Below are 72,089 nucleotides of genomic sequence, written 5' to 3' on the forward strand. Positions count from 1 at the left end.
TGCGTATGCAGACGAACCATTCGTCCTAGCTAATGATGTGGCACAGGTTATCTATGTGAAGGATATGTCTACCAAGCCGAGAAAAAGAAAAGATAAGGAAGCGAATGCATCATACGATGAGCCAAAGCGCCACATAGTTATTTCTGGGAAGAGAAACATCGTGGGAGTGGATGACAAGACAGACATGTCAGAAGATTATGAAAAGTTTGATGAAATTGCTCCATTCACAATGAATATTGACCTGAGCATCCAGTTAAATGATGAAGATTTTCCATGGTTAGGGCGCAAAGGGACACACGCGAAGAAAAAGTTTCACACCCAAAGATCTGGGATGTGATCGGCTTCACTATCATCACTTTCTTCTGTGTTTCACACCCAGGAGGGAATCTCTGTAATAGTTAGGGTAGTTATGTGTTTTGGCAGTTGAAACACGAAGAAATTTTATGTGCAAACAAATTCTTTCATGCATTTACTGATTTTTTCAGCTAAATGACCCTGAAATTGAAAAGCACTTCAAATGAACTCAGAAAAGGTTGAAAGTTGGCATGGTATCATAATTTCACACACATAGCATGTGCAAAAAAGTAGAGAGGGTTACCGCAAAAACTGGATGCACTTCGTGTACAAAATGGACATTCTCTTTCGAAGTATCAGGGTTTCGGACGAAAACTCATCCGTTACAAAGGCATTTCATTTTTTAAATAACCTAAGCATTACCAAATTGAATATAATGATAAAACACACTAATATTAAACATAAGAAAAAAGAATCACTAAAAATCTATTTTCAAAGTTAAGTTATTCACAAACTAGTGATTCACACAAATTTCAAATAATTCAAAATGTAAAGTATTCAAATTTGTAAACTACCGCACTAATAGAAAGTTTGTAATTTTTTGTACCTAAAGCAAAAATATTCACAAAGAAACTCTAAATACAGCAAAAACAACTCAAAAATAAATAAAACAAAAATAAATAAAGAAAAAAATAAGAAAATAAAAAGCCTGCCTACTACGCCACAGCGGTCTGCATACGACTAGAAACCCAACCTGTTGTTGGGCCAGGATGTAGGCCCGCAAAGGCCCAATAGGCCCACAGAGTAGCACAGAACATTTAGCCCAATAGGCCTGCTTTGGAGAGGAGCTCGAGAGAGCTACCGCACTGGGGCTTATAAACCAGTGCGGACGCCCATCGGCTAGCGAGGTGGGACTAAACATGATGCACCGCACCTGCGCCAGCGCACCCACTTTAGTACCGGGTGGTGGCTCAAACCGGTACTAAAGGGGGGTTCTTTAGTACCGGTTGGAGCCACCACCCGGTACTAAAGGGTGTGCGCTTCCCGCCGCTTGGCCTGGCCAAAACAGACCTTTAGTATCGGTTGGTGGCTTCAACCGGTACTAAAGGTTGTTCTATATAAGAAAACACTTCAAAAAAATCAGTTTCTCATCTCTCCCTCTGCTTCTTTCTCCTCTGCCCCGTCGCTGCCGCCCCTCATCGCCGCCCCTGTCACCATCCCCGTCGCCGTCGTCCCCGTCGCCGCGCCCCGCCCCGTCCTCCCGTCGTCCCCGCCCGGCCCGTCCCCGTCCCCGTCGTCGCCGCCCCGTCCCCATCCCCGTCGTCACCGCCCGTCTCCGTCCCCGTCGCCGCGCCTCGCCGGTGAGCTCCTGCCCCGGCCGCCATGTCCACACACACACACACACAAACACACATTGTTATAGAAATGTTAGCAATTTTTCTGTTTTTTAGTTATAGAAATATTATAAATGTTAGTTATATAGAAATGTTCTAATTTTTTTGTTTTTTAGTTATTGAAATATTTATAGAAATGTTAGCAATTTTTCTGTTTTTTAGTTATAGAAATATTAGAAATGTTAGTTATATATATAGAAATGTTAGAAATTTTAGAGTTAGTTTTAGCCAGATGAATTAGATTAATGTCGTTAGAATTTGCATATAGAATTTTAGTTATCACAATCCAATCATTTAAAAAATGTTACTTTTTGCGGGCATATAGTATTTGTTCTCGACGATGCCCGGCCCGCATCCTCGCCGTCGACCTGTTCGCCACGACGTCTGGCTGACCCATGTCCGGGACTGGGCTCCGCCGGGCTGGCACTGGGAGGTGCTACCTGGAGGGGCGCGCCGCTTGGTGAGGAACCCGGCCTTAGGTCCCGTCATCAACCCTGATCTCCTTTGGTGGCGTTCGCGTGGGCCACATTCGGTGCAGAGGGAGCCAGCCCCGCCGGAGGTGGTGCGTCGTCGTGTCAGGGAGGAGGACGAGCACGTCCATCGCTACATGGCTGCTATGGACGTCAGGTTCTCCAATACCCGGCAGGTTCTTTGGGCAGATGACCAGAGATATGATCCTGTGATGGTTCCCTGTCTTTGGGTGTCCACTGCCCGCGCCCCAGGAACCGCGAGTGGCCTAGATTCTTCTGTAGTATTCGATCTTTATTAGCTACCTAGCCAGTGATGTATTCGAGATTATATATTATTCGAGACGATGTATTCGAGATTATATATTATTCGAGACGATGCATATTATGTACTATATGATTGAGTTTTTCCTTATTGATTGCATCCATGCATTGTAATTTGAATACTAAATTGTTTTATATTTCTTCTATATAAGTTAAATAAAAGCTATGGCGGACAATACCGGCAGAGAGGGAGAAGAGTCCCTGTTCGAGATCATACGCAGCCCTAACAGGCCAGATGATCTGAATGAAGGAAATGACGGCTCCCAATATCTGAACAATACCGGGGAGGGTGATGATAAGATATTCGATCTCGACGACCAAGTTGATGAAGTCATAAACTACGATTATGATTATGATGACGCAGACAATGATTATGATGACGAATACAATGTTGATCTTGAAATAACAAAGACTACCGGCGAGGTATATTTATATAAGCAGGCATCTAGTGATCATCACATGTTTTTTTATTTGAAGATATATTAACGAATCGATCTTTCTTCTTTCAGCCCTCCAGATCAAGCAAATCTGCTTCTACAGACAGGAGGACAAAGCGCGGCCCGGGCAAAAAGTTGAAAGATGGTGTAAAGTACAACATCGATTCCATCAAAGCTAGTGGTGAACCCCTCACGCCTAAGAACATTGCGAACAAGTTTGTTCTTCCGTGCGGAGTTCTTGGGAAGGACCAACTCCCGATCTCCATTCAAGAATGGAAAGAGCCAAAAACTAAACGCCCAGATGTTACTTGGGTCGACGACAGAGCAAAACAAAAGCTTTGGGAATCTCTGATGGAACATTTCACCCTACCAGATTATTTCACTGATGCAGATGTGCAGAAAGTCAAGGACGCTGCTCTTAAGAAGATGGCAATTGCATTCAACTACCTCACTGCAGAAAGGAAGACTCTGGAATTCAAGGGAACACTGGAGAAGCAAAGAGAACACTGTCCCGCTTTCGTGAAATTCAAGGAATCAGAATTTTGTAAGGAACGGTCGAGAAAAAACAAGGCCAATGCCGCAAAAAAGACACAGTTCCATAGCCTGGGTCCAGGTGGCTACGCGGTGGCAATGCCAAAGTGGGATAAGTCTGAGCAAGAGATGGAGGATGCAAGGGTCACTCCGGTTACTAGGAGCTGGCCCCCCAGGTGCAGAACTTGGTTCTGTGCGCATGGGGGGCGTTGGACCCGAAGACAGGCCTGGTTTCGAAGAAGGCAAGTCTAAAAGGAGCCGAACAAAAGTTAGTTGACGCAATAGAAGATGCTCGAAAGGGGGTGTTCACGCCCAACAGAGAGAACGACGAGCTTACGCGCGCCCTGGGAAATCCTGAACACCCGGGAAGAACACGAGGCAAGGGCATTATTCCCTGGTATGAGGGCTTTTCGGAATGGAACAACGACTACAGGACCCGTGCAAGAAAGAAGATGGAGGAGGAGAAGCAGAGGAAGCTGGAGGAGGAGCAGAGGAAGCAGGACGCGGAACGCCTTCAAGGCCTAGAAGCAAGGCACGCGGACTTGGCACTCAAATTCCAGCAGCAGCAGCAGCAGATCGACTCACTTATCCAGGAAAGGGGGTCTCAACAGCGGCAGTAGCAAGCGGATGATCATCCAGCATTGGATAGCATCGTCCCATCCATGCCTAGAAGCAGCATTGGTTCCGCCCCAAGCGACGCACTGCTGGATACATACCCTGTGGATGACATCATAGAGAACACTAACTGTGAGCTACACTTCAAAATGAAGAACATATCCATGAAGGTGGCGGAGGCCGTTGCTTTTACAATTACCCCCGAAGCAACCTTCCATTACGCCCCGATTCCAGCGGGCTATGCTCGTGTCTTGGTTGATGAGGTGGTGGACCCATATTCGGGGCTACAGCTTGACATTCCAGGAGGTGACGACGAGCACACACTGGGAGAGGCCATACATCGTATCATCCTATGGATAAAGGATTGCATCATCTTTCGAAGTCCACCGACACCGCATCTGCCGACTCCTCCTCGAAGTCCGCCACCGTGTCAGCAGACTCCCGCTCCTCCAAGTCCACGAACGCGTGAGCATACTCCTGCTTCAAGTCCAGCACAGCGTCAGGCCACTCCTCCTGTTTCATGTCCAACACCGTGTCAGGCCACACCTCCTGCTTCAAGTCCGGCATAGCGTTAGGCCACAACTCCTTCTTCAAGTCCGACACCGTGTTAGGCCACACCTCCTGCTTCAAGTCCGGCACAGCGTCAGGCCACTCCTCCTGCTCCAACTCAGCCACGTCAGCCATCTCCACCGCCTCAGCAATCGCAGAAGAGACACGCCGCAGCTATGGTTCGTAGCGGTACGGGTCGAGGTAGTACAGGAAGTAAAGGCGGAGACAAGCGATATAAATATGGTCCAAGCAGCCTCGCTCCTCTTCCTCAGAGGCCTTACGACATGACCGAGGAGCAAAACAATGCCATAGTGTGGGCCGAAGTGGACCCCCATTTTGGACCAAAACCGGCACCGCCGCCGAGGGAGAAAGTGCCTGAGGAAAAGATTGACCACTTCATTCGTATGGCTAGACCACCAGCTCCCAAGACTGTTGACTCAGACTATGAGCGCCAAATCAGGAAGGCACATCGAGCACGACTACAGAAACAAGCGAGCTCGAGCTCGAGCCAACAAGCAGTTATCAAAAAATGCGGCAAAACCATTCCCCAGCTGGGAGAACAGGCGGCGCAATCGATCCCCCCGCTTGTTGTGCCAACAACACATGAGAGTACGCGCTCCCAATATTATTGTGGGCAAACCGTTTACGTTCCCGAGCTGGGCGATGTGGTAATAACCGAGGAGCATATAATGCAGGCTGAAATGCTCAAGATCACTGTTGGACAACTCCTCGATATCGAGCCAATGTCTCCGCTTAGAGAGGAGGAAATAAAATGGAAAGATGTCCGGGGCCAACCTTTGGTCGAGCCCGAGGAGGTCAAGAACCTCCCAACGAGAATGTATGGATTGCATGATTGGTACAATAAAATTACCAAGAGTTCCAATCGAGAGTCCCTCATGGTGCAAGTCGAGGAAGATCATTACTTCAATAAGAAAGCTCTGTCCGTTGAGTATTCAGAACTATTTCAGTTATTCAATCAAGATGCACTCGAGAAATCTATTGTCAGTTGCTATTGTCTGTAAGTGATTTCTTTCTATAATTTAAGTCTCAAGCTAGCTCTAGTGCTCATTGATTGATCATTAATTACCTGTAATTATATATCCTCACTATATATTCTTTTCTGTGGTATTATGCAGGATGAAGATGTATGAAATGAAAAAGGCTGGACGCTATGGCATTGGGTTCATTGACCCAAATACCGTTAATGAATACACATGGAAATTGGAATGGTGTAGAAAAGATGTAGAGAAAAACATGCTAGAGTTCTTGAAGCGCCTCAATAGCAATGAAGATATACTACTTCCTTACAACTTCGAGTGAGTCACACTGTCTTGTACTACAAATTCTGTTTTTGCTTACTAGCTAGATGTTAGTAAGTGTATAGGGTTTAGGGTTATATTTGATTAGTGTTATGCACATGCCCGCTTAATTTATACATGCAAACGTATGCACATGCAGGTTGCACTGGATCTTGTTAGACATTAAAGTTGACAAAGGAAAAGTTGAAGTACTGGACTCACTACTTAAAAAAGAAAGTGACTACAGCATCGTGAAGGGGATAGTCAACGGGTAATTTCAATCATTATTAACTATATCTCGGCCTATTTAGTTCGTCATTTCCTGATATGAACTATTTTTAATAACCCCTTTATTAATTTTCTTTGCCGACGGGCAGGGCTTGGGCAAAGTACATCAAGGTGACTCCAGGAAAATGGCGACAAAAGCTATTTTGGTATCGACAAAGCGGTTTGACCGATAAAGATCTTCGTAGAATATGTAGGAGCCAATATGAGGATCCAGGTTCTGCTATTGGTTATTGACCGGAAACGAGTCTCGGTCATGTCTACATAGTACTCGAACCCGTAGGGTCCGCACGCTTAACGTTCGGTGACGATCGGTAATATGAGTTTATGTGTTTTGATGTACCTAAGGTAGTTCTGAGTCCCGGATATGATCACAGACATGACGAGGAGTCTCAAAATGGTCGAGACATAAAGATCGATATATTGGATGACTACGTTTGGACTTTGGAAGGATTCCGGGCAAGTTCGGACAAATACCGGAGTACCGGGGCGTTACCGGAACCCCCCGGGGAGTATAATGGGCCTATTGGGCCTTAGTGGAGAAGAGGAGGGGCGGCCAGGGCAGGCCGCGTGCCCCCCTCCCCCTCTAGTCCGAATTTAACAAGGAGGGGGGCGGCCCCCCCTTTCGTTCCCCCTCTCTCCTCCTTCCCTCTATCCTACTCCTACTCTTGGAAGGTTTGGAGTCCTACTCCCGGTGGGAGTAGGACTCCCCTTGGGGCACGCCTAGGAGGGCCAGACCCTCCCCCTCCTCCACTCCTTTATATACGGGGGAGGGGGGCACCCCATAGACACACAAGTTGCTTAGTTGATCTTTTAGCCGTGTGCGGTGCCCCCTCCACCATAATCCACCTCGGTCATATCGTAGCGGTGCTTAGGCGAAGCCCTGCGTTGGTAGCATCATGATCACCGTCATCACACCGTCGTGCTGACGGAACTCTCCCCCGAAGCTCTGCTGGATCGGAGTTCGTGGGACGTCACCGAGCTGAACGTGTGCTGAACTCGGAGGTGCCGTGCGTTCGGTACTTGGATCGGTCGGATCGTGAAGACATTCGACTACCTCAACCACGTTCTCATAACGCTTCCTCTTACGGTTTACGAGGGTACGTGGACGACACTCTCCCCTCTCGTTGCTATGCATCACCATGATCTTGTGTGTGCGTAGGAATTTTTTTGAAATTACTACGTTCCCCAACAATGCCATCCGAGCCAGGTTTATGCGTAGATGTCATATGCATGAGTAGAACACAAGTGAGTTGTGGGCGATACTAGTCATACTGCTTACCAGCATGTCATACTTTGATTCGGCGGTATTGTTGGATGAAGCGGCCCGGACCGATATTACGCGTACGCTTACGCGAGACTGGTTCTACCAACATGCTTTGCACACAGGTGGCTGGCGGGCGTCAGTTTCTCCAACTTTAGTTGAATCGAGTGTGGCTACACTCGGTCCTTGTGAAGGTTAAAACAACATGTACTTGACGATATATCGTTGTGGTTTTGATGCGTAGGTAAGAACGGTTCTTGCTCAGCCCGTAGCAGCGACGTAAAACTTGCAACCATAAAGTAGAGGACGTCTAATTTGTTTTTGCAGGGCATGTTGTGATGTGATATGGTCAAGACATGATGCTAAATTTTATTGTATGAGATGATCATGTTTTTTAACAGAGTTATCGGCAACTGGCAGGAGCCATATGGTTGTCGCTTTATTGTATGAAATGCAATCACCATGTAATTGCTTTACTTTATCACTAAGCGGTAGCGATAGTCATAGAAGCAATAGTTGGCGAGACGACAACGATGCTACGATGGAGATCAAGGTGTCATGCCGGTGATGATGGTGATCATGACGGTGCTATGGAGATGGAGATCAAAGGCACAAGATGATGATGGCGATATCATATGACTTATATTGATTGCATGTGATGTTTATCTTTTAAGCATCTTATTTTGCTTAGATCGACGGTAGCATTATAAGATGATCTCTCACTAAATTTCAAGGTATAAATGTTCTCCCTGAGTATGCACCGTTGCGAAAGTTCGTCGTGCCGAAACACCACATGATGATCGGGTGTGATAAGCTCTACGTTCACATACAACGGGTGCCAACCAGTTTTGCGCACGTAGAATACTCGGGTTAAACTTGACGAGCCTAGCATATGCAGATATGGCCTCGGAACACTGAGACCGAAAGGTCGAGCGTGAATCCTATAGTAGATATGATCAACATAGTGATGTTCACCATTGAAAACTACTCCATCTCACGTGATGATCGGACATGGTTTAGTTGATATGGATCACGTGATCACTTAGATGATTAGAGGGATGTCTATCTAAGTGGGAGTTCTTAAGTAATTTGATTAATTGAACTTTAATTTATCATGAACTTAGTACCTGATAGTATTTTGCATGTCTATGTTGTTGTAGATAGATGGCCTGTGTTGTTGTTCCGTTGAATTTTAATGCGTTCCTTGAGAAAGCAAAGTTGAAAGATGATGGTAGCAATTACACGGACTGGGTCCGTAACTTGAGGATTGTCCTCATTGCTGCACAGAAGAATTATGTCCTGGAAGCACCGCTAGGTGCCAAACCCGCTGCAAGAGCAATGTCAGATGTTATGAACGTCTGGCAGAGCAAAGCTGATGACTACTTGATAGTTTAGTGTGCCATGCTTTACGTCTTAGAACCGGGACTTCAACAACATTTTGAACGTCATGGAGCATATGAGATGTTCCAGGAGTTGAAGTTAATATTTCAAGCAAATGCCCGGATTGAGAGATATGAAGTCTCCAATAAGTTCTACAGCTGCAAGAGGGCGGAGAATAGTTCTGTCAGTAAGCATATACTCAAAATGTCTGGGTATAACAATCACTTGATTCAACTGGGTGTTAATCTTCCGGATGATAGTGTCATTGATAGATTTCTTCAATCACTGCCACCAAGCTACAAGAGCTTCGTGATGAACTATAATATGCAAGGGATGGATAAGACAATTCCCAAGCTCTTCGCGATGCTAAAGGCTGCGGAGGTAGAAATCAAGAAGGAGCATCAAGTGTTGATGGTCAACAAGACCACCAGTTTCAAGAAAAAGGGTAAAGGGAAGAAGGGGAACTTCAAGAAGAATGGCAAGCAAGTTGCTGCTCAAGTGAAGAAGCCCAAGTCTGGACCTAAGCCTGAGACTGAGTGCTTCTACTGCAAAGGGACAGGTCACTAGAAGCGGAACTGCCCCAAGTATTTGGCGGATAAGAAGGATGGCAAGGTGAACAAAGGTATATGTGATATACGTGTTATTGATGTGTACCTTACTAATGCTCGCAGTAGCACCTGGGTATTTGATACAGGTTCTGTTGCTAATATTTGCAACTCGAAACAGGGACTACGGATTAAGTGAAGATTGGCTAAGGACGAGGTGACGATGCGCGTGGGAAATGGTTCCAAAGTCGATGTGATCGCGGTCGGCACGCTACCTCTACATCTACCTTCGGGATTAGTTTTAGACCTGAATAATTGTTATTTGGTGCCAGCGTTGAGCATGAACATTATATCTGGATCTTGTTTGATGCGAGACGGTGATTCATTTAAATCTGAGAATAATGGTTGTTCTATTTATATGAGTAATATCTTTTATGGTCATGCACCCTTGAAGAGTGCTCTATTTTTTGATAAATCTCGATAGTAGTGATACACATATTCATAACATTGAAGCTAAAAGATGCAGAGTTGATAATGATAGTGCAACTTATTTGTGGCACTGCCGTTTAGGTCATATTGGTGTAAAGCGCATGAAGAAACTCCATTCTGATGGACTTTTGGAATCACTTGGTACTTGCGAACCATGCCTCATGGGCAAGATGACTAAAACGCCGTTCTCCGGAACAATGGAGCGAGCAACAGATTTGTTGGAAATCATACATACTAATGTATGTGGTCCGATGAACATTGAGGCTCGCGGCAGTATCATTATTTTCTCACCTTCACAGATGATTTGAGCAGCTATGGGTATATCTACTTGATGAAACATAAGTCTGAAACATTTGAAAAGTTCAAAGAATTTCAGAGTGAAGTGGAAAATCATCATAAGCAAATAAAGTTTTTATGGTCTGATCGTGGAGGAGAATATTTGAGTTACGAGTTTGGTCTTCATTTGAAACAATGCGGAATAGTTCCGCAACTCACGCCACCCGGAACACCACAGCGTAATGGTGTGTCCGAACGTCGTAATCGTACTTTACTGGATATGGTGCGATCTATGATGTCTCTTACTGATTTACCGCTATCGTTTTGGGGTTATGCTTTAGATACGGCTGCATTCACGTTTAATAGGGCACCATCTAAATCTGTTGAGACGACGTCTTATGAATTGTGGTTTGGCAAGGAACCAAAGTTGTCGTTTCTTAAAGTTTGGGGCTGCGATGCTTATGTGAAAAAGCTTCAACCTGATAAGCTCGAACCCAAATCGGAGAAATGTGTCTTCACAGGATACCCAAAGGAGACTGTTGGGTACACCATCTATCACAGATCCGAAGGCAAGACATTCGTTGCTAAGAATGGATCCTTTTTCAGAGAAGGAGTTTCTCTCGAAAGAAGTGAGTGGGAGGAAAGTAGAACTTGATGAGGTAACTGTACCTGCTCCCTTATTGGAAAGTAGTTCATCATAGAAATCTGTTCCTGTCTCTCCTACACCAATTAGCGAGGAAGCTAATGATGATGATCATGTAACTTCAGATCAAGTTACTACTGAACCTCGTAGGTCAACCAGAGTAAGATCCGCACTAGAGTGGTACGGTAATCCTGTTCTCGAGGTCATGTTACTTGACCATGACGAACCTACAAACTATGAGGAAGCAATGATGAGCCCAGATTCCGCAAAATGTCTTGAGGCCATGAAATCTGAGATGGGATCCATGTATGAGAACAAAGTGTGGACTTTGGTTGACTTTCCCGATGATCGGCAACCCATAGAGAATAAATGGATCTTCAAGAAGAAGACTGACGCTGACGGTAATGTTACTGTCTACATAGCTCGACTTGTTGCGAAAGGTTTTCGACAAGTTCAAGGAGTTGACTACGATGAGACTTTCTCACCCGTAGCGATGTTTAAGTCCGTCCGAATCATGTTAGCAATTGCAACACTTTATGATTATGAAATTTGGCGAATGGATGTAAAGACTGCATTCCTGAATGGATTTCTGGAAGAAGATTTGTATATGGTGCAACATGAAGGTTTTATCGATCCAAAGGATGCTAACAAAGTGTGCAAGCTCCAGCGATCCATCTATGTCTGACACAAGCATCTCAGAGTTGGAATAAACGTTTTGATAGTGTGATCAAAATATATGGTTTTATGCAGACTTTTGGAGAAGCCTGTATTTACAAGAAAGTGAGTGGGAGCTCTATAGCATTTCTAATATTATATGTGGATGACATATTGCTGATTGGAAATGATATAGAATTTCTGGATAGCATAAAAGGATACTTTAATAAGAGTTTTTCAATGAAAGACCTTGGTGAAGCTGCTTATATATTGGGCATCAAGATCTATAAAGATAGATCAAGATGCCTAATTGGACTTTCACAAAGCACATACCTTGATAAAGTTTTGAGGAAGTTCAAAGTGGATCAACCAAAGAAAGGGTTCTTGCCTGTGCTACAAGGTGTGAAGTTGAGTCAGACTCAATGCCCAACCACTGAAGAAGATAGAGAGAAAATGAAAGATGTTCCCTATGCTTCAGCCATAGGCTCTATCATGTATGTAATGCTGTGTACCAGACCTGATGTGTGCCTTGCTATTAGCTTAGCAGGGAGGTACCAAAGTAACCCAGGAGTGGATCACTAGACAGCGGTCAAGAACATCCTGAAATACCTGAAAAGGACTAAGGATATGTTTCTCGATTATGGAGGTGACAAAGAGCTCGTCGTAAATGGTTACGTCGATGCAAGCTTTGACACTGATCCAGATGACTCTAAGTCACAAACCGGATACGTATTTATATTGAACGGTGGAGCTGTCAGTTGGTGCAGTCCTAAGCAAAGCGTCGTGGCGGGATCTACGTGTGAAGCGGAGTACATAGCTGCTTCGGAAGGAGCAAATGAAGGAGTCTGGATGAAGGAGTTCATATCCGATATAGGTGTCATACCTAATGCATCGGGTCCAATGAAAATCTTTTGTGACAATACTGGTGCAATTGCCTTGGTAAAGGAATCCAGATTTCACAAGAGAACCAAGCACATCAAGAGATGCTTCAAGTCCATCCGCGACCAAGTCAAGGAGGGAGACATAGAGATTTGCAAGATACATACAGATCTGAATGTTGTAGACCCGTTGACTAAGCCTCTCTCATGAGCAAAACATGATCATCACCAAGACTCCATGGGTGTTAGAATCATTACTGTGTAATCTAGATCATTGACTCTAGTGCAAGTGGGAGAAATATGCCGTAGAGGCAATAATAAAGTTGTTATTTATATTTCCTTATATCATGATAAATGTTTATTATTCATGCTAGAATTGTATTTACCGGAAACTTAGTACATGTGTGAATATATAGACAAACTAAGTGTCACTAGTATGCCTCTACTTGACTAGCTCGTTAAATCAAAGATGGTTAAGTTTCCTAGCCATAGACATGAGTTGTCATTTGATTAACGGGGTCACATCATTAGAGAATGATGTGACTGACTTGACCCATTCCGTTAGCTTAGCATTTGATCGTTTAGTATATTGCTATTGCTTTCTTCATGACTTATACATGTTCCTATGACTATGAGATTATGCAACACCCGAATACCGGAGGAACACTTTGTGTGCTACCAAACGTCACAACGTAACTGGGTGATTATAAAGGTGCTCTACAGGTGTCTCCGAAGGTACTTGTTGGGTTGGCATAGATCGAGATTAGGATTTGTCACTTCGATTGTCGAAGAGGTATCTCTTGGCCCTCTCAGTAATGCACATCACTATAAGCCTTGCAATCAATGCAACTAATGAGTTAGTTGCGGGATGATGTATTACGGAACGAGTAAAGAGAGTTGCCGGTAACGAGATTGAACTAGGTATTGAGATACCGACGATCGAATCTCGGGCAAGTAACATACCAATGACAAAGGGAACAACGTATGTTGTTATGCGGTTTGACCGATAAAGATCTTCATAGAATATGTTGGAGCCAATATAAGCATCCAGGTTCCGCTTTTGGTTATTGACCGGAAACGAGTCCCGGTCATGTCTACATAGTTCTCGAACCCATAGGGTCCGCACGCTTAACGTTCGGTGACGATCGGTAATATGAGTTTATGTGTTTTGATGTAGCGAAGGTAGTTCGGATTCCCGGATATGATCACGGACATGACGAGGAGTCTCGAAATGGTCGAGACATAAAGATCGATATACTGGATGACTATGTTTGGACTTCGGAAGGGTTCCAGGCAAGTTCGGACAAATACCGAAGTACCGGGGGGTTACCGGAACCCCCCGGGGAGTATAATGGGCCTATTGGGCCTTAGTGGAGAAGAGGAGGGGCAGCCATGGCAGTCCGCGTGCCACCTCCCCCTCTAGTTCGAATTGGACAAGGAGGGGGGCAGCGCCCCTCTTCCCTTCCCCCTCTCTCCTCCTTCCCTCTCTCCTACTCCTACTCTTGGAAGGTTTGGAGTCCTACTCCCGGTGGGAGTAGGACTCCCCTTGGGGCGCGCCTACGAGGGCCGGCCCCTCCCCCTCCTCCACTCCTTTATTTACGGGGGAGGGGGGCACCCCATAGACACACAAGTTGATCAGTTGATCTTTTAGCCATGTGCGGTGCCCCCCTCCACCATAATCCACCTCGGTCATATCATAGCAGTGCTTAGGCGAAGCCCTGCGTCGGTAGCATCATCATCACCATCATCACGCCGTCGTGCTGACGGAACTCATCATCGAAGCTCTGCTGGATCAGAGTTCATGGGACGTCACCGAGCTGAACGTGTGCTGAACTCGGAGGTGCCGTGCGTTCGGTACTTGGATCGGTCGGATCATGAAGACGTACGACTACATCAACCACATTCTCATAACGCTTACGCTTACGGTCTATGAGGGTAGGTGGACGACACTCTCCCCTCTCGTTGTTATGCATCACCATGATCTTGCGTGTGCGTAGGATTTTTTTTGAAATTACTACGTTCCCCAACACATGCGCGGTACGAATTTCGCTGATGTATGTGGCGGTCGATGGAGGTGAAACTGCTAATCCAGCCCTGGATTTGCCGGGCTGCCGGCATGCAGAACTGACTAGCCTTGTGCAATGAAGTCCAGTGGCTTAATAGCCGATGAAGTGTGCGGCTTGACCGGGCCGCTTTGTACGTCAGCCGCAATGGCGGCGGTGTGCTCCTGAGTATGGAGGGAGCGCTCCATGTTTCCGTTGATTGTAATGACGCCACGTGGACCGGGCATCTTGAGTTTCAAATAGGCGTAGTGTGGGACTGCATTGAAGCGGGCGAAGGCGGTTCGTCCGAGCAGTGCGTGATAGCTGCTGCGGAAGGGGACGATGTCAAAGATTAAGTCTTCGCTTCGGAAGTTGTCTGGCGAACCGAAGACGACTTCCAGCGTGATTGAGCCCATGCAGCGGGCCTCTACACTAGGTATTACTACTACCTCTTGAGCACTGCGTTGGTTTTCCCTTGAAGAGGAAAGGGTAATGCAGCAAAGTAGCGTAAGTATTTCCCTCAGTTTTTGAGAACCAAGGTATCAATCCAGTAGGAGGCCATGCACGAGTCCCTCGCACCTACACAAACAAATAAATCCTCGCAACCAACGCGATAAGGGGTTGTCAATCCCTACACGGTCACTTATGAGAGTGAGATCTGATAGATATGATAAGATAATATTTTTGGTATTTTTATGATAAACATGCAAAGTAAAGAAAGTAAAATAAAAACGGCGCCAGAAATAGCTTGTTGTCGGGAGATTAGTATGATGGAAAATAGACCCGGGGGCCATAGGTTTCACTAGTGGCTTCTCTGGAGATCATCAGTATTATGGTGGGTGAACAAATTACTGTTGAGCAATTGACAGAATTGAGCATAGTTATGAGAATATCTAGGTATGATAATGTATATAGGCATCACGTCCGAGACAAGAGACCGACTCCTGCCTGCATCTACTACTATTACTCCACACATCGACCGCTATCCAGCATGCATCTAGAGTATTAAGTTCATAAGAATAGAGTAACGCTTTAAGCAAGATTACATGATGTAGAGGGATAAACTCATGCAATATGATATAAACCCCATCTTGTTATCCTCGATGGCAACAATACAATACGTTCCTTGCTGCCCCTGCTGTCACTGGGAAAGGACACCGCAAGATTGAACCCAAAGCTAACCACTTCTCCCATTGCAAGAAAGATCAATCTAGTAGGCCAAACCAAACTGATAATTCGAAGAGACTTGCAAAGATAACAATCATACATAAAAGAATTCAGAGAAGATTCAAATATTGTTCATAGATAAACTTGATCATAAACCCACAATTCATCGGTCTCAACAAACACACCGCAAAAGAAGATTACATCGAATAGATCTCCACGAGAGAGGGGGAGAACATTGTATTGAGATCCAAAAAGAGAGAAGAAGCCATCTAGCTAATAACTATGGACCCGAAGGTCTGAGGTAAACTACTCACACATCATCGGAGAGGCTATGGTGTTGATGTCGAAGCCCTCCGTGATCGATGCCCCCTCCGGCGGAGCTCCGGAACAGGCCCCAAGATGGGATCTCACAGGTATAGAAGGTTGCGGCGGTGGAATTAGGTTTTTGGCTCCGTATCTAGTAGTTTGGGGGTACGTAGGTATATATAGGAGGAAGGAGTACGTCGGTGGAGCAACAGGGGGCCCACGAGGGTGGAGGGCGCGCCTAGGGGGGTAGGCGTGCCACCCTACCTCGTGCCCTCCTGGTTGATGTCTTGATGTAGGATCCAAGTCCTCTGGATCACGTTCGTTCCGAAAATCACGTTCCCGAAGGTTTCATTTCGTTTGGACTCCGTTTGATATTATTTTTCTGCGAAACTCTGAAATAGGCAAAAAACAGCAATTCAGGGCTGGGCCTCCGGTTAATAGGTTAGTCCCAAAAATAATACAAAAGTGTATAATAAAGCCCAATAATGTCCAAAACAGAATATAATATAGCATGGAGCAATCAAAAATTATAGATATGTTGGAGACGTATCAATTACTGCTTTGAAGGTAGTTTTAGTGGGCTTGATTCTTGACGGATCAACGCCCATTTTGCAGATAGTGTCTTGATAAAGTAGATTGAGACTGTTGCTGCCGTCCATGAGGACACGAGTGAGGTGGAATCCGTCGATGATTGGATTGAGGACCAGAGCTGCCGAACCTCCGTGACGGATACTGGTTGGGTGGTCCTTTCGATCGAAGGTGATCAGACCAGCCGACCATGGGTTGAACTTTGGGGCGACCGGCTCTATGGCGTAGATGTCCCGTAGTGCACGCTTGCACTCCCTCTTAGGGATATGCATGACATATATCATATTCACTGTTTTTACCTTGGGGGGAAATTGCTTCTGTCCCCCTGTGTTCGGTTGACGAGGCTCATGGTCATCGTCGTCGTTTGGTGACCCTTTTCCCTCGTGTTTGGCGTTAAGCTTGCTGGCCTGCTTAAAGACCCATCAATTTCTGTTGGTACGATTGGCAGGTTTATCGGGGGTGCCATGAATCAGGCAAGGCCGGTCCAGTATTCTGTCTAAACTGGATGGGCCATCTCTGTTTGCCTTGAATAGCTTCTTCCGTTGACCGGGTTTGGAGCCGCTGAATCCAGCGTTCACCGTCGTGTCTTGGGTTCCTTCATTATTGGTTTGACGCTTGTGCTTGTTGAGTCGTGACTTGCCGTTGCTCTCCTTGGCTTTAGAGGTTCCAGGGTCGCTCGTGCTATTGCTTCTACGAGCAAGCTAGCTATCCTCTCCTCCGCAGAAGCGGGTCATAAGTGCGGTAAGGGCTGCCATGGACTTCGGCTTTTCTTGGCCGAGGTGTCGAGTGAGCCACTCCTCTCTGACGCTATGCTTGAAGGCCGCAAGGGCTTCGGCGTTCGGACAATCCACAATCTGGTTCTTCTTGATTAAGAACCTAGTCCAGAGCTGTCGGGCCGATTCCCCGGGTTGCTGGATTATGGGACTAAGGTCGTTGGCGTATGGGGGCCGAACATAGGTACCTTGGAAGTTATCTCTGAATGCGTCCTCCAAGTCTTCCCAGCTACCAATAGAGTTTTCTGGGAGGCTGTTTAACCAATGTCAAGCTGGCCACTTAAGTTTTAGGGCAACGTATTTGATGGCGTGTAGATCATCACTGTGAGCCATGTGAATGTGGAGAAGAAAATCTTCAATCCATACGGCGGGATCTGTTGTGCCGTCGTATGATTCAAAGTTCACGGGTTTAAACCCTTCTGGGAACTGGTGCTCCATTACCTCATCGGTGAAGCATAGGGGGTGTGCGGCGCCTTGGTATCGGGCCATGTCATGAACCGGTTCGGATGAAGTCCGTATACGGTTTTCGGCCCGGGGGTGGTTCTGCTTGTCGCGCCAGGCTTGATAGCCGTCTTCTCGCGCCGGAGCATGCCCCCGCGATCCGTAGATTGATCTAGTCTGACCCAGTCTATTTTCCAAGTCCTGTCGTAGGTCATCTGTGTATCCCCGAGCTGTTTCTCTGCTTTTATGGCGAGGTGGTGCGGGCTAGTGTCCAGCTTGAATTGCCGTTCTGTCCCGACCACGTGGTGGTCGGTCGGGTCTGTCAGTCATGTTACGTGTGGGTGGTATAGGCTCTAGCGCCTCATCGTCGAATTGGGTTATGATAACCCACAAGTATAGGGGATCGCAACAGTTTTCGAGGGTAGAGTATTCAACCCAAATTTATTGATTCAACACAAGGGGAGCCAAAGAATATTCTCAAGTATTAGCAGCTGAGTTGTCAATTCAACCACACCTGGATAACTTAATATCTGCAACAAAGTATTTAGTAGCAAAGTAGTATGGAAGTAGCGGTAACAGTGGCAAAAGTAACAGTAGAAATTTTGTAGTAATTGTAACAGTGGCAACGATTAAGTAACTAAGCAAAGATCAATATGTGAAAAGCTCATAGGCATTGGATCAGTGATGGATAATTATGTCGGATGTGATTCCTCATGCAATAGTTATAACATAGGGTGACACAGAACTAGGTCCGGTTCATCAATGTAAGGTAGGCATGTATTCCGAATATAGTCATAGGTGCTTATGGAAAAGAACTTGCATGACATGTTTTGTCCTACCCGCCCGTGGCAGCGGGGTCCTGTTGGAAACTAAGGGATATTAAGGCCTCCTTTTAATAGAGTACCGAACCAAAGCATTAACACTTAGTGAATACACGAATTCCTCAAACTACGGTCATCACCGGGAGTGGTCCCGATTATTGTCACTTTAGGGTTACCGGACCATAACACATAATAGGTGACTAATGACTTGCAAGATAGGATCAAGAACTCACATATATTCAGGGAAACATAATAGCTTCAGATCTGAATTCATGGCACTCGGGCCCTAGTGACAAGCATTAAGCATAGCAAAGTCATAGCAACATCAATCTCAGAACATAGTGGATACTAGGGATCAAACCTTAACAAAACTAACTCGATTACATGATAAATCTCATCCAACCCATCACCGTCCAGCAAGCCTACGATGGAATTACTCACGCACGGCGGTGAGCATCATGAAATTGGCGATGGAGGAAGGTTGATGATGACGATGGCGATGGATTCCCCTCTCCGGAGCCCCGAACGGACTCCAGATCAGCCCTCCCGAGAGAGATTAGGGCTTGGCGGCGGCTCCGTATCGTAAAACGCGATGAATCCTTCTCTCTGTTTTTTTTCTCCCCGAACGTGAATATATGGAGTTGGAGTTGAGGTCGATGGAGCCTCAGGGGGCCCATGAGACAGGGCGGCACGCCCAGGGGGGTAGGCGCGCCCCCACCCTCGTGGACAGGGTGTGGGCCCCCTGCTCTTGATTCTTTCGCCAGTATTTTTTATATATTCCAATAATATTCTCCGTGAAGTTTCAGGTCATTCCGAGAACTTTTATTTCTGCACAAAAATAACACCATGGCAATTCTGCTGAAAATAGCGTCATTTCGGGTTAGTTCCATTCAAATCATGCAAGTTAGAGTCCAAAACAAGGGCAAAAGTGTTTGGAAAAGTAGATACGATGGAGACGTATCAACTCCCCCAAGCTTAAACCTTTGCTTGTCCTCAAGCAATTCAGTTGACCAACTGAAAGTGATAAAGAAAAACTTTTACAAAGTCTGTTTGCTCTTGTTGTTGTAAATATGTAAAGCCAGCATTCAAGTTTTCAGCAAAGATTATGAACTAACCATATTCACATTAACACTTAGGTCTCGTATTTACTCATATCAATGGCATAATCAACTAGCGAGCAATGATAATAAATCTCGGATGACAACACTTTCTCAAAACAATCATAATATGATATAACAAGATGGTATCTCGCTAGCCCTTTCTGAGACCGCAAAACATAAATGCAGAGCACCTCTGAAGATCAAGGACTGACTAAACATTGTAATTCAAGGTAAAAGAGATCCAGTCATACTCAATGTAAATTAATAGTAATGGATGCAAATGACAGCGGTGCTCTTCAACTGGTGCTTTTTAATAAGAGGAGGACAACTCAACATAAAAGTAAATAGATAGGCCCTTCGCAGAGGGAAGCAGGGATTTGTAGAGGTGATAGAGATCAGTTTGTGAAATAGAGATAAATAATATTTTGAGTGGCATACTTTCATTGTCAACATAACAATCGAGAGATCTCGATATCTTCCATGCTACACACATTATAGGCAGTTCCCAAGCAGAATGATAAAGTTTATACTCCCCCACCACCAACAAACATCAATCCATGACTTGCCCGAAAAAACGGGTGCCTCCAACTAACAACAGTCCTGGGGGAGTTTTGTTTGCAATTATTTTGATTTGGTTTGAGCATGGGACTGGGCATCACGGTGACCAGCCATTTTCTCGTGAGTGAGGAGTGGAGTCCACTCCTCTTGAGAATAACCCACCTAGCATGGAAGATACAAACAACCCTAGTTGATACATGAGCTATTCGAGCATACAAAACAGAATTTTATTTTAAGGTTTAGAGTTTGGCACATACAAATTTACTTAGAACGGCAGGTAGATACCGCATATAGGAAGGTATGGTGGACTCATATGGAATAACTTTGGGATTTATGGAAGTGGATGCATAAGCAGTATTCCCGCTTAGTACAAGTGAAGGCTAGAAAAAGACTGGGAAGCGACCAACTAGAGAGCGACAACAGTCATGAACATGCATTAAAATTAATCAACACTGAGTGCAAGCATGAGTAGGATATAATTCACCATGAACATAAATATCATGGAGGCTATGTTGATTTTATTTCAACTACATGCGTGAACATGTGCCAAGTCAAGCCACTCGAATCGTTCAAAGGAGGATACCACCCTATCATACCGCATCACTACCGTTTTAATATCATGTTGGCACGCAAGGTAAACCATTATAAACTCCTAGCTAATTAAGCATGGCAGAAGAAACTATAATCTCTAATTGTCATTGCAAACATGTTTCATTCATAATACTCTGAATTAGGAACGATGAACTAATCATATTTACAAAAGCAAAGAGAGGTCGAGTTCATACCAGCTTCTCTCATCTCAATCAGTCCATTATATATCATCATTATTGCCTTTCATTTGCACGACCGAACGGTGTGGATAATAATAATAGTGCGCGTGCAATTGGACTAAGCTGGAATCTGCAAGCATTTAATTCAAGGGAGAAGACAAAGTAGTATGGGCTCCTGGTTAAATCAACAACAATGCATATAAGAGCCACTTCAACATTTTCATTATGGTCTTCTCCTCTCGACCCCCAAAGAAAAGAAAAGAAATAAAACTATTTACACGGGAAAGCTCCCAACAAGCAAAAGAAGAACGATAAATCTTTTTGGGTTTTCTTTTAATTATTACTCCTGCAGGCATGGAAAGTAAACTAGGTAAAAGCTACAACTAATTTTTTGGTTTTTCTTAAGGTTATTCAAGCACACAAGAAGAAAGCGAGAAAAAGGAAAATAAACTAGCATGGATAGTGCAATGAAAAAGTATGAGCACCGACAACTAGAATGAGTGGGTGCACATGAATGTAATGTCGGTGAGAAATATGTACTCCCCCAAGCTTAGGCTTTTGGCCTAAGTTGGTCTATGCCCATGGATCAAAGTGGTCCTCTCCAGTGTACTGAGGAGGATCCTCGGGGTGCCACTGGTTGGCGATCTCCTCCGGATCCCACTGATAAACAGACTGCCGATAAGGGTCAAGTTGTGGCTCCGGCTCAGCCTCTGGAGCAGGCGTCGCGCTCAAATATGGATGAATGGCCACCGGCAAAATGAGGTACGTGTTGTTCGCTGGTCACGGAGGAAGTCGATGAGGCCTCCGCAGTGCGAGGGAGATTATATTTGGGCTTCTTATCCTCCTCACTTTTCTTATCCTTCGAGCTTCGGCTCGAAGAGCCTCTCAACAAGCTCTTCATCATTTTCTTTTTCTGAAAATTTCTGAAATTTTTAGTGACTCAAAATAAAAGTGAACGAAACTCAACAAGATTGATAGCAACTACGCCCACAAGTGCCTAGAGACTATATCATGCATTAGAACTACTTGGGACCAAATAAATTTGACATGCAAGCTCAAGAACAGGGTCACCTAAGCAGCAAAAATTTGCAATGAATAAAGCACTAGAAAAAAAGCTAATTGGACCATCGGAGGAGTCACATACCGAAGAACAATCCCCCAAAGCAGTTTTGTGAGTGGAGCTTTGAGCAAGGAGATCGAAAATCGTAGCAAAACGAGCTAGAACACGAGTTTGAGCTGTGTGGTTATTTTTTCTGGAGGAAGACGAAGTGTGTGGGTGCTGGAATAAGTGGAGGGGGGCCACGTGGGGTGCACAAGGCAGGGGGCCGCGCCCAGGGGGGAGGGCGCGCCCTGGACCCTCCTGGCCAGGTGCTGGCACTACTAGGAAAAAGCCTAGTAGTAGCGCGTGTTAAAAGCTAGTAGTAGCGCAGGTGCCTGCGCTACTACTACGACGCTACAGCTAACTAGTAGTAGTAGCGCAGTGCATCCCGCGCTACTAGTACGTGTGTTAGTACTAGCGCGGGTTCAACATGCGCTACTACTAACTATCTGTAGCGCGTGTCTGTGACCCGCGCTACTACTATTAATTTGAAAAAAAATCTCGACTCCATGACGCGCTCACGTTGGCTGGGAGCAGGGAGATCTCGGCCATGACGCGTGCCTCGTGGAAGCCGTCGAGGGCGGCCACGGAGGCCAGCCCGGCGTGGGCCAGGAGCTGGAGGACCTGGATCTTGGCATCGTGCGTGGGGAGCAGCACCTCGCGGCGGCCTTCGCCGTTGAGGTCGGCGACGAGTGGTGGCGGGAGGCGGTCCACGTCGTGCTTGATCAGGAACCCGTCGTCCGACAGGTGGTACCACGCCTCCCGGAACAAGAAGTCACCCTCGTGCTGCTGGAGGAGGAGGGGGATGGGTCAGCTAGGGTTCCGAGTCAAATCGGAGATGGGGGAGGAGGAGGGCTGACCTGGAGCGAGAAGAAGACGGTGAAGTCGGCGAGGAGGAGGATGCCAAGGTCGCGCTTCCGCATCTTGGCGGCAGCGAGGAGCTCCGGCGGCCGCCCACCGGAAGGATCTCGGAGAGGGAGGGGGAAGAAAGCAGATTGTACCAGCGGCGGCCACCGCTAGAGTATGAGGGAGAGACGAGGAAAGTGAGAGAGGGGGAAAGTGAGGGAGAGAGGAGGGATTCGGCCGAGGATACGGGGATTTCACCTACCTCGTACTTAGTAGTAGTGAGGGGTATAAAACCGCGCTACTACTATCAACTTAGTAGTAGCGCAGGTTTGTACCCCTCGCTACTACTATGGCATGTCCCGGGAGGGCACGGTAGAGACCGCTCAGTAGTAGCGAGGGTTAAAAACCCGCGCTACTAGTATCAACTTAGTAGTAGCGAGGGGTAAAAACCCACGCTACTAGTAAGTAGCAGTAGCGAGGGGTAAAAACCCACGCTACTAGTAAGTAGCAGTAGCGAGGGTTATAAACCCTCGCTAGTAGTAAGCATCTGCCTATAAGCTTTTCCCTAGTAGTGTGGCTCCCCCTGATGTGTTCTCAGTGCTAGATATTCTTAAATATTCTACAAAAAAACATATTTCAATTTCAGGGCATTTGGAGAACTTTTTATTTTCGGGGTATTTTTTTATTGCATAGATAATTCAGAAAACAGACATAAAGTACTATTTTGCTTTATTTAATCTAAATAACAGAAAGTAAAAGGAGGGTACAGAGAGTTGTGCTTCCAAACTTCGTCCATCTCTGCTCATCAAAATGAATCCACTAACAAGGTTGATCAAGTCTTGTTAACAAACTCATTCCGAATCTCATGGAACCGGAGAATTTTCGAATAGCACTAGGTTACCTCAACGGGGATATGCACGTCCCCAAAAAAAAGAATACCATATTTCTTTTTGACAGTAGGAAGAGGAAATTCAAAACCTCCAATAGTAATCGTTGGAATTTTTCCAATAGAATTGATACTGTGGACTTGAGGTTGTTTCCTCGGAAAGTGTACCTTATGCTCATTACCATTAACATGAAAAGTGACATTGCCTTTGTTGCAATCAATAACAGCCCCTGCAGTATTCAAAAAGGGTTTACCAAGGATAATCGACATACTATCGTCCTCGGGAATATCAAGAATAACAATGTCTGTTAAGATAGTAACATTTGCAACCACAACAGGCACATCCTCACAAATACCGACAGGTTTAGCGGTTGATTTATCGGCCATTTGCAATGATATTTCAGTAGGTGTCAACTTATCGAAATCAAGTCTACGATATAAAGAGAGAGGCATAACACTAACACTGGCTCCAATATCACATAAAGCAGTTTTAACATAGTTTCTTTTAATGGAGCATGGTATAGTTGGTACTCCTGGATCTCCAAGTGTCTTAGGTATTCCAGCTTTAAAAGTATAATTAGCAAGCATGGTGGAAATTTTAGCTTCCGGTATCTTAATTTTATTAGTAACAGTATCTTTCGTATACTTACTATAAGGATTCATTTTAAGCATATCAGTCAAACGCATACACAAAAAGATAGGTCTAATCATTTCAGCAAGGCGCTCAAAATCCTCATCATCCTTTTTCTTGGATGGTTAAGGAGGAAAAGGCATGGGTTTCTGAACCCATGGTTCTCTTTCTTTACCGTGCTTCCTAGCAATGAAGTCTCTCTTATCATAACGTTGAATCTTTGATTGTGGGTTATCAAGATCAATAACAGGTTCAATCTCTACATCATTGTTATTGCTAGGCTGAGCATCATCATGTACATCATCATTAATATTATCACTAGGTTCATGTTCATCACCAGATTGTGTTTCAGCATCAGAAATAGAAATATCATTGGGATTCTCAGGTGTGTCAACAACAGGTTCACTAGAAGCATGCAAAGTCCTATCATTTTTCTTTTTCTTCTTCTTAGAAGGACTAGGTGCATCAATATTAGCTCTCTGAGAATCTTGCTCAATTCTCTTAGGGTGTCCCTCAGAAAACAAAGGTTCCTGAGTCATTTTACCCCATCTAGTCATAACTCTAACAACATTGTCATTCTTCTTATTATTTAATTCACTGAGCAAATCATTTGAACTTTAAGCACCTGTTCTACTTGAGTGGTAACCATAGAAGCATGTTTACTAATGAGTTTAAGTTCACCTTTAACTCTACACATATAATCACTCAAGTGTTCAATCATATAAGCATTACGTTTCAATTGTCTACCAACATAGGCATTGAAGTTTTCTTGTTTAACAATAAAATTATCAAACTCATCTAAGCATTGGCTAGCAAACTTAGTAGATGGGATTTCAGCTTTATCAAATCTATAGAGAGAATTTACCTTTACTACCTCTGTCGGGTTATCAAGACCATGTATTTCTTCAATAGGTGGTAAATTCTTAACATCTTCAGGTTTAATACCTTTTTGTTTCATAGATTTCTTTGCCTCTTGCATATCTTCAGGACTGAGAAATAGAATACCCCTTTTCTTCGGAGTTGGCTTAGGAGTTGGTTCAGGAAGTGTCCAATTATTTTCATTACTCAACATATTATTCAATAGAAATTCAGCTTGATCAACTATTCTTTCCCTGAAAACACAACCAGCACAACTATCCAGGTGGTCTCTCGAAGCATCGGTTAGTCCATTATAAAAGATATCAACTATTTCATTTTTCTTGAGAGGATGATAAGGCAATTCATTAAGTAATTGGAGAAGCCTCCCCCAAGCTTGTGGGAGACTCTCTTCTTCAATTAGTACAAAATTATATATTTCCCTTAAAGCAGCTTATTTCTTATGAGCGGGGAAATATTTAGCAAAGAAGTAATAAATCATATCCTAGGGACTACGCACACAACCAGGATCAAAATAATTAAACCATGTTTTAGCATCACCCTTTAATGAGAACGGAAATAATTTAAGGATATAGTAATAACGAATTTTTTCCTCATGGGTGAATAGGGTGGCTATATCATTTAATTTAGTAAGATGTGCCACAACAGTTTCAGATTCATAACCATAAAAAGGATCAGATTCAACCAAAGTAATTATCTCAGGGTCTACAGAGAAATCATAATCCTTATGAAAAATACAGATAGGTGAAGTAGCAAAAGCAGGGTCATATTTCATTGTAGCATTCAAAGATAATTCTTTCAGCTTAGCTAATAATTTCGTAAGATCATATCTATCATTGCAAGCAAGAAAATCTCTAGCAGTTTCTTCATCCATAACATAACCCTCAGGCACAACAGGCAATTCATATCTAGGGGGAGAATCTTCATCATCACTTTCATCAGTATTATATGTTTCAATAATTTCATTCTCTCTAGCCCTAGCAAGTTGTTCCTCAAGAAATTCACCTAGTGGCACAGTATTATCAAGCATATAAGTAGTTTCATCATAAGTATCATGCATAGCAGAAGTGGCATCATCAATAACATGTGACATATCAGAATTAATAGCAGAAGCAGGTCTAGGTGTCGCAAGTTTACTCAAAACAGAAGCAGAATCAAGTGCAGAGCTAGATGGCAGTTCCTTACCTCCCCTCATAGTTAAGGGATAAATTTTTGTTTTCTTGTCTTTCAAGTTCCTCATAGTGATCAGCAGATATAAATCCCAAGTAACTCAAAGAATAGAGCTATGCTCCCCGGCAACGGCGCCAGAAAATAGTCTTGATAACCCACAAGTATAGGGGATCGCAACAGTTTTCGAGGGTAGAGTATTCAACCTAAATTTATTGATTCGGCACAAGGGGAGACAAAGAATATTCTCAAGTATTAGCAGTTGAGTCCTCAATTCAACCACACCTGGCAAAAGTAAAAGTAGCAGTTTTGTAGTAATTGTAACAGTGGTAACGGTAAAGTAACTAAGCAAAGATCAATATGTGAAAAGCTCGTAGGCATTGGATTAGTGATGGATAATTATGTCGGATGCGATTCCTCATGCAACAGTTATAACATAGGGTGACACAGAACTAGCTCCAGTTCATCAATGTAACGTAGGCATGTATTCCGAATATAGTCATACGTGCTTATGGAAAAGAACTTGCATTACATCTTTTGTCCTACACTCCCGTGGCAGCGGGGTCCTATTGGAAACTAAGGGATATTAAGGCCTCCTTTTAATAGAGTACCGGACCAAAGCATTAACACTTAGTGAATACACGAACTCCTCAAACTACGGTCATTACCGGGAGTGGTCCCGATTATTGTCACTTCGAGGTTACCGGATCATAACACATAATAGGTGACTAATGACTTGCAAGATAGGATCAGGAACTCACATATATTCATGGAAACATAATAGGTTCAGATCTGAATTCATGGCATTCCGGCCCTAGTGACAAGCATTAAGCATAGCAAAGTCATAGCAACATCAATCTCGGAACATAGTGGATACTAGGGATCAAACCCTAACAAAACTAACTCGATTACATGATAAATCTCATCCAACCCATCAACGTCCAGCAAGCCTATGATGGAATTACTCACGCACGGCGGTGAGCATCATGAAATTGGTGATGGAGGAACGTTGATGATGACGAAGGCGACGGATTCCCCTCTCCGGAGCCCCGAACAGACTCCAGACCAGCCCTCCCGAGAGAGATTAGGGCTTAGCTGCGGCTCCGTGTCGTAAAACGCGACGAATCCTTCTCTCTGATTTTTTTCTCCCCGAACGTGAATATATGGAGTTGGAGTTGAGGTCGGTGGAGCCTCAGGGGGCCCACGAGACAGGGGGGTGCGCCCCGGGGGGTAGGCGTGCCCCCCACCCTCGTGGACAGGGTGTGGGCCCCCTGGTCTTGATTCTTTCGCCAGTATTTTTTATATATTCCAAAAATATTCTCCGTGAAGTTTCAGGTCATTCCGAGAACTTTTATTTCTACACAAAATTAACACCATGGCAATTTTGCTGAAAACAACGTCAGTCCGGGTTAGTTCCATTCAAATCATGCAAGTTAGAGTCCAAAACAAGGGCAAAAGTGTTTGGAAAAGTAGCACTACTAGGGAAAACCCTAGCAGTAGCGCGGGACGTCGCGGTACTGATAAGGCGCTACAACTAACGTGTAGTAGTAGCGCCTGTCGTCCCACGCTCCTGCTATACATGGATAGCAGTAGCGCGCTTTAAGGAAGAGCGCTGCTGATAATATCTGCAGCACTTTTTACAGGGAAGCGCTACTGGTAAGGCAGCGCTACTACTAACTTTGTTCCCCTCGCTACTACTAGTTTTATTAGTTTTTTTTCTGCATATTTGTTTTGTATTTGAATAGGCTTTATACAATAATCTTTAGCATATCATACACATACAAATGTAATCATAGCATATACATACAACTAGTCTCATCAAATCATGTCATCATCATAATCATCATCCAACACAAAGTGGTCTCTCGTCATCATCTCAAAAATAGTGATACAAGTCTCGATTACTTGCAACTACATCGTCATCCATCTAAACAATGATATACGCGAGAAGAGCTATCACTTTGAGTGAGAGCGGAACTATGCAGTAGATGAGTTCGTATCCCTCTCTCGCATAAGCGTGAACCTAAACTAACTACTTCGTGTCACTCGAAAACCGAAAACCGGTACACCTGGGCTTGACACTCCAGCCACTCGTCGTATATATACTCCTGGCGTAGCACTTCTTCGCCATCGATGATCTATGCACCTGCATCGTCACATGAGTGGATGATATGCAACATATATAGTTGAGCAACAAAAAGAGACAGACTTGGCAAAAATAGAAGCAACATATCATAAGCATAAATAACAAAGTTGATCATACCCAAAATGCCCTAACTGGAGTTATCGTCGCTAGTCGAGGGGGGCGGTTTAATTACATCACAAATAAAGTTTCGTCGTGCATAACTCAAAGTTTCGTCTTACAGAAAGTATGGACTAAACGGACACATTGTCATATATCGACAATCACTCCAACATGTCGTGCCATCCATCCAAGTCAGGGAGATAGTCCCCGAGCCTAGTGAAAGGCTTCAGGTCGAGACGCTGAGAGGCTACCCGTGTTCGGACGTCTTCTTGCGACATTTGTCCTTCTTCGTAGAACATCCCTGTTTTTCCGACGACCTCCTTCAGGATGATTTGGGCAAGTTTGCGCTGGATGTGATAGAACTCAGCTCGAAGTCGATGATCCTCGATATCTCCTACATTCTTTGCCCATTGCAGAATATGGGCATCGCCAGATGTAGGTGACATGCGAAGGTTCTGGTGATCCCGTCTGTACTCCAGCATGTGGTGTAGGACATAGAATCCATCATTAAGAGAATCATTCAGTTGCTGGATGCAGCAGAAGTCTGTCTTATGGCCGAAGGCGAGCCTGTTGCCCCTTCTCTTCTTGTCCTTGACCTCTCCACCCCGTGCTTCGTAGTAAAACATAGCACTGTTGAGAACATCCTTGATGTGGGTGTAATACTTTTTGTTAATGTTCTTCGACGAGTCCAAGTAAAGAGCGTGGGAGTATCGGGGGATAGGATGATGAGGACGGCGCGCCCGCCGCTGCGCAAAATAAGCACACCTCAAATTAATTAGCCTCCACTGTGCAAATGAATGATTGAAATCAAAGGAAGGATATCCGCGCGGATGACTTACAGGGGATGATAAGGCATGAGAATCGCCTCCTCGTCCTTATTGGCGAGCATGAAATTGACGGTGTATTCCCTCGCGTATTCACGGTGCTTTGCGCAAACTCCCAAGAAGCCCTCGTGCATGAAGTACGGGTCAGCAACACAGATATGAGGTATCTGCTCAACCCCGATGAGGTTGTTCATGTGCAAGGCATAAAGGCGGACAAACGTAAAATCCAGCTTCTTCACGTGAAACATGTCGAATATGTAATCGAATCGAAGGAAGAACTTATCCGCGGGGAAGAAGTCGACGTACGACAATTGCCGCAGAACGTTAACCACGTAGAGTGGGTATCCTGGATCTTTCGAGGCGATGAGGCCTTTCTCTATCCACAGCACATCATCATGAAGTCTCCTTAGATTGCCGAATCTGGCCCCTAGCGCTGCTGCAGGTAGGATCGGTTAACCGGGGATATGCCATTTATCCACACCGGGGATATCTATACGGTCTTGAACCCGAGGCTGCTGAGGTGGTTGGATCATAGAATCAGGTTTTTTGCCTTTCCTCGATCTCTTTCTAGACTTCTTTACTACCAGAAGGTCGTCCATAATACGTTCAGCCTCCAGAGACGGCAATTCAGGCACCGACTCATGACGCCCAAACCCTAAGTAGGCGCAGTATAGACATACTGTTGAGTGCCATCGTCATCCTCATCCTCATCCATGGCGACGTCATCAGCGACTAATGGAGCCTCTTCCTTACCCCGTCCGCTATCACGCAACCCGACACCTGACGCTAATTGGGTAGGTGGGGTGTTGATGTTCATACCTTGCTGAGGCTGCGTGCTCGTGGGTGTGCTCCCGGCCGCCTCCAGACGAAGCAGAGTCTTTGGCCACAACAGGACCCACCCATTGCAACAATCAGCAAGCCGCCGCGGTGTCTCATCGTCATTCCCCACTAGTACTAGAGGAGGCAAATTCTCGTGGCCCGGTTTGACACTGGCCACGGAAACCTTGAAGATGTTCGGGGGGATCGACTGGCTGTGGAACAATGGTTCATTTGGCTTCATTATCATCGCCTTCCCCACGTCCAACTTCTGGTCGTCGATGGTGTACAATATGGTGCACGGGGTTTCGTCGGCCTGCAAAGAAAGTCTGCGACGTGAGACATCCAAAAGGCAACGAAAAACAGGAGATTATACATTTATTGAAGTGGGCCGGTGTGACAGGTACCGTGAGGGCGTCAAGCTCAGCCAAAGACGAAGCACCGCCGAGCACGTCCGGTGCGGGAGCCGGTGCGGGAGACGGTGTGGGAGCAGGTGCTGGTGCAACGCTAGTCGAGCTGCTCCCCAAGAAGTAAGCAAGGGGAAAGTTCGCGGCATTTTTTTCTGGATTTTGCCTGGTCCAATTGAAAATGGCCGAAACCAAGGAAGTAGACATATCTACAACCACCTGTTTTGCGGCAGCTACCACTGTTGCGACTGTCTGAGATAATTTCTGCTCAACCACAATCTCAACCTTCTTGTCGATGTTTTCTTCAGTTAACCTCTGTCTTTCCTTTCTCTCCTTCGTGGTCCCACAGTAGTACTTCTTCCACGTGGCGCCGTCTCCGACATCGTGCACGCGTCCATACGACGGTCGAGTCTCCACCGGGGGTCGTTTCAATATGTTCAACACCCGGTTGAATGGAGTGTCCCACTTGGGCCTCGCCAACGCCTCAGACGCCGAGTCGCTTTCGGCCGCAATCTTGTGCTACTCTCTCTGCAAAAGGCACAAGGATCATTTACAAATATGACTAACGTGCAGTCGAATTGATCCGAAACTAAAATTACCAGCAGTCTCATGAACACCGTCATGACCGCGTTCATCTCGAAAACCTTCTTCACTGGGTCCCAACGGTGCCGGGCCCTGAGGACGCCACGCTCCTGCGGGACGGTGAACTCCGCCAAGGGGTCTGGGATGCCCGGACTCGTGGCTTCCGTGTCCTCCTTGGCCCATTTGGACCTCTTCCCGCTGTAACCACGGCTTCTGACGTGGTGGCTGCTACCTCTTGGGCACTGCATTGGTTTTCCCTTGAAGAGGAAAGGGTGATGTAGTAAAGTAGCGTAAGTATTTACCTCAGTTTTAGGTATCAATCCAGTAGGAGATCATGCACAAGTCCCACGCACCTACTGCTACCTCTTGAGCACTGCGTTGGTTTTCCCTTGAAGAGGAAAGGGTGATGCAACAAAGTAGCGTAAGTATTTCCCTCAGTTTTTGAGAACCAAGGTATCAATCCAGTAGGAGGCCACGCAGAACTCCCTCGCACCTACACAAACAAATAAATCCTCGCAACCAACGCAATAAAGGGGTTGTCAATCCCTTCACGGTCACTTACGAGAGTGAGATCTGATAGATATGATAAGATAATATTTTTGGTATTTTTATGATAAAGATGCAAAGTAAAATAAAAGCAAAATAAAAGGCAATGGAAATAGCTTGTACCTGGAAGATTAATATGATGGAAAATAGACCCAGGGGCCATAGGTTTCACTAGTGGCTTCTCTCATGAGCATAAGTATTAAGGTGGGTGAACAAATTACTGTTGAGCAATTGACAGAATTGAGCATAGTTATGAGAATATCTAGTTATGATCATGTATATAGGCATCACGTCCGAGACAAGTAGACCGACTCCTGCCTGCATCTACTACTATTACTCCACACATCAACCGCTATCCAGCATGCATCTAGAGTATTAAGTTCATAAGAACAGAGTAACGCTTTAAGCAAGATGACATGATGTAGAGGGATAAACTCATGAAATATGATATAAACCCCATCTTGTTATCCTCGATGGCAACAACGCAATACGTGCCTTGCTGCCCCTACTGTCACTGGGAAAGGACACCGCAAGATTGAACCCAAAGCTAAGCACTTCTCCCATTGCAAGAAAGATCAATCTAGTAGGCTAAACCAAACTGATAATTCGAAGAGACTTGCAAAGATAACCAATCATACATAAAAGAATTCAGAGGAGATTCAAATATTGTTCATAGATAAACTTGATCATAAACCCACAATTCATCGGTCTCAACAAACACACCGCAAAACAAGATTACATCAAATAGATCTCCACGAGAGAGGGGAGAACATTGTATTGAGATCCAAAAAGAGAGAAGAAGCCATCTAGCTAATAACTATGGACCAGAAGGTCTGAGGTAAACTACTCACACATCATCGGACAGGCTATGGTGTTGATGTAGAAGCCCTCCGTGATCGATGCCCCCTCCGGCGGAGCTCTGAAAAAGGCCCCAAGATGGAATCTCACGGGTACAGAAGGTTGCGGCGGTGGAATTAGGTTTTTGGCTCTGTATGTGGTAGTTTGGGGGTACGTAGGTATATATAGGAGGAAGAAGTACGTCGGTGGAGCAACATGGGGCCCACGAGGGTGGAGGGCGCGCCCTGGGGGGGTAGGCGCGCCCCCTACCTCGTGCCTTCCTGGTTGATGTCTTGACATAGGGTCCAAGTCCTCTGGATCACGTTCGTTCCGAAAATGACGTTCCTGAAGGTTTCATTCCGTTTGGACTCTGTTTGATATTCTTTTTCTGCGAAACTCTGAAATAGGCAAAAAAACAACAATTCGGGGCTGGGCCTCCGGTTAATAGGTTAGTCCCAAAAATAATATAAAAGTGTATAATAAAGCCCAATAATGTCCAAAACAGAATATAATATAGCATGGAACAATCAAAAATTATAGATACGTTGGAGACGTATCAAGCATCCCCAAGCTTAATTCCTGCTCGTCCTCGAATAGGTAAATGATAAAAACAGAATTTTTGATGTGGAATGCTACATGGCATAATTTCAATGTAGTTCTTCTTAGTTGTGGTATGAATATTCAGATCCGAAAGATTCAAGATAAAAGTTCATATTGACATAAAAGTAATAATACTTCAAGCATACTAACTAAGCAATTATGTCCTCTCAAAATAACATGGCCAAAGAAAGTTCATCCCTACAAAATCATATAGTTTGGTCATGCTCCATTTTCGTCACACAAGAATGCTCTCATCATGCACAACCACGATAACAAGCCCAGCAATTGTTTCATACTTTAGTAATCTGAAACTTTTTCAACCTTCACGCAATACATGAGCGTGAGCCATGGATATAGCACTATGGGTGGAATAGAATATAATGATGGGGGTTATGTGGAGAAGACTAAAAAGGAGAAAGTCTCACATCAACGCGGCTAATCAATGAGCTATGGGGATGCCCATCGATTGATGTTAATGCAAGGAGTAGGGATTGCCATGCAACGTATGCACTAGAGCTATAAATGTATGAAAGCTCAAAAGAAACTAAGTGGGTGTGCATCCAACTTGCTTGCTCACGAAGACATAGGGCATTTGAGGAAGCCCATTGTTGGAATATACAAGCCAAGTTCTATAATGAAAAATTCCCACTAGTATATGAAAGTGACAAAACAAGAGACTCTCTATCATGAAGATTATGGTGCTACTTTCAAGCACAAGTGTGGTAAAAGGATAGTAACATTGTCCCTTCTCTCTTTTTCTCTCATTTTTTTGGCCCTTCTTCTCTTTTTTAAGGACTTTCAAGCACAAAGTATGTCTCTATATGAATGCCTCCGGCGGTGTACCGGGATATGCAATGAATCAAGAGTGACATGTATGAAAGAATTATGAATGGTGGCTTTGCCACAAATACTATGTCAACTACATGATCATGCAAAGCAATATGACAATGATGAACGTGTCATGATAAACGGAACGGTGAAAAGTTGCATGGCAATATATCTCGGAATGGCTATGGAAATGCCATAATAGGTAGGTATGGTGGCTGTTTTGAGGAAGATATAAGGAGGTTTATGTGTGAAAGAGCATATCATATCATGGGGTTTGGATGCACCGGCGAAGTTTGCACCAACTCTCAATGTGAGAAAGGGCAATGCATGGTACCGAACAGGCTAGCAATGATGGAAGGGTAAGAGTGCCTATAATCCATGGACTCAACATTAGTCATAAAGAACTCACATACTTGCTGCAAAAATCTACAAGTCATCAAAAACCAAGCACTACGCGCATGCTCCTAGGGCGATAGATTGGTAGGAAAAGACCATCGCTCGTCCCCGACTGCCACTCATAAGGAGGACAATCAAAGAACACCTCATGTTTCAAATTTGTTACATAACGTTTACCATACGCGCATGCTACGGGACTTGAAAACTTCAACACAAGTATTTCTCAAATTCACAACTACTCAACTCGCACAACTTTAATATCACTACCTCCATATCTCAAAACAATCATCAAGCATCAAACTTCTCTTAGTATTCAACACACTCATAAGAAAGATTTTACTAGTCTTGAATACCTAGCATATTAGGATTAAGCAAATTACCATGCTGTTTAAGACTCTCAAAATAATATAAGTGAAGCATGAGAGAACAATAGTTTCTAAAAAACAAATCCACCACAGTGCTCTAAAAGATATAAGTGAAGCACTAGAGCAAAAACTATATAGCTCAAAAGATATAAGTGAAGCACATAGAGTATTCTAATAATCTCCGAATCATGTGTGTCTCTCATCAAAAGTTGTGTCCAGCAAAGATGATTGTGGTAAACTAAAAAGCAAAGACTCAAATAATACAAGACGCTCCAAGCAAAACACATATCATGTGGTGAATAAAAATATAGCTCCAAGTAAGTTAGCGATGGAAGTAGACGAAAGAGGGGATGCCTTCCGGGGCATCCCCAAGCTTTGGGTTTTTGGTGTCCTTAGATTATCTTGGGGTGCCTTGGGCATCCCCAAGCTTAAGCTCTTGCCACTCCTTGTTCCATAACCCATCAAATCTTTTGCCCAAAACTTGAAAACTTCACAACACAAAACTTAACAGAAAATCTCGTGAGCTCCGTTAGCGAAAGAAAACAAAACACCACTTCAAGGTGCTGTAATGAACACATTCTTTATTTATATTGGTGTTAAACCTACTGTATTCCAACTTCTCTACGGTTTATAAATTATATTATTAGACATAGATTCATCAAAATAAGCAAACAACACACGAAAAACAGAATGTGTCAAAAACAGAATAGTCTGTAGTAATCTGTAACTAACGCAAACTTCTGAAACTCCAAAACTTCAACCAACATAGAACAACCTAGACAATTTGTTTATTGATCAGCAGCAATTGGAATCAATATTTTATCACGTTCTGGTGATTTTTAACAATTGTTTTCATGAACAGAAAGTTTCTGCAATTTTCAGCAAGATCAAATAACTATCATCCAAGAAGATCCTATAGGTTAAACTTGGGACAAACCAGGGGCTAGATCAAATATTTATTCCTAAACAGAAGAAAAAAGCAAAAATACTAAAAATAAAATTGGGTTGCCTCCCAACAAGTGCTATCGTTGTCGGAGTAAATGGCCATGGGTAGCCTAAGCGACTGCCCCTGGCTCTTCTAAAAAATTATCAGGCCTTTGGGCCTTCAAGCACTCCAAGCATTGGACCACCTCCCCTGGCCGGCTACCTCTGAAGCCGACTCATGGAAGGCGGCCCGGCCTCAGCAAACCCCCCCCCCCCCAGGACAACCACGGGGTGGCCGACTCCAGGAAGCCGGCCTCGAAGAGCGCCGACTCCAAGAAGCCGGCCAAGACCGCAACCACCAAAGCTATGCCACATAACGGCGACAAGACGGGGTGTGGCCACAGTGTGGCCCACTACCCCCGAAACCCGAGGCAGGCATGGCCACAGGACGCCGTACGGGACGGCCATCTCCCGTCCGGCTCGGCACTGTAGCCATGCTAGCCTCGACGTCACCCACGGTCGACGCCAGTACGGCCCACGGGCAGCGGGCCCCTTCAGCCAGAGAGAGACGCGGAGGCGGCCCGACCTCCCCCAGTCGGCCAAGGGCGTAGCCGGCTCCCAGAAGTCGGCTACCCCCTCCCTCGAAGCAAGTGCCACATTAAGGAGACAAGACGAGGTAAGGCAACAGTGAGAGCCCTCGAGGCGGCCCACTGTAGCCACGCTTACCTCAACGAAGCCCTCGTCATCAGGGGCGAGGAAACAGTAAGCAGCCACCGACAAGACCCTAGGCGGTGGGGCCGGCCTGTCGACCAAGAGGCCGGCAGCCGGCGGGACCCACCAGTCGGCGGGCCCCAACAGCCAGCGAGCATAAACACTGACGGCTGGGACCAGTGCCCTGCCGGATTACGATTGTACCCCCGGGGGGTAGGCCTATATAAACCCCCCGGGGCACCCATGCAAAGGGTTGGCTTCTGAGCATAGCACACACATCGTAGAAAGAGAGAGAAGCAAGAGTTAGCCTTGTTCTTCTTCTCCCTTCAACCCAACAGCTCTAGGAGCGATTGTAGCTACTTTTCCTGATCTAGTGATCATGCGGAGACCCCGCAGAGCAGGACAAGGGGTGTTATCTCCTCGGAGAGCCCCGAACCTGGGTAAGATCCGCCGGCGTGCATGTCTTCGCCTCATCCCGTTTCCAGGCACCGGCGACGTCTTATTGGCACCCACAATGATAAGCCACCCGTTGGCATATGTCGCACCTACCACCCGACATTTGGCGCCCACCGTGGGGCCAGGTGCACCGTCGTCCGGAGACCTATTCTGGACGGGAACCCTCTTCCTCCCCCGCGAGCGCAGCCAGCCTGCTGCGCCCGATGGCGTTTGCCTCGACGCGCTGCAAGGCGTCGACGACGCCTGCGCAGCGAGCTGCCTCACCGATCTGCTCGGCGAGACTCGCATCTTTGACGAGCCTGCGTCCGATGCAGGCACGGACTACCCCGAGAGCCGCCTCGTCTGCCTCCTCGACCAGCTTCACGTCTCCAGCGAGCCTGCTGCGGATGTGGAGTCAGTCGGCTTACCCCTCCGACGTGGTGGTCTTCGACGATCCTCTCCCTCGAGCTGACAGCGGCAGCAGCGCTGTCACCGAGGTGTTGGTCATCAGCCACGCCGCTAACTCGGGCGAGAACGTCTACGACGCCCTGCAAGCGGCGATGCACGACCTCTCCGTCCCCATCCCCGCCAATGCCGACGCCGAGACCCTGGAGGCACGCCGCCTCGCCCTCATCGCGGAAGGCCAGAAGATAGCCTCCATGAGACGCCTCACCGAGGCCCACCAGCGCGAAGTCGACCGCGCCGCCTTCGGCACGCCACCGCCTAGCGGCCCGAGCCGAGCCGGCTTTGTCCAGAAGCGCGGCACGGCCGTCGCCAGCATGCTGGGGGCAGATCGCCCCGTCTACGCCACCCCGCTCGAGAATCTGCGAGCCGCTGAGGCAGCTGCAGAAGAGCTCAATGGGCTGGGAGCCGATGAGCTCCCCTACATGACAAGATGGATCCAGCAGCTGATCGACGTGGCTGGGGAACGGCACGAAGCCGGCGCCCGTGCTGATAGTCATCCCCCGCGCCGGGAGAACGCCGCGACGTCTCGCTCGCCGACCGCGAGGGGCGCACGCCAGAAGAAAGACAAGGAGCCGGCTGCTAGCCGCAGCCGGACTCGCATCACCATCGAGCGCGACGCGGAAGGCCGCCCTCGAGCGGTGGAACGCCAAGGAGATTTGCCTCCCCCCCGCCTCGAAGAGAAAGACGTCTCACTCTGCCGCCTATCACGCATCCGACTCTTGGCGACCGACTCGGCCGCCGAGAAGGAGTCGGCGAGAATGACGCCCGCCACTGGATCGACTGCCTTGCTCGATCCTTGGCGTTAGAAGAAGAGGACAATGTCGGCCCGCCATGCTTTGGTCCCCGCATCCGCGACGAGCCCTTTCCCAAAGGGTTCTCGCTCCCCAGAGACACGCCCAAGTACAACGGCTCAGTGAAGCCGGAAGATTGGCTCTTCGACTACTCCACGGCCGTCAGCATAGCCAACGACAATCGGCGCGTCGCCGTGAAGTACGTCCCCCTCATGCTGCAAGGCACGGCGCGCACATGGCTCAACAGCCTCAAGCCCTACAGCATCAACAGTTGGCTTGACTTCACGGAAGTCTTCGTCCGCAACTTTACCAGCACCTACAAGCGGCCTCCCAAGCCTCGCCAGCTCTCCCTCTGCGTCCAAGGACCCAACGAGTCGACTCGCGACTACCTCACGCGGTGGGCCGAGCTCCGCAACTCCTGCGAGGGGGTGCACGAGGTTCAGGCCATCGAGTACTTCATCGCCGGGTGCCGAGAGGGCACCCTCCTCAAGCACCGACTCCTCTGCGATGAGCCGGCTACCCTCGACGAGTTGCTGGTCATCGCGGACAAGTACGCCACGGCTGACTCCTTGATGAAAACCGAGCTCCGAGTAGACGCCTCGGGAAAGGTGATTGCTTCGGCTCCCAAGACGCCGGCTGGCGACCCTAATCGGCGCCCCTACCAGAACGATCACAAGCGCAAGGCCCCCATGCCGACTTCCACAAGTCGGCAGGTGGCCACAGTTGAAGATGAGTAGCCCGAAGAGCGGCCTGCTCCCAAGAAGAAGGGCGGCAGGACGTCTTGGCAGCTGGCTTTCTCTTACGAGCAGGCTCTTGACGCTCTCTGCAAGTTCCACAACGGCGCGAAGCCGTCTAACCACACGACCCGAAAATGCCACTAGCTCACGCGAATCATCGAGGGCGAGGGGATGTTGCCGCCTCCGCCTCCTGGTCCGCCGCCTCCGCCTCCTGGTCCGCCGCCTCCAGCCCCCCAACAGCCGGCGGCTCGACCGGCAGTCGGCGCCATCCAAGACGAATTCCCTGAAGAGCACGCCGCCTACGTTGTCTTCACCAGTCAAGCCGACGACAAGCGCAGTCGGCGCCGACAGCATCAAGAAGTTAATGCAGTCGCCTCTAGCGCCCCCGAGTTCATGCACTGGTCAGAGAAGCCAATCAGCTGGAGCCAGGCCGACCACCCAGAGGTGATGCCCTCTCCTGGCTCCTATGCAATGGTCTTGGATGTCACCCTCACGACGGAGAGGCGAGCTGCCCGATTCTCCCGCGTCCTGATAGATGGCGGAAGCCGTATCAACATACTGTACCGCGATACCATCGAGAAGCTGAACATCAAAGCAAAGCAGCTTATGCCAAGCCGCACCGTCTTCCATGGTATCGTCCCCGGCTTGTCTTGCTCCCCAATCGGCAAGATTAAAATGGATGTTCTCTTCGGAGACAAAGATCATTTTTGCAGAGAATCAATCTGGTTCGAGGTAGTGGATTTGGAGAGCCCCTATCATGCTCTGCTTGGCCGACCTGCTCTGGCCATGTTCATGGATGTGCCCCACTACGCCTACCTGAAGATGAAGATGCCAAGCTCGAAGGGGATCATCATGGTAGCCGACGACTATAAGAAGTCCATCGAGTGTGCCATGGCCAGCAGCCGGCTGGCTGAGTCCCTCGTGGTGGCAGAAGAGAAGAAGATGCTGGAGCGGGTTGTGGCCATGGCCGGCAAGCAGCCGGCCCTGTCCCCCAACCCCAAAGATTGTGATGCGCAGGGCTCCTTCCAGCCTGCCAAAGAGACGAAGAAGATACCTCTGGACCCGGAGAACCCGGAGAGGTTCGCTGTCATCGGGGCGAACTTGGACAGTAAATAGGAAGGCGAGCTCGTCGACTTCCTCCGTGAGAATCGAGACATTTTTGCATGGTCCCGAAAGGACATGCCGGGTGTCCCGAAGGATTTCGCCGAGCACAAATTACATGTCCGCGCCGACGCGAAGCCGGTCAAGCAACCCCTCCGCCGACTGTCAGAAGAGAAGCGAAGAATCGTGGGAGAAGAGATAGCCCGGCTCCTTGCCGCTGGCTTTATCATGGAAGTGTTCTTTCCAGAGTGGCTTGCCAACCCAGTTCTGGTTCTGAAGAAGAATAACATGTGGCATATGTGTATAGTCTACACCAGCCTGAACAAGGCCTGCCCAAAGGATCCGTTTGCTCTGCCACGGATTGACCAACTGATAGACTCCACAGCCGGATGCGAGCTGTTGAGTTTTTTGGATGCATACTCAGGGTACCATCAGATCAAGTTGGACCCAGCTGACCGCCTGAAGACTGCCTTCATCACACCCTTTGAGCTTTCTGCTACCTGACTATGACATTCAGCTTGAGGAATGCCGGTGCCACTTTTCAGCGTTGCATGCAGAAATGCCTCTTGAAACAACTCGGCAGAAATGCCCACGTCTATGTAGACGAAATATTGGTGAAGACAGAGAAGCGCGGTACCTTGCTGGAAGACCTAAAAGAAACATTCGCCAACTTGCGCCGATTCCAAATCAAGCTCAACCCCGAGAAGTGCGTGTTCGGAGTACCAGCCGGCCAGCTGCTAGGCTTCCTGGTCTCCGAACGCGGCATCGAGTGCAACCCCGGCAAGATCAAGGCCATCAAGAGGATGGAGATTCCCACCAAACTGCGAGATGTGCAGAAGTTCACCGGCTGCTTGGCCTCCCTGAATCGTTTTATCAGCCGACTAGGAGAGAAGGCTCTCCCCCTGTACCGACTCATGAAGAAGTCCACTCACTTCGAGTGGAATGACCAAGCCGACCAAGCCTTCCATGAGTTGAAGAAAATGCTGACCACTCCGTCTGTCCTGGTAGCGCCGACTGAAAAGGAGCCCATGCTCCTCTACATCGGTGCGACTAGCCGAGTAGTCAGTACTGTTGTTGTGGTCCAGCGCCCGGAAGAAGGCCGAGCCCAGCTAGTCCAGAGGCCGGTGTACTACCTAAGCGAAGTGCTGTCCAGCTCAAAGCAGAACTACCCGCACTACCAGAAGATGTGCTATAGGGTATACTTCGCCGCCAAGAAACTGAATCCCTACTTCCAAGAACACCCCATCACGGTCGTGTGCACTGCCCCCGCTCGCCGAGATCATAGGCAGCCGGGATGCATCCGGCTGGGTGGCTAAATGGGCTATTGCACTGGCGCCCTACACGATCTTCTACCAACCCCGCACCGCCATCAAGTCCCAAGCATTGGCCGACTTCCTCGTCGACTGGGCCGACACCCAGTACTACCGCCGGCTCCCGACTCTACCCACTGGCGGATGCACTTTGACGGGTCCAAGATGCGCACCGGCTTGGGAGCCGGCATCGTCCTCACCTCTCCCAAAGGCGACAAGCTCAAGTACACACTGCAGATCCACTTCGCCGCCTCCAACAACGTGGCCGAGTACGAGGCGCTCGTACATGGGCTCCGGCTAGCCAAAGAGCTCGGCATACGCCGGATCCTGTGTTACGGCGACTCAGACTTGGTGGTCCAGCAGTCGTCTGGCGACTGGGACGCCAAGGACGCGAACATGGCGAGCTATCGATTCCTCGTCCAGCAGATCAGCGGATACTTTGAAGGGTGCGAGTTCCTTCACGTGCCAAGGGCCGACAACGACCAAGCAGACGCCCTAGCACGGATCGGCTCCACCCGACAAGCCATACCGACTGGCGTCTCCCTCCAACGCCTCCTCAAGCCATCCATCAAACCGTCTCCAGAGTCGGACTCTATCTTCGTACCGCCTGCGCCAGATGCAGCCGGATCCGACTGGAGGAACCCCGCAGGCGGCACGGGGACTTCGACAACTGGCCCGGGGACCGCCGTAGTCGCACCCGGCCCGGGGACTTCAGAACCCGGCTCGGGGACTGCAGCAGTCGGCCCGGGGACTGCAACGACACAAGAAGCGGTGGCCGACTCCAATTCCACGCCACCCAACCCGCCCACCCGAGTCATGGTGGCTACACTAACAGAAGAAGAAGTCAAAGCTCCGTCATGGGCCCAGCCCATCCTCAAGTTCCTAGTCAGCAGAGAGCTGCCGGCCGATGAGATCTCAGCAAGACTAGTGCAACGACGAGCCGCAGCATATGCAATAATCAACAGAGAGCTTGTGAAGTGCAGCGTCACTGGAGTCTTCCAGCGTTGTGTCGAGCCAGAAAAAGGAGTGGCAATCCTCAAGGATATCCACCAAGGCGAATGCGGCCACCACGCAGCCTCAAGATCACTTGTGGCCAAGGCTTTCCGCCGTGGTTTCTTCTGGCCGACTGCCTTGGAAGATGCTAAAGAAATAGTCAAGAGCTGCAGAGGATGCCAAGTTTTTAGTTCCAAGCAACACCTGCCGGCTTCTACACTCAAGACCATTCCCCTCACCTGGCCTTTTGCCGTCTGGGGACTGGACATGGTGGGCCCTTTTAAGACAGCCCGCGGCGGCTTGACGCATGTACTTGTCGCTGTGGACAAGTTCACAAAGTGGATCGAAGCAAAGCCGATCAAGAAGCTGAACGGGCCCACTGCCATGACATTCATCACCGACATCACTACTCGGTACGGCATGCCGCACAGCATCATCACCGACAACGGTACAAACTTCGCCAAAGGAGCACTGGCACGTTTCTGCGCGACGCAGGGCATTCGACTGGACTTAGCGTCCGTTGCCCACCCGCAGTCAAACGGCCAGGTCGAGCGAGCAAATGGACTCATCCTCTCCGGCATCAAGCCCCGACTGGTTGTACCACTGGAGCGATCAGCCGGCTGCTGGCTCGATGAGCTGCCGGCTATCCTCTGGAGTCTGCGCACTACACCCAACAAGTCAACCGGCTTCACTCCATTCTTCCTCGTGTATGGTGCCGAGGCTGTCATCCCAACAGACATCGAGTTCGACTCGCCTCGGATCACCATGTACACGGAGGAGGAGGCCAAGGAAGCAAGAGAGGACGGCGTCGACCTACTGGAAGAAGGCCGGCTATTAGCATTCAGCCGGTCTGCCATCTACCAGCAAGGGCTGCGCCGCTACTACAACTGCAAGGTCAAGCCAAGATCCTTCCAAGAGGGCGACCTTGTGCTCCGGCTAATCCAGCGAACAGCCGGCCAGCACAAGCTCTCGGCCCCGTGGGAAGGCCCCTTCGTCATCAGCAAGGCACTAGGCAACGACTCCTACTACCTGATCGACGCGCAAAAACCAAGAGCACGCAAGAGAGACGACTCCGGCAAGGAGTCGGAGCGACCATGGAACGCAAACCTCCTGAGAAGATTTTACAGTTGAAAGCAGTATGTATCATGCTACCCTTTTTTGTATTAAGTACAAACCAACAGGCCCCCCGAACAGTACTCGGGGACTGCCTTTGTTTATCTACGAATGACGAGTGTCATATCCATGAATGTATTATTACATTTGATTTCTTGTTGGGCACCGGATTCGACTAGTCGGCCCGGGGACTGGCCACTTTGAGCTATATTAAAAGTTCTACCTGAAGTCAGACAAGTAGTGTGCCGACTCCCAAGTCCTCTCTTGCTGAAAGTCGCAGCCCGAAGAACCGACTGTTTGACTAGCAAGAGGCAAGGCAGAAAGGATGCCCACACGAAAAACGGCTAAGGACCAACGAACTTATATAGCAAAAAGACGGCCTCCAACCACGCTTGCCGGCTATCAGAACAGCCGGCTGGCCGGCTTCCTAAACACTTAGCTTTAGTCTAGCAAAGCTAAAGTACTTCCCCCCCAATTGGCCAAGCACTCCTCCAGCTACAGATTGCAGAGCAACTGTCTGACTGGGGAGGCGGCAACCAATGGAGGGCGGCAAAGGAAACAGCAGAAGGATAAAAAGCAAAGTACGAGGAAAAGCCAAATGCATGCATAAGTTATATATACATATAAAGGCCCCCAACAGGCTGGCAATCTACATGGTTCGAATACACCGCAGTGGGTGGAATTGTGCAGACCTAACAAAGTATTGTTCCAAAAGTGACAAGATAGGAAAACAAAAGATGGCAGACTAGGGCGCGGTGCGGAAGCCGAGCTGGTCGGTGGAGACGGCCTCGCCGGCTGAAGGAGCGGCCGCCAAGCGGGTCTCGGCTTGGTCACCACCGGTGGCAGGCGACGCACTCGCGCGTGACGTGGTGCTGGAGGCGCGGTCAGGCTGATGCTGGTCGGCTGCTCCACCAGCCGGCTCGGCGTCTTCACCTTCCTCCTCCTCCTCTTCGCCCTCGTCGCTGGAGTCGATCTCCTCCGCCGAGTCTTCACTGTCTGCCGGATTCAGCCCGAACCACTCCTCCGGCTGGGCGACACCGTTGTCATCTACCTCGGGGGAGAAGACGCTGGTGTCGGTGTAGTCGGCAATCGCCGAAGCCCGCCGGATGATAGCTGGTCGCGCCGGCTCCAGCTCCGTGTCGTCTTGCTGCCGCCAGGTAGCCAGCTGATCCAGGCTCAGGCCGGGATACAAGGCCTTGACGAACTCCAGCGCCCGCCTGGCGCCGGACCGAGCCGCCGAGGCCTTCCAGGCTTCGAAGCGGCCGACTGCCACCTCTAGCCAGTCGGCAGTTCGACTGGGGGTGCGAGGAACCACTTGGCCGGGCCAGAGGGCGGCCAATACTTGCGCCCCGGCACGCTGAAGCCGGCGGAGCAGTCGGTGAGCCGGCTGGATGCGGGCCTGGATCGCCAAGAGCTGCTCCTCCAGCGAACGGCTGGCGGTTGGCGAAATCTCGAAGCCAGCCTGCCTTCGTGCTTGGCGGCGGGCCTCGATGATCTGGTTGGCGGCGGTAGAATAGCCAGGGAAATACTCTCTGCAAGAAAGAAGGAAAGAAGAGAAAAACACCAAGTCAGAAAGCGAGCCAAAAGTGGCAGACGGCAAAAAAGGACGAAGAAGTAGGCGGCTTACCGTCAACCAGATCTTCAATCTGACCATAGCCAGAGATCAGAGTTTGCCTTGCTTCAGCCGAGCCAGCCGCCTCCGTCTCGTACTCGGCCTGGAGGGCGGCTTCGCGGTCCTGCACCGCCTTCAGAGCCGCCTTGTGGCCTTCCTCCTGGTCGGCCAACTTCTTGGCCAGGCGGTCCTGTTCCTGCACCAAGGCGGCGAGCTCGGCATCCTAGGCACGAAGGGCAGTCTGAGACTCTCCCAGCTGTGCCCTCAGACCGGCGTTGGCCGCTGCAGAAACGGCAGAAAAAGAAAGAACAATAAGAGGAAGTCGTCAAGGAAGATCCGACCCGACTGCTCAGCAGTCGGCCCGAATCTCGGGGACTACACCCAGTGGGTGCGCTGACGCGCCCCCACATGAGATAAGGAACAAAGCACGTACCCCGGCTCTCAGTAAGGTCGGCGGTCTTCTGAGTTAGCTCCCGAGCCTGGGAGTTAAAGGCGGCCGCACGAAGATTGTGGTAGTCCTGCAAGATAGACAGAAGATCGAAGTAAGACCGACAATAGCAAAGCCAAATCCACTAAGAAGTTCCAAGCCGCCTGCTCAGCAGCCGACTCGGAACTCGGGGACTACACCAAGTGGGTGCGCTGACGCGCCCGCACGGAAGAAATCAAGACCAAGAAGAAGCAAGATAAGAAGACCAACCCAGATGGCCGCCCGCATCGCAAGGAACTCGTCGGTGTACTGCCTCAGCGCTGTAGCATGAGCCTGGAGCCGGGTCCGGACGTCCTGCGCGGCCATGTTCATCACGGCCGTCCCTCCGCCCGGCGTCCACCCCGAGGTAGCGCTGGCCACCTCCACATCTTGGGACGACGAGCTGGAGCCCGGGGCCGGCTGCGGCCCCGATGCGGCCTTCTGTGGCTCTGACGCAGCCTTCCCCGCGCGCCGGCTCGGCGGCATCCGGACCGCCAGCTCAATCCTCGCGGCTGGCTCGCCCCCCGCCGACTGCGCAGGCGGCAGATCAGGCCGGCCGCCTTGAGCCGCCCCAGTCGGCGGGGTCGGCACCGGCGCCCTCTCCAGGACGACGACGTCGTCGTCCCTCTCCAGCCCTGGCTGGTCGCCGCCGGCTCCTTCTGGCGAGGGCTCCGGGGCCCAGGCGCTACGACACATAGCGGGGTGACCAACAAGGCCCCCTCCGCCGCCGCCGTAGCTGCGGCCTCCGCTTGGGCCTTGGCTGCAGCGTCGGCGCGTGCCTTCGCCGCCTCCTCCTCCTGCGCCGCCTGGGCGGCGGCCGCCTTCCGTGCCTCCGCCTCCCGTTCCTCCCGCTCCTCCCGCGCCTCCCGCGCGTTCCGTTCTGTTGCTTCCTGAAGGTCGGCACGAGGGTCCACGCGGCGAGTGGTACTCCCAGACACTACTGGAATCAGCTAATTTGCCATCTGCCTGCTCTTTGCCGTCTGCTAGCTGACGGCAAAGAAGCTCTTTGCCATCAGCTACCCAAAAGCAGACGACAAAGAAAGGGCAGACGGCAAAGAAGCTCTTTGCCGTCTGCCAGCTCTTTGCCGTCGGCCAACGGACGGCAAAGAGTGAGGTGGCCCCCACCCCCGCCCGTTTTTGAAAAACTTAACGGGCCACCTCTTTGCCGTCCGCTAGCAGACGGCAAAGAGGCAAAAAAGCGGACGGCAAAGCGGGGCGGACGGCAAAGAGCCTACTACCTAACGGCCCGTACCCCCCGCCCGTTACTCACTTCCCTCTCCCTCGCCGTTTCTCTCCTCCCACGCCGCCGCCCACCGCCGCCGCCCGCCGCGCGCCGCCGCCCCGTCGCCCCCGCCGCCCCACCGCCCCGTCGCCCCCCCCGCCCCGGCCCCCGCCGCCCCGCGCCCCACCGCCGCCATGGCCCCCGCCGTCCCGGCCCCCCGCCGCCCCTCGCCCCCCGCCGCCTCCTCCACTGCCACGCCCCGGCCCCCGCCCCCCATCCCCCCCGCCGGCCGGGCCCCCTCCGCCCCGCCTCCTCCACCGCCCCGCCCCGGCCCTCCGTCGCCGGCCCCTCCCCGACCCATCGTCGCCCCCCACAGTGAGCCCCTCCTCCCTTTTTTTCTGTTTTTTTTCTGTTTAAGTTTAGGTTTAATTAGTTTAAATAGTTTAGTTTAAATTAGTTTAGGTTTTTAGTTTAGGTTAGTTTAGGTTTAGGTTAAGTAGAAGGGGAAGAAGAAGAAGAAGAAGAAGAAGAAGAAGAGGAGGAGGAGGAGGAGGAGGAGGAGGAGAAGGAGAAGGAGAAGGAGAAGGAGAAGGAGAAGGAGCAGAAGAAGAAGAAGAAGAAGAAGAAGAAGAAGAAGAGGAGGAGGAGGAGGAGGAGGAGAAAGAAGAAGAAGAAGAAGAAGAAGAAGAAGAAGAGGTGGAGGAGGAGGAGACACCCGAAGCCCCGACCCCGAAACAGCACCCCGACCCCGACACGGCACCCCGAGACCGACACGACACCCCGACCCCGACACGGCACCCCGAGACCGACACGACACCCCGACCCCGACACGACACCCCCGACACCCCGACACCCCGACCCCGAGACCCCGACCCCGACCCCGACCCCGACCCCGACACCCCGACCCCGAGCCTGACCCGACACCCCGACCCCGACACTGACACGACACCCCGACCCCGACCCGGCACCCCGACCGAGACCCCGACCCCGAGACCCCGACCCCGACACGGCACCCCGAGACCGACACGACACCCCGACCCCGACACGGCACCCCGAGACCGACACGACACCCCGACCCCCGACACAACACCCCCGACACCCCGACACCCCGACCCCGAGACCCCGACCCCGACCCGACCCGGACCCGGACACCCCGACCCCGAGCCTGACCCGACACCCCCGACCCCGACACCGACACGGCACCCCAACCCCGACCCAGCACCCCGACCCGACACCCCGACCCCGAGACCCCGACCCCGACACGGCACCCCGAGACCGACACGACACCCCGACCACGACACGGCACCCCGAGACCGACACGACACCCCGACCCCCGACACGACACCCCCGACACCCCGACACCCCGACCCCGAGACCCCGACCCCGACCCCGACCCCGACACCCCGACCCCGAGCCTGACCCGACACCCCGACCCCGGCACCGACACGGCACCCCGACCCCGACCCGGCACCCCGACCCGACACCCCGACCCCGAGACCCCGACCCCGAAAAGGTGTTCTTTGGCCTTCCAGAAGCCGACGGGGTCATATATTTGTGAATTATTAGTTAGGTCATATATCTTTCGATTTTGTTATGAAAAACATCATATATAATTGTGTTGATCGGCTAGTTTTAAATGTGCAGTTGTTTCATCGCTGCGAGGTTTGGTGTTCGACGACCTCGCCGTGCGTTTGACGAGCTCTGCCCCTTCGTTCGTGGGTGAGCACAAATGACATGTCCTCCTCCCCCATTAATTATTTGATCTATTCCGATGAAACTTGATAGCTAGATATATATGTGTCTTGAATCATCAGTATGCGTAACCAATATGTGTCTCCCGTTCGAAAGCGTCATAGTTATAAATATGCATGCATTTGCATATTTATAACCTTGATTCTTTCGAATTGTCCAACGCTATCCATGGACAGCCCGAGTATGTTTAGATTGGGTTCGTTTTCCCATATGCTTTGCTCCGGATCCGATGCATAAATTTCGTCAGTGCCTCCCCTGTTGTTCTCCGGGTACACATCCTCTCTGTTTCTTGCAGAGACGTGTATCAGGAGAACAGCGGGGAGGTGCTACCGAAATTTTGCGTAGGATCTGGGGCATAGCATGGGAAAATGAACCCAATCTAAACATACTCGGGTGGGATTAGGACCTATCATTACCTATTAGAGTGTAGGTTGCATGGACGTAATAAAATTGACAAAGTAGATCAACTGATGAATACATACATGGTGAATTATATATATATATATTTGTTGTGTGTCTAGTAGCTCTGAAAGTCAAGATGAGTGATCGTGCGTGGATGTACACCGGTCACACTGGTCAGAACAAATGGAGCACTGAATGGTTCACAAAAACCAAGGGGTTTGTGCGAGCCGCATTTGCAAATGGCCAGAGGAAAACCTGGTGCCCCTGTTTACGGTGCGGCAATTGGGAAAAGAGGACAGAGGCTGAAATGGGCAAACACCTGCAGAAGAGTGGTTTTACGCCCGATTATACGGTGTGGACATTTCATGGTGAGTCTGCCCAACGTGACCGAGCTGAGGTGGATCGTCGTCGCACCGACGAGCATGGTACCGGGTATGGAAAACATGGTGCAAGACTTTGATGATGCTCGGGATTCGGACGAGGAGATGGAGGAATCTGCAAAGGCCTTCAATGAAATGTTGGAGTCTTCAAAACGTCCGCTCCATGAGCACACTGAGCTTTGTCAGTTGGATGCCATCTCACAAGTAATGGCTCTGAAGGCTCAGTTCAACTTGGGCAGAGAATGCTACGATGCAATGATGACAGTATTTGGACGCTTTCTACCCAAAGGCCATGTAATGCCTGCAAACCTGTACCAGTCGGACAAAATCCTCCGTGCACTGAAGATGCCCTATGATAAGATACATGCCCGTGAGAAAGGATGTGTCTTGTTTAGGCTTGACTATGCGGACTTGAACTGTTGTCCCATTTGCAAGTCTTCCAGGTATGTTGGGGTAGACAACGGTATGGGTGAGAAGACACAGACCAAAATCCCCGTTAGTGTTCTTCGGTATATGCCAATCGTACCAAGACTTCAACGTCTTTTCATGGTCGAAGAGACGGCCAGACAGATGACATGGCACAAAACGGGCAAAAGAACCGAACTAGATGCAGATGGGAATCTGATGATTGTACACACATCGGATGGTGTTGCGTGGAAAAAGTTTGATGAATTACATGGTGACAAAGTGGCAGATCCGAGGCATCCTCGAGTCGGCATCAGCACGGATGGGTTCAGTGTGTTTGGTATGACGGCAGCCCAATACAGTTGTTGGCCCGTATTTGTCTTTCCACTCAATCTCCCCCCGGACAGATTATGCAAAGAAAGAACATTTTCCTAACGTTGATAATTCCAGGGCCCAACTATCCGGGGAAAAATATGAATGTGTACATGCAACCGCTTAAGGACGAATTGCAAGAAGCCTGGGATAATGGGTTCAAGACATACGATGCCTATAGCAAACGGAACTTCATAATGCGTGTCTGGTACATGTACTCGACGCATGACTTGCCGGCGTATGCGCTATTCGTTGGCTGGTGTGTGCATGGAAGGTTCCCGTGCCCCACATGCAAGGGAGCTCTTGAGTTTCGTTGGCTTCAGGCCGGTCGCAAGTTTTCTTGCTTCGACATGCATAGAGAGTTCCTGAATCCTCGCCATAAGTTCAGGAAAGACAAGAAGAACTTCATCAGAGGTAGAAAGAGAGGAGGTGGGGCACGTGGTCGCGGGAGAGGAGGTAGGGTGACTGCTAGGGCGCCTTCCTCGCCGCCACCCCCAGCTGTTTCACCCGAGCACGTGACTGCTAGGGTGGACTCGTCCGAGGAGGAGGCTACACGGACTCCGCCCACGAGCCTCCGGTCCACGGGTCTTGGGCCCACGAGCCTCGGGTCGACTGGCCTTCGGCCCACGAGAGTTCGGCCCACGAGACCCCGGAGGAGCACACGTCCGGATGGGGTACCTGGCCGGATCAGCCCGAGGAGCCGAGTGGCCATGCTGATGATGGCGGGGAGCCGACTGATCTTGAGGAGGAGGGTAGCACCGTCTACCAGCATGGTGCTACACGGCTCCCGTCCGTGCCGGCGACCCGCGAGCAGAGGTGGTTGATCTTCCCTGATGGGGAGAGGTACGTAAGTGCATTTAATATTTTTGTACCTTCTGCATTCACGTTTCTTCAAATAACTAATGCGTTGGCCTTGTCATGCTGCAGGGGTTGGGACCACCATCATAGTGTCCGCCGGCCCAACTCCGTCCTTGGAGTTCTTTGCCGGCAAAACTTCTCGGGGTTTGTCACGTTGCCTGGTGAGGGTCGGCTTCCAGAGCTTGGGTTGAGCTGGGAGCACTACGTGGCTGCCCCGGCCCCGCCGGATGTCATTATCGACGGTGTCGTGTGCGACACGAGGGCAGACATGGTGATCAGGACGTTCTGGGTAATTTCTCCTTTACACATTTCAAAATCTTCAACTAGCTAGTTATGAATTGTACTAATCAATATTGTCTCATTTGATTGCAGACATTCTACAGGTGTGAGGAGGGATACGAGGAGGACTGCGCAAATGTTATCCAGAACGTCTGCAAGCGCCTACTCCAGAACTTACGGCACGAGGCTCGGGTGCAGGCTGTTCGAGACTACTACGCCTTGCGTGGTATCAAGAAGACCAAGCCGGCGTTCCGCGATAAGTTCCTGAGTAAGGAGCAGTACATGAAGGTAATTCTGAAGGCCTTCTACTTAAGTTCCTTCATTTAGTAATTCTTAGCCGTAGCGCTCAAGTTTCTATTTGCTAACTTAGGCGCCTCCGAGATGGTGTGCGGATCGGATGGATTGTTGGGAGGTGTTGGTCGATGAGTGGTGCTCACAAGAATGGCTAGCCCTCCACAACCAGGCCAAGGACAAACGTGCCCAAATGGAAGGTGTGCCACACCATCAAGGCAGCTCCAACTTATATCAGTTCGGGCGCAACTGGGTATGTGGTTTGCTTCATGATTCATGCAATTCATTCATCATGCTAGCTTGAGCCCTTTAATTACTAATTTTCATTGTTTCTCTCTTTCAGGCACGCCACAATAAGGCGGATAAGGTGCCAGAGGTGTACGACCTATATGCCATGGCCCACACTGGCTCTTACAAGAAAGTCAAGGCTTTCTCTCAGTCTGACCTCGATGATGCAAACAACTTCACCAACATCTCCTCCCACAACAAGCTCGTGAGATATAGAGATGAGGGGAAGGCGAGGAAAGGGGAGGACTTTAACCCGAGCCAGGGTCCCATTGATCCAGAGCTGGTGATGATATCTGGTGGCGGGAGGTCCCATGGCTCCATAGCCATTGGAGATGGACTTATCCGTTGTCCTAGCACTCTCCCGGAGATCAAGGCGCGCCAGTCGAGCTCCGCTCCTGAGATAAGGCCTCGTGAACGGCCAGTGCAACTCGCCATCAAGGTTAGTGATACGTACTCAGCTATCTTTCTCCATTACATTGTGTGTGCTTCCATCAATGATTACAAATGGTCATGTGAGTGGTGTTGCAGGCTGCTATACAGAGTGAGAGAGATAGAACGGAGAAACTTCTGGCGGAGGCGGCGGAGAGGCAGCGGGAGTTGGAGGAGAGGACGACAAAGATGGTGGAGGAGGAGAGGGCACGAAATGACATGCAGGCAAGGGCCATGTACGAGCTCCTTGTGGTAAGTTTCTTCTGCAGATTAGCCAAAACATTCATGTAGTGTTTGTCTCATTACTAACTAGTATGACTGAGTCGTCAAAACCAAATGTGCAGTCTGTGTGCGAGAAGACCGGTCAGACCGCTCCGCCGATGCCAGTGATTGCTCCTGGGACCACGGTGAGTTTAATTTGAATGGACATTACTTGCTAGTCTTAACATTTGAGTGTCATAATGCTAACGAGACATTGGAAATGATCTTTGGTGCAGCTTAACTCCAGAAACGCATCGCATGATCCTTCTCCAGCTACCGGCACTAGCCAGCCCGCTCCTACACCTCCCTGATCACGGTAAGTTTCTCTAGTGTTTTGCTTAACAAATGCATAAAGACCTAGACTTAGCTTTATTTCCTCCAATATGCTTACCATAATGACCTAGAGTTAGCTTCTTTTCCTCCAAAATGACTTAATAAGCTTACTGACCTCATAAACCATCCATTTTACCTAAGTTAGCTCTAAAACGATATGTACTTAGCTTACTTATGTCAAAAATTGCATAATTAGCTCATAAACGACCCATTTCACCTAGGTTAACTCATAAACGACCCATTTCACCTAGGTTAGCTCATAAATGACCCATTTCACCTAGGTTAGCTCATAAACGACCCATTTCACCTAGGTTAGCTCATAAACGACCCATTTCACCTAAGTTAGCTCAAAAAGATCCATTTCAACTAAATTAGCTCATAAATGATCCATTTCACCTAAGATAGCTCAAAAACGATCCATTTCAACTAAATTAGCTCAAAAATGATCCATTTCAACAAAGTTATCTCAAAAACGATCCATTTCAACTAAGTTAGCTCAAAAACGATCCATTTGACCTAAGTGAGCTAAAAACCGATCCATTTCACCTTAGTTACCTCAAAAACGATCCATTTCAACTAAGTTAGCTCAAAAATGATCCATTTCAACTAGGTTAGCTCCAAAATGACCCATTTCACCTTACTTAGCTAAAAAACGATGCCCTTCACCTTAGTTAGCTCATAAACGACCCATTTCAACTAAGTTAGCTCATAAACAACCCATTTCAACTTAGTTAGCTCATATATGATCCATTTCACCTAAGTTAGCTCATAAATGACATATACTTCTTGTTCTAGTCTTCTTCTTGTTCTAGTCACCTATTTCTAACTTTCTTATTTACCATTTTGCAGATTTCATTCACTTGATGGAAGCTAGCTTGCTATGATGGAGTGCTTGCTTTTCCTTTGATGAAACTTTGCATTGTATCTAGCTTGCTATCTTCATGACACTTTGCATTGTAATGTATATATGGATGGAACAATGTGTATGGATGGAACTTCCTTATGTATGAACAATGTGTATGGATGAAACTGATGTGATATGTGATATGAAACTTATGTGCTAGATATGTGTTGGATATGTGCTGGATATGAAACTTATATATGTGATATGTGCTGCAAATTGTGGGATTTAATAAAAAACAGACAATATGCAGGCTCTTTGCCGTCTGCCACCGACGGCAAAGAGCCTTTGCCGTCTGCGGCGGACGGCAAAGAAGCCACGTGGCAGCCAACTGTGCTTCCTGGGAGCTGACCCATTTGGTCAGTTTGCCTACAGTGGTAGACGGCAAAGACTTTGCCGTCCGTGGCAGACGGCAAAGAACCTGCACTTTGCCATCAGTGGCAGACGGCAAAGAACCTGCCATCTAGTGACGTGTAGATGACATCATAAGGCGGACGGCAAAGACCAAAGGCTCTTTGCCGTCTGCGGCGGACGGCAAAGGTCTGCCGTTAGCCACTTAACGGACTGACAGCGCAAATATTGCCGTCCGCCCTCTTTGCCGTCTGCCGCGGACGGCAAAGAGCCTTTGCCGTCCGCCGCCAGGAAGCAGATGGCAAAGCAGCTGTTTACCGTAGCCTTCTTTGCCGGAGCCTTTTGCCGTCTGCGGCTGACGGCAAAGGTCTTTGCCGTCCGCCTTTCGAGCCTTTGCCGTCCGCCATGGCAGACGGCAAAGTAGCTGTTTCCTGTAGTGAGACCCCCTCGGCGACTCGATGACGGAGGCGGCACCCGCCCGCTCAAGCGACAATGGAGCTCTGGTTGTTTGGAGAAGAAGACAAGGGTTCAGGAACCACCAGCGAAAAGAAAGAAAAAAGAGTATACAAAAGAATTTGAACTTACGCCGACACAGTCTGTGGCTGCTTCACCGTCTTGCGGAAGCCAGCCGCCTTCGCGGCCGCCTCCTCCCGCCTGGTCGCCGCTGCCCCGCCCCTGGGTTTCTTCGTCCGATTGCCGAACAAACCCTGGGCGGCGCGACGCTATTGCCCACCGCCCCGAGCAGGCGGTGCAGCGGAGGAACCCGCGCCGTGTCCAGATGACGGCCGGCGGCGCGGGACGACTTCGACCTCATCGTCGTCCGGCCAGTCGTCGAAGGTGACTCCATGCCCGGAGCCGCCTGCTTCGCCGCCGGCTTGGCCACCACCCGGCTCGGTGTTGTCGTCCATGGCGGCTGCCCCCAAGTCGGGGTCCTCCAGGTCGTGCTGCGTATGGTCGGGGACGAATCGGCGCTCCGCATCCGACTCGCTGGCAGGCCGAAGGAGAGGACTCTGTCAAAGACAAGCCGACTAGTCAGAGTCGGCCAAAGGAACTCGGCGACAAAGCTAAGAGGAAAATAAGAGACAAGGAGAACATACCGTGGGCGGTGGATTGGCTCGGCTATATGGCTCCTTGCCGAACTGCCACTCTTCGGAGAGTTTGCAGTTCGCGAGGTAGTTCACCATATAGGCAACCTCCGCGTGCGGCATGTCCTTGGTGCACATCCAGCTCGGATCGAGCTGGCCGCTCATCTGACAGATCAGATGAGGGCGGCTCTGGAGCGGAAGTACTCGGCGCGTGACGAAGGCGGCCAGCAGGTCGGGCCCCGTCAAGCCCTCCGACTGGGTCATCGCTCGCACTCGGGCGACGGCTGCGGATCCAGCCGACGTCAGAGTCACGGCCCGGTAGGACCACTGGGGCCGCCTGCCCTTCGGTGGGCCGGCTACCTAAGCCGGCAGGTTGATTTAGTTGCCCTGCGGGGCGATGCTCCTGACGTAGAAATACGACTTTTGACACAGCTTCACCGACTGGATCAGCGTGATTATGGGGAAGGGGTTGTCGGCAGCCACCCTCCGCCCCGCGATGATGGTGCCAGTCTGAGCCGGCACGCCCCGCGAGCGCGTGCCCAGCTTGGACTGGAAGAACTCCCCCAGAGCTAGAGGGTGGGGAGGACGCCGAGGTAGCCTTCGCACAGGGTTACGAAGGCAGACATCAGCACCACCGCGTTCGGGGTGAGGTGGTGCGGCTGGAGCTGGTAGAACTCGAGCCAAGAGCGGAAGAAGGCGCTCACAGGCAGGCCAATTCCGTGCAAGAAATGCGAGCGGAAGACCACCCGCTCGCCCTCCCGCGGCACCGGCGTAAGCTCCTTCGCCGGCGCGAGACGGACCTCCACCTTGTCCGCGCTGGGCAGCCGCCGCGTCTTGCGGAGGAATTCGATGTGATCTTCGTGGACATTGGGGCCATCCCAATCCCCGCCATATTGCTCCGTGGCGGGAGGCATGGTGAATACGAGCTTGGCGGCGGAGGAACGAGTAGTGGAAGAGCGCGGCGGCGAGGCACTGTTGCAAGAAACGGCAAGAGAAAGAAGATGGTGGAAGGAGGAGGAGCGTGCGAGAGCCTGCCGCCCTCCCTCTCCCCCTACTTATAGCTTCGCAAGGTGAAGCCGGGGAGGCCAGACGTGGGATTAACTGCACCCACTCCCCCCACGCCTCGCGATTATTACGCCCTAAAGGCGTGCCGAAACTGCCGCAAGGAGACGAGCGGGTGGTTTCGGGCTGCAGAGAATCTGCGCCTGGGCCCGGGAGTGGGCGTGGCGGGCCCCCGCCCTACGGCGACGTCCCGTCGCGCGCGTGGGCTGGCAGGCTTTCTGGCCGAGAGAGGCCACATGGTTCACAGACGGCAAGTGGCCGGCCCGCGGCCTGGTGCACATACTGGCAAGCTCCCGCCCTCCGACTCCGAAGCTTTCGACCAAGGCGGCGCGCCTAACCAAAGCCGGCTCCCAGCCGCCGACTTGTCAAGATAGGAAGCTGATCGAGCTTCTCAACTCCTACCCAACCTCGAAGCCCAATCAGCTTCGAGGACTACTGTCGGAGTAAATGGACACGGGTAGCCTGACCGACTGCCCCTGGCTCTTCTAAAAAATTATCAGGCCTTTGGGCCTTCAAGCACTCCAAGCATTGGACCACCTCCCCTGGCCGGCTACCTCTGAAGCCGACTCATGGAAGGCGGCCCGGCCTCAGCAAACCCCCCCCCCCCCCAGGACAACCACGGGGTGGCCGACTCCAGGAAGCCGGCCTCGAAGAGCGCCAACTCCAAGAAGCTGGCCAAGACCGCAACCACCAAAGCTACGCCACATAACGGCGACAAGACGGGGTGTAGCCACAGTGTGGCCCACTACCCCCGAAACCCGAGGCAGGCATGGCCACAGGACGCCGTACGGGACGGCCATCTCCCGTCCGGCTTGGCACTGTAGCCATGCTAGCCTCGACGTCACCCACGGCCAACACCAGTACGGCCCACGGGCGGCGGGCCCCTTCAGCCAGAGAGAGACGCGGAGGCGGCCCGGCCTCCCCCAGTCGGCCAAGGGCGTAGCCGGCTCCCAGAAGTCGGCTACCCCCTCCCTCGAAGCAAGTGCCACATTAAGGAGACAAGACGAGGTAAGGCAACAGTGAGAGCCCTCGAGGCGGCCCACTGTAGCCACGCTTACCTCAACGAAGCCCTCGTCATCAGGGGCGAGGCAACAATAAGCAGCCGCCGACAAGACCCTAGGCGGTGGGGTCGGCCTGTCGACCAAGAGGCCGGCAGCCGGCGGGACCCACCAGTCGGTGGGCCCCAACAGCCGGCAGAGAAGCCGGCGAGCATAGACACTGACGGCTGGGACCAGTGCCCAGCCGGATTACGATTGAACCCCCGGGGGGTAGGCCTATATAAACCCCCCGGGGCACCCATGCAAAGTGTTGGCTTCTGAGCATAGCACACACACCATAGAAAGAGAGAGAAGCAAGAGCTAGCCTTGTTCTTCTTCTCCCTTGAACCCAACAGCTCTAGGAGCGATTGTAGCTACTTTTCCTGATCTAGTGATCATGCGGAGACCCCGCAGAGCAGGACTAGGGGTGTTATCTCCTCGGAGAGCCCCGGACCTGGGTAAGATCCGTCGGCGTGCATGTCTTCGCCTCATCCCGTTTCCAGGCACCGGCGACGTCTTATTGGCACCCACAATGATAAGCCACCCGTTGGCATATGTCGCACCTACCACCCGACAATCGTTTAACGCCCCTAGCTAGGTATAAAAGCAAGGATAGATCTATGTATTGCCATGTTTGGTAGGCAATCCATAAGTGGCTCTCATAATAGATTCATAAGGTAATTTATTTTCTTTCTAGGGAAGTGTTCCATGCCTTTCCTTAACGGAAATTGGAATCTAATATTCCCTTCCTTCATATCAATAATTGCACCTATCATTCTAAGGAAAGGTCTACCAAGAATAATAGGATATGAAGGATTGCAATCTATATCAAGAATGATAAAATCTATAGGCACATAATTCCTATTTGCAATAATAAGTACATCATTAATTCTTCCCATAGGTTTCTTAATAGTGGAATAAGCAAGGTGCAAGTTTAGAGAGCAATCATCAAAATCACAGAAACCTAACAAATCACACAAAGTCTTTGGAATCATGGAAACACTAGCACCCAGATCACACAAAGCATAGCATTCATGATCTTTAATTTTCATTTTAATAGTAGGTTTCCACTCATCATAAAGTTTTCTAGGGAAAGAAACTTCCAACTCAAGTTTTTCTTCATAAGATTGCATCAAAGCATCAACGATATGCTTAGTAAAAGCTTTATGTTGACTATAAGCATCAGGAGAATTTAGCACGGATTGCAACAAGGAAATACAATCTATCAAAGAGCAATTATCACAATTAAATTCCTTGAAATCCAAAATAGTGGGTTCATTAGTATCTAGAGTTTTGATCTCTTCAATCCCACTTTTACCAATTTTTGCATCAAGATCTAAAAACTCCGAATTTTTGGAACGCCTTCTAGTTAAAGGTGGATCATATTCAGTCCCATAATTATCCAGATTCATATTGCAAAACAAAGATTTAGTCGGGGACACGTCAATAACTTTTAGATCTTCATCTTTATTTCATAGAAACTAGAAGAACACGCTTTCACAAAACAATCTTTCTTAGCACGCATCCTAGCGGTTCTTTCTTTGCACTCATCAATGGAAATTCTCATGGCTTTGAGAGACTCATTGATATCATGCTTAGGAGGAACAGATATAAGTTTTAAAGAATCAACATCAAGAGAAATTCTATCAACGTTCCTAGCCAATTCATCAACTTTATGCAATTTTTCTTCAAGCAAAGCATTGAAATTCTTTTGCGAATTCATAAATTCCTTAACACTAGTCTCAAATTCAGAGGGCATCTTATTAAAATTTCCATAAGAATTGTTGTAGGAATTACCATAATTATTAGAGGAATTACTAGGATACGGCCTAGGATTAAAGTTTCCTCTATATGCGTTGTTACCAAAATTATTCCTACCAACAAAATTCACATCCATAGATTCATTATTATTCTCAATCAGAGTAGACAAAGGCATATCATTGGGATCAGAAGAAACACTCTTAGTTGTAAATAATTTCATAAGTTCATCCATCTTTCCACTCAAAACACTAATTTCTTCTATCGCATGCACTTTTTTATTAGTAGATCTTTCAGTGTGCCATTGAGAATAATTAACCATAATATTATCGAGGAGTTTAGTAGCTTCTCCTAAAGTGATTTCCATAAAAGTGCCTCCGGCGGCCGAATCTAAAAGATTTCTAGAAGCAAAATTCAATCCGGCATAAATTTTTTGTATAATCATCCACAAATTAAGACCATGTGTAGGGCAATTACGTATCATTAATTTCATCCTCTCCCAAGCTTGTGCAACATGTTCATGATCAAGTTGCTTAAAATTCATAATTTCGTTTCTAAGAGAGATGATCTTAGCGGGAGGAAAATACTTAGAGATAAAAGCATCTTTGCACTTATTCCAAGAATCAATACTATTTTTAGGCAAAGATGAAAACCACTCTTTAGCACGATCTCTAAGTGAAAAAGGAAATAGCTTCAGTTTAACAATATCATTATCCACATCTTTCTTATTTTGCATATCACACAAATCAATGAAGCTATTTAGATGGGTAGCGGCATCTTCACTAGGAAGGCTGGCGAATTGATCTTTCATGACAAGATTCAACAAAGCAGGATTAATTTCCCAAGATTCAGTATCGGTAAGAGGAGAAATCGGAGTGCTACGAAAATCCTTGTTATTGGTATTGGTAAAGTCACACAATTTGGTATTATCTTGAGCCATCGTGACAAGCAAGCAATCCAACACACGAGCAAACAAGAAGCAAGCGAAAAAGAGGCGAACGGAAAAGAGAGGGCGAATAAAACGGTAAGGGTGAAGTGGGGGAGAGGAAAACGAGAGGAAAATGGCAAATAATGTAATGCGGGAGATAAGGGTTTGTGATGGGTACTTGGTATGTAGACTTTTGCGTAGACTCCCCGGCAACGGCACCAGAAATCCTTCTTGCTACCTCTTGAGCACTGCGTTGGTTTTCCCTTGAAGAGGAAAGGGTGATGCAGCAAAGTAGCGTAAGTATACCCCTCAGTTTTTGAGAACCAAGGTATCAATCCAGTAGGAGGCCACGCACAAGTCCCTCGCACCTACACAAACAAATAAATCCTCGCAACCAACGCAATAAAGGGGTTGTCAATCCCTTCACGGTCACTTACAAGAGTGAGATCTGATAGATATGATAAGATAATATTTTGTTATTTTTATGAGAAAGATGCAAAGTAAAATAAAAGCAAAATAAAAGGAAATGGAAATAGCTTGTTGTTGGAAGATTAATATGATGGGAAATAGACCCGGGGGCCATAGGTTTCACTAGTGGCTTCTCTCATGAGCATAAGTATTACGGTGGGTGAACAAATTACTATTGAGCAATTGACAGAATTGAGCATAGTTATGAGAATATCTAGGTATGATCATGTATATAGACATCACGTTCGAGACAAGTAGACCGACTCCTGCCTGCATCTACTACTATTACTCCACACATCGACCGCTATCCAGCATGCATCTAGAGTATTAAGTTCATAAGAACAGAGTAACGCTTTAAGCAAGATGACATGATGTAGAGGGATAAACTCATGCAATATGATATAAACCCCATCTTGTTATCCTCGATGGCAACAATACAAGACGTGCTTTGCTGCCCCTACTGTCACTGGGAAAGGACGCCGCAAGATTGAACCCAAAGCTAAGCACTTCTCCCATTGCAAGAAAGATTAATTTAGTAGGCCAAACCAAACTGATAATTCGAAGAGACTTGCAAAGATAACCAATCATGCATAAAAGAATTCAGAGGAGATTCAAATATTGTTCATAGATAAACTTGATCATAAACCCACAATTCATCGGTCTCAACAAACACACCGCAAAAGAAGATTACATCGAATAGATCTCCACGAGAGACGGGGAGAACATTGTATTGAGATCCAAAAAGAGAGAAGAAGCCATCTAGCTAATAACTATGGACCTGAAGGTCTGAGGTAAACTACTCACACATCATCGGAGTGGCTAAGGTGTTGATGAAGAAGCCCTCCGTGATCGATGCCCCCTCCGGCGGAGCTCCGGACAAGGCCCCAAGATGGGATCTCACGGGTACAGAAGGTTGTGGCGGTGGAATTAGGTTTTTGGCTCCGTATCTGGTAGTTTGGGGGTACATAGGTATATATAGGAGGAAGAAGTACGTCGGTGGAGCAACATGGGGCCCATGAGGGTGGAGGCTCCACCCTGGGGGGTAGGCGCGCCCCCCTACCTCGTGCCTTCCTGGTTGATGTCTTGATGTAGGGTCCAAGTCCTCTGGATCATGTTAGTTCAGAAAATCACGTTCCCGAAGGTTTCATTCCATTCGGACTCCGTTTGATATTCTTTTTCTGCGAAACTCTGAAATAGGCAAAAAACAGCAATTCGGGGCTGGGCCTCCGGTTAATAGGTTAGTCCCAAAAATAATATAAAAGTGTATAATAAATCCCAATAATGTCCAAAACAGAATATAATATAGCATGGAACAATAAAAAGTTATAGATACGTTGGAGACGTATCACCTACACAAACAAATAAGAACCTCTCAGCCAACACGATAAAGGGGTTGTCAATCCCTTCACGGTCACGTACGAGAGTGTGATGTGATATATATGATAAGATAATATTTTTAGTATTTTTATGATAAAGATGCAAAGTAAAATAAACGGTAATAAAAATAGCTAAGTGTTGGAAGATTAATATGATGGAAAATAGACCCGGGGGCCGTAGGTTTCACTAGTGGCTTCTCTCAAGAGCATAAGTATTATGGTGGGTAAACAAATTACTGTCGAGCAATTGATAGAATTGAGCATAGTTATGAGAATATCTAGGTATGATCATGTATATAGGCATCTCGTCCGCGACAAGTAGACCGAAACGATTCTGCATCTACTACTATTACTCCACACATCGACTACTATCCAGCATGCATCTAGAGTATTAAGTTCATAAGAACATAGTAATTCTTTAAGTAAGATGACATGATGTAGAGGGCTAAACTCATGCAATATGATATAAACCCCATATTTTTATCCTCGATGGCAACAATGCAATACGTGTCATTTCCCCTACTGTCACTGGGATTGAGCACCGCAAGATTGAACCCAAAGCTAAGCACATCTGCCATTGCAAGAAAGATCAATCTAGTAGGCCAAACCAAATTGATAATTTGAAGAGACTTGCAAAGATAACCAATCAAACATAAAAGAATTCAGAGAAGATTCAAATATTTTTCATAGATAAACTTGATCATAAACACACAATTCATAGGATCTCGACGAACACACCGCAAAAGAAGATTACATCGAATAGATCTCCAAGAACATCGAGGAGAACTTTGTATTGTGATCCAAAGAGAGAGAAGAAGCCATCTAGCTAATAACTATGGACCCGAAGGTCTGTGGTAAACTACTCACACATCATCGAAGAGGCTATGGTGTTGATGTAGAAGCCCTCCGTGATCAATGCCCCCTTCGGCAGAGCGCCGGAAAAGGCCCCAAGATGGGATCTCACGGGTACAGAAGGTTGCGGCGGTGGAAATAGGGTTTTTTCTCCATCTCTGATGGTTTGGGGGTAAGTAGTTATATATAGGAGAAAGAAGTACGTTGGTGGAGCAACATGGGCCCCACGAGGGTGGAGGGCGCGTCTGGGGGGTAGGCGCGCCCCCTGCCTCATGCTCTCCTCGTTGATTGCTTTACGTAGACTCCAAGTCCTCTGGATCATGTTTGTTCCAAAAATCACGTTCCCGAAGGTTTCATTCCGTTTGGACTCCGTTTGATATCCCTTTTCTTCGAAACACTGAAATAGGGAAAACAGCAATTTGGGCTGGGCCTCCGGTTAATAGGTTAGTCCCAAAAATAATATAAAAGTGTATAAGAAAGCCAATTAAACATCCAAAACAGAATATAATATAGCATGGAACAATGAAAAATTATAGATACGTTGGAGACGTATCAAGCATCCCCAAGCTTAATTCCTGCTTGTCCTCGAGTAGGTAAATGATAAAAATAGAATTTTTGATGTGGAATTCTACTTAGCATAATTTTGAATGTAATTGTCTTAATTGTGGTATGAATATTCAGATCCGAAAGATTCAAGACAAAAGTTTAATATTGACATAAAAATAATAATACTTCAATCATACTAAATAAGCAATTATGTCTTCTGAAAATAACATGGCCAAAAAAAGTTATCCCTACAAAATCATATAGTCTAGCTATGCTCTATCTTCATCACACAAAGTATTTAATCATGCACAACCCCGATGACAAGCCAAGCAATTGTTTCATACTTTTGGTGTTCTCAAACTTTTTCAATCTTCAAGCAATACATGTGCGTGAGCCATGGACATAGCACTATATGTTGAATAGAATGGTGGTTGTGGAGAAGACAAAAAAGGTGAAAATAGTCTCACATCAACTAGGCGTATCAACGGGCTATGGAGATGCCCATCAATAGATATCAATGTGAGTGAGTAGGGATTGCCATGCAACGGATGCACTAGAGCTATAAGTATATGAATGCTCAACAAAAGAAACTTAGTGGGTGTGCATCCAACTTGCTAGCTCACAAAGACCTAGGGCATTTTGAGGAAGCCCATCATTGGAATATACAAGCCAAGTTCTATAATGAAAAATTCCCACTAGTATATGAAAGTGATATCATAGGAGACTCTCTATCATGAAGATCATGGTGCTACTTTGAAGCACAATTGTGGTAAAAGGATAGTAGCATTGTCCCTTCTCTCTTTTTCTCTCATTTTTTCTCTTCTTTCTTTGGGCCTTTTCTTTTTTTTATGGCCTCTTTTTTTTCTTCCGGAGTCTCATCCTGACTTGTGGGGGAATCATAGTCTCCATCATCCTTTCCTCACTTGGGACAATGCTCTAAAAATGATGATCATCACACTTTTATTTACTTTACAACTCAAGAATCTCAAAACTTAGAACATAATATGACTCTATGTGAATGCCTCCGGCGCTGTACCGGGATATGCAATGAATCAAGAGTGACATGTATGAAAGAATTATGAACGATGGCTTTGCCACAAATACGATGTCAACTAGATGATCATGCAAAGCAATATGACAATGATGGAGTGTGTCATAGTAAACGGAACGATGGTAAGTTGCATGGCAATATATCTCGGAATGGCTATGGAAATGCCATGATCGGTAGGTATGGTGGCTGTTTTGAGGAAGGTATATGGTGGGTGTATGATATCGGCAAAAAGTGCATGGTATTAGAGAGGCTAGCAATGGTGGAAGGAAGAGAGTGTGTATAATCCATGGACTCAGCATTAGTCATAAAGAACTCATATACTTGTTGCAAAAATCTACAAGTTATCAAAGCAAAGTATTACGCGCATGCTCCTAGGGGGATAGATTGGTAGGAAAATACCATCGCTCGTCCCCGACCGCCACTCATAAGGAAGACAATCAATAAATAAATCATGCTCCGACTTCATCACTTAACGGTTCACTATACGTGCATGCTACGTGAATCACAAACTTTAACACAAGTATTTCTCAAATTCACAACTACTCAACTAGCATGACTCTAATATCACCATCTTCATATCTCAAAACAATTATCAAGCATCAAACTTCTCATAGTATTCAACACACTCATAAGATTTTTTTTACTAATCTTGGATGCCTATCATAATTAAAGCAAATTACCATGCTATTTTGTAGGACTCTCAAAATAATATAAGTGAAGCATGAGAGAACAATAGTTTCTATAAAACAAATCCACCACCGTGCCCTAAAATATTTTAAGTGAAGCACGAGAGCAAAAACTATATAGCTCAAAAGATATAAGTGAAGCACATAGAGTATTCTAATAAATTACGAATCATTTGTGTCTCTCTCAAAAGGTGTGTACCGCAAGGATGATTGTGGTAAACTAAAAAGCAAAGACTCAAATCATACAAGACCCTCCAAGCAAAACACATATCATGTGGTGAATAAAAATATAGCTCCAAGTAAGTTACCGATGGACGAAGACGAAAGTGGGGATGCCTTCCGGGGCATCCCAAAGCTTTGGATTTTTGGTGTCCTTATATTGTGCCATGGGCATCCCCAAGCTTAGGCTCTTGCCACTCCTTGTTCCATAATCCATCAAATCTTTTACCCAAAACTTGAAAACTTCACAACACAAAACTTAACAGAAAATCTCGTGAGCTCCGTTAGCGAAAGAAAACAAAACACCACTTCAAGGTACTGTATTGAACTCATTCTTTATTTATTTTGGTGTTAAACCTACTGTATTCCAACTTCTCTATGGTTTATAAACTATTTTACTAACCATAGATTCATCAAAATAAGCAAACAACACACGAAAAACAGAATCTGTCAAAAACAGAACAGTCTGTAGTAATCTGTAACTAACGAAAACTTCTGTAACTCAGAAAAATCTACCAAAATAGGAAGACCTAGAAAATTTGTTTATTGATCTACTGCAATTGGAATCAGTATTTTATAACTTTCTGGTGATTTTTAACAATTGTTTTCGTGAACAGAAAGTTTCTGGAATTTTCAGCAAGATCAAATAACTATCATCCAAGAAGATCCTATAGGTTTAACTTGGCACAAACACTAATTGAAATATAAAAACAAATCTAACCAGAGGCTAGATCAAATATTTATTCCTAAATGGAAGCAAAAAGCAAAAAAACTAAAATAAAATTGGGTTGCCTCCCAACAAGCGCTATCGTTTAACGCTCCTAGCTAGGCATAAAGGCAAGGATAGATCTAGGTATTGCCATATTTGGTAGGCAATCCATAAGTAGCTCTCATAATAGATTCGTAAGGTAATTTTATTTTATTTCTAGGGAAGTGTTCCATGCCTTTCCTTAACGGAAATTGATCTAATATTCCCTTCCTTCATATCAATAATTGCACCAATCGTTCTAAGGAAAGGTCTACCAAGAATAATAGGAAATGAAGGATTGCAATCTATATCAAGAACAATAAAATCTACGGGCACATAGTTGCTATTTGCAACAATAAGAACATCATTAATTCTTCCCATCAAATTTAAAGAGCAATCATCAAATTCGCGGAAACCTAACAAATCACACAAAGTTTTTGGAATCGTGGAAACACTAGCACCCAAATCACACAAAGCATAGCATTCATTATCTTTAATTTTAATTTTAATAGTAGGTTCCCACTCATCATAAAGTTTTCTAGGGACAGAAACTTCCAACTCAAGTTTTTCTTCATAAGATTGCATCAAAGTATCAACGATATGTTTAGTAAAAGCTTTATTTTGGCTATAAGCATGAGGAGAATTTAGCACGTATTGCAACAAGGATTACAATCTATCAAGGAGAAATTATCATAATTAAATTCCTCGAAATCCAAGATAGTGGGTTAATTAATATCTAAAGTTTTGATCTCTTCAATCCCACTTTTAACAATTTTTGCATCAAGATCTAAAAACTCCGAATTTTTGACACGCCTTCTAGGTAAAGGTGACTTATCTCCAGTCCCATCATTATCAAGATTCATATTGCAAAACAAAGATTTAATAGGAGACACATAAATAACTTTTAGATCTTCATCTTTATTCTCACAAAAAATTTCCAGCTTAGCGGCCATCTTATTAACTAAGGTGGCCTGCTTATCTGAAACTTCAGCTATTAATTTTTTGAGATGAGCAATCTGAGATTTCAAACCATAAAATTCTTTAGACATATCATCGAGCTCTTTATTCATGTAACCCATAAAGCTTTTTTGTTCCTTAAGCTCATTCCTAAAGAAATTATTATGCTCAAATTGTAAAGTCATAAAACTCCTGACGTTGCTTTCGATCTCTTCTAACCTTTTAAGGTGAAGATCACCAAATCTAGGTAGAGCCATCGTAACAAGAAAGCAATCCAACACACGAGCAAACAAGAGGCAAATGAAAAAGAGGCGAACGGAAAAGAGAGGTCGAATAAAACGGCAAGGGTGAAGTGGGGGAGAGGAAAACGAGAGGCAAATGGCAAATAATGTAATGCGAGGGATAAGAGTTTGCGATGGGTACTTGGTATGTCTTGACTTGACTTGGCGCGAATCTCCCCGGCAACGGCGCCAGAAATCGTTCTTGCTACCTCTTGATCACTGCGTTGGTTTTCCCTTGAAGAGGAAAGGGTGATGTAGTAAAGTAGTGTAAGTATTTCCCTCAGTTTTTGAGAACCAAGGTATCAATCCAATAGGAGATCACGCACAAGTCCCACACACCTACACAAACAAATAAGAACCTCGCAACCAATGCGATAAAGGGGTTGTCAATCCCTTCACAGTCACTTACGAGAGCGAGATCTGATAGATATGATAAGATAATATTTTTAGTGTTTTTATGATAAAGATGCAAAGTAAAATAAACGGTAATAAAAATAGCTAAGTGTTGGAAGATTAATATGATGGAAAATAGACCCAGGGGCCATAGGTTTCGCTAGTGGCTTCTCTCAAGAGCATAACTATTACGGTGGGTAAATGAATTATTGTCGAGCAATTGATATAACTTAGCATAGTTATGAGAATATCTAGGTATGATCATGTATATAGGCATCACATCCGTGACAAGTAGACCGAAACGATTCTGCATCTACTACTATTACTCCACACATCGACCGCTATCCAACATGCATCTAGAGTATTAAGTTCATAAGAACAGAGTAATACTTTAAGTAAGATGACATGATGTAGAGGGATAAACTCATGCAATATGATATAAACCTATCCTTGATGGTAACAATACAATACGTGTCATTTCCCCTACTGTCACTAGGATTGAGCACCGCAAGATTGAACCCAAAGCTAAGCACTTCTCCCATTGCAAGAAAGATCAATCTAGCAGGCCAAACCAAACTGATAATTCGAAGAGACTTGCAAAGACAACCAATCATACATAAAAGAATTCAGAGGAGATTCAAATATTGTTCATAGATAAACTTGATCATAAACCCACAATTCATTGGATCGCGACAAACACACCGCAAAAGAAGATTACATTGAATAGATCTCCAAGAAGATCGAGGAGAACATTGTATTGAGATCCAAAGAGAGAGAATAAGCCATCTAGCTAATAACTATGGACCCGAAGGTGTGAGGTAAACTACTCACACATCATCGAAGAGGCTATGGTGTTGATGTAGAAGCCCTCCGTGATCAATGCCCCCTCTGGCGGAGCGCCGGAAAAGGCCCCAAGATGGGATCTCACGGGTACAGAAGGTTGCGGTGGTGGAAATAGGGTTTTTGCTCCATCTCTGATGGTTTGGGGGTACGTAGGTATATATAGGAGGAAGAAGTACGTCGGTGGAGCAACATGGGCCCCACGAGGGTGGAGGGCGCGCCTGGGGGGTAGGCGCGCCCCCTGCCTCGTGCTCTCCTTGTTGATTGCTTTACATAGACTCCAAGTCCTCCGGATCACGTTCGTTCCAAAAATCACGTTCCCGAAGGTTTCATTCCGCTTGGACTCGGTTCGATATCCCTTTTCTGTGAAACACTGAAATAGGCAAAAAAACAGCAATTTGGGCTGGGCCTCCGGTTAATAGGTTAGTCCCAAAAATAATATAAAAGTGTATAATAAAGCCCATTAAACATCCAAAATAGAATATAATATAGAATGGAACAATAAAAAAATTTAGATACGTTGGAGACGTATCAGTGGCTCCCAATGTTCCTCTCATGAAGCCCCTTCATGTACTTAGACTTTTTTTTGGCAGATTCGGCCTCGCAAGCCGCCTTGAATATTTGAAACTGCTCTTCCGTGATTGTCGGATTATCCTTTACTATCTTGGAGTAGACATCGTCACAATCACCAGAACCCTGTCCTTCATCCTTGCTAGCCATGTTTCCTATGATTAAATCATGTCAATTAATTCTAGACCTAATAAAATGAATAATGACATAAAAAAGGCCTATTGTTTTGCAGGAACGTTGACTCCTTCCTGGTGTGGCAAATCCCGTGCACTCGATATGTCCTAGTTTGTAGCACAAGTCATGCCGAAATTCACGGAAATTTTGGCATGACCTTTGCTGAAAAGTGGACAAATCGAGAACCTGAAATTTGCCGGAACGGAAATGAATCAACATTCCAGTAAAACATAGGCCACTCGGCTTCATTCCCTAGAAACAACAAAAGGCCACTTGGGCACAATCGAAACATGTGCAAACACAATTGAGGAATTTGCATATATCCTGACCACTTAAAATTTGCATGTCCTAGCGTTTGACACTACAAGAAAATCTACACAAATCTCATGCTCTCTCAAACTCAATTCAAACTATAGATTATATTTAGTTAACTACTGAACTAAACTTTACTCTAAACTAAACCCTACTTCCCTAATTAACATCTAGTTAAACAAACTCAATTCAACAACTAAACCCTACTGAACTAATTAACATCAACATTATCTACTACTTAACATCTTTTATTACCCTAACTAAAAACATCAAAATTATCTACTACTTAACATTAACATCTTTTAACTAAAAAGGATGGGTGGTTGGGCTTACAGAGAGGGGAGAGACGATGGCATGGAGGTGCTCGGCGACGGAGGTAGGGGCGGCGAGGGCGGGCTCGGGATCGGGACGCGGAGGTCCTGGCTGGCTCGGGGGGCGGTGAGGTTGAGGGCAGCGGCGGTGAGGTCGAGGGAGGCGACGATGAGGTCGAGGGCGGCCCGAGAGGCGGTGGCGGTGAGGCTGGGCAGCCTCGGGCGGCGGCGGTGAGGATGAGCGCGGCGTCGACGCCAGCAGGAGATGGCAGAGAAGTGGGGGCGACGGTGAAGTGGGGCGAGGGATCGATTTGGGGAAGAAGTGGTGGCCGGGGGGAAACCGTTTTTGGTGAAGTCAAAAATAACGGTAGCGCGTTACAGAAAACGCGCTATAGCTAAGGTACCTATAGCGCATTTCAGTGAATGCGCTACTGCTACGTCTTCATCATTTTTTCCCTTGTTCATTTATTTTTCTTTACATTATATATTTTTCCTTTCCCCTTTTTCTATTTCTTTCATTTTCATTTACTTTTCTATTCGTTTTTCATTTTAATTTATTTTCGTTAGCAGTAGCGCTTTACGCATAAATGCGTTGCTATAAGTATATTAGCGGTAGCGCGGTTTTTGGAAGATCGCTACTACTATGTCTAGCCCATCAGCTAAGTGATTGGAATTTTAGTAGTAGCGAGTTTTCGGTGAGATGCGCTACGGATATATGTCGATCTGCAGCGCGCTTATTTTGCACGCGTTACTGCTGTCTAGCAGTAGCGTGCTTTTTTAACAAGCGCTATTGCTAAAGTTTTGTGTATAACGTTTTCCCTAGTAGTGTAGATACGATGGAGACGTATCAGGGTAGCATCTTACGCTTTGGGTAACTCTTTGTTGGGCGTTCGAGGCCGTACTCTTCGGCTGCGAGGACATTAGTCCATCTGTCGTTGAGCAGATGTTGGTCAGCTTGATGCTGTTGCTGCTTCTTTTTTAGGCTTCTTGCCATGGCTATTAGCCAACGCTTGAAGCGCTCTTGTTCGAGGGGTTCCTCCGGCACGATAAATCTTCGTCGCCGAGGCTCACGTCGTCCTCGGAGAGTGATAGAGAGTCTTCGTTCCCTGCTTGCTCGTCAGGGTCAACTTGCCCGTCCTCCCGATCATCCTGTTTGGATGTTGGCTCGATGGGGTCTTCTTGGTCTTCTGCATTCTCCAGAGTATCATTGTCTCCGGTGCCGGTATTGCTGTCCTTTCCGCGACACGATTTAGAGCAGCGCCGCTGATGTCGATGCTTCGACGGTATCTCAGGAGGTTCGTCCTCGACTGGGTTTTTCTTATCATCGTCGTCGTCTTTAGGTGTATCCACCATGTATACGTCGTACGAGGAAGTGGCCGTCCATCGTCCGGTGACCGGCGGGTTTTGGGCCTGCTCCTCTCCGGCATCGTCATCCATACCGTCGATGTCTTCGGAGGCGTAGTCAAGCATGTCGGTTAGATCCTTGACAGTGGCTATAAAGTGGGTGATGGGTGGGAAGTAAAATTCCCTATTTTCAGCCCCTAGTCCGGGGTGGGCACAATTCGGAAGCGGTTGCTTTGTGATAGCGAAGGATCGCATTAAGTCCAGAGCCTCATTTAAGAGCGAGGTTTGGATGGGGACAGAAAGTTCCCTGGCTGAACTCGCATGACGCGGACTTCGAGGGTTCGGAACTAGTGTCCGGAGGAGAGCTTGGCTTTATGATGACTGCCGGTGGTGCTATTCTCTCCAGTTCTCCAGTGTTGAGCTCTATAGCTGCAGAGAGTCCGGCGGGCTCTAAACTCCCGTCTTCGGACCTCGTGACACTACAAAAAAAAAAGACACATCCGTGACATTTTGGGCCGAACTAATTTTTTTCTGGCATACTTATGACACTTCTATGACGATAACTGTGACAAAACCCGGTATCATCATAGATGTGGTGGGTTCCTACTTCTATGACAAAAAATCATAACAGAAAATGGGCTTTTCGTCCTGGGCGGGCCGGAGACGCAGCTGCATGACATTCTTTGGGCCATCCATGACGGAAAAAACCGTGGTAATAACGAGGGAGAGGAAAATATCGGGGAGTTCCCGGTTACGGTGGGTGGTCGGGGGCCAAGCGATGCGAGTTTCTCACATACGTACGCGCGTGTATGTGAGGAGTTGGGCTCTAACTAAACCCGAGCGATTGCACTGCAGGCTACGTGTTACTGAACCCGAGCGATCGATCGATCCCTTGCTCTTAACTGAACCCGATCGAGCGATTCCTTCGCTACTGCTGCTAACAGAAGCCGATCGATGCTGCCTCTGGATGAATAGTGAGCGTTGTTGGGGGGTTTGGATGAACAGTTCCCGATGGGGGTTGGACGAATAGGAACCTATGGTAGTAGAGGCCATTGCCGCTGGATGAACA

This window comes from Triticum aestivum, chromosome 5D (genome assembly GCF_018294505.1).
Source record: "Triticum aestivum cultivar Chinese Spring chromosome 5D, IWGSC CS RefSeq v2.1, whole genome shotgun sequence".
Lineage (NCBI taxonomy): Eukaryota > Viridiplantae > Streptophyta > Magnoliopsida > Poales > Poaceae > Triticum > Triticum aestivum.